The sequence below is a fragment of the Zea mays genome, chromosome 10 (genome assembly GCF_902167145.1).
Source record: "Zea mays cultivar B73 chromosome 10, Zm-B73-REFERENCE-NAM-5.0, whole genome shotgun sequence".
NCBI lineage: Eukaryota > Viridiplantae > Streptophyta > Magnoliopsida > Poales > Poaceae > Zea > Zea mays.
In genome coordinates, this window is record NC_050105.1 from 13476206 (window position 1) to 13547101 (window position 70896).

Sequence of the window (70896 nt, forward strand, 5' to 3'; positions counted from 1 at the left end):
GGGAAAAGGCTGCTCTCGGGACTTCGACGGCGGTGTACGGCTAAAATTCACCGGACTGTCCGGTGGGCCGCTCACAGGCGAACTCGTCGCTCTCGGGAAACCATCAACGGCGTACGGCTAAAATTCACCGGACTGTCCGGTGAGCCAACGGTCGGCCGGGCCAACGGTCGGCCGCGCAATCTGCGCGGGACACGTGGCCGAGCCAACGGCTAGAAGCAGGCACCGGACTGTCCGGTGTGCTTCGGACATGTCAAGTGCGCCAACGGCTCTCAGGCTGCCAACGGTCGACTGCGCTGTTTATGGAAAGAAATCGGGCACCGGACATGTCCGGTGTGCACCGGACTGTCCGGTGCACCAGTCGACAGAAGGCAAGATCAGCTTTCCTAGATTGCTCTCAACGGCTCCTAGCTGCCTTGGGGCTATAAAAGGGACCCCTAGGCGCATGGAGGAGAACACCAAGCATTCCTACAACATTCCTAAGCACCAAGACATCGATTTCGCGCATTCTTTTCATTGTGATAGCATATAGAGCTCTAGTGGAGTTGTGAACTCATTGAGTTGTGTTGCGAGCTCTTGTTGCGACTTGTGTGTGTGTTGACACTCTGTTTCTTGTGTCTTGTGTGCGTTGCTAATCCCTCCCTTGCTCCGTGTTCTTTGTGAATTTCAAGTGTAAGGGCGAGAGGCTCCAAGTTGTGGAGATTCCTCGCAAACAGGATTGAGAAAAAGCAAGCAAAACACCGTGGTATTCAAGTGGGTCTTTGGACCGCTTGAGAGGGGTTGATTGCAACCCTCGTCCGTTGGGACGCCACAACGTGGAGTAGGCAAGCGTTGGTCTTGGTCGAACCACGGGATAACCACCGTGCCATCTCTGTGATTGATCCTTGTTGGTTATTATGTTTTGTTAAGGATTCCTATCTAGCCACTTGGCAATTATTATGCTAACGATTAACCAAGTTTTGTGGCTTAAGTTTTCAAGTTTCACAGGATCACCTATTCACCCCCCCCTCTAGGTGCTCTCAAAAAGCACGAAAGATGTTCTGGCAGAAAGACTTTTTCCGAGGAAAATTTTGACGTAGAGGGGGTTCCCCCCTTCTAGCCCCCGAGGGAGGGTCGGGCTTTGCCGAGGCAAGGCTGACCCTTCCTTGATGGTTAGACTTTATTTGTGTATGTAAACAAGGTATATGAACGACTTGAAAACATCTTAAGGGTAGAAGCGACGTAGCTGTCAGATGTTCCAAGCGTTGCTGTAGACCTCGCCTTGACTGTTGGCCAGCTTGTATGTTCAGGGCTTCAAAATTTTGGTGATGATGAACGGCCCTTCCCAGGGAGGCATGAGCTTGTGGCGCCCTCGGGCGTCTTATCGTAGCCGAAGCACCAAGTCGCCCACTAGGAGGTCTCGGGACCGAACCCCTCGGGCGTGGTAGCGTCGCAGGGACTGCTGATACCTTGCCGAGTGTAGTAAGGCCATGTCTCGAGCCTCTTCTAGCTGGTCCAGTGAGTCTTCTCGGTTGGTCCGGTTGCTTTGGTCGTCGTACGCCCTCGTCCTCGGGGATCCGTATTCTAAGTCTGTGGGTAAGATAGCCTCGGCCTCATAGACTAGAAAAAACGACGTGAAGCCCGTGGCTCGGCTTGGCGTCGTTCTCAGACTCCAAACCACTGAGGGGAGCTCCTTCATCCATCGCTTGCCAAATTTGTTGAGGTCGTTGTAGATCTGTGGCTTGAGTCCTTGCAGAATCATGTCGTTGGCACGCTCTACCTGCCCATTCGTCATGGGGTGAGCTACGACGTCCCAGTCCACCCGGATGTGGTGGTCCTCACAGAAGTCTAGGAACTTTCTGCCAGTGTACTGGGTGCCGTTGTTGGTGATGATGGAGTTCGGGACCCCAAAGCGATGGATGATGTTGGTGAAGAATGCCACCGCCTGTTCGGACCTGATGCTGTTTAGGGGTCGGACCTCAATCCACTTGGAGAATTTGTTGATAGCGACCAGCAGGTGCGTGTAGCCCCCGGGTGCCTTCTGCAAGGGACCGACGAGGTCCAGACCCCACACAAAAAACGACCAGGTGATGGGTATTGTTTGCAAAGCCTGAGCGGGCAGGTGGGTCTGCTTTGCGTAGAATTGACACCCTTGGCAGGTGTGTACAATCCTAGTGGCGTCGGCCACCGCGGTTGGCCAGTAGAAACCCTGTCGGAAGGCGTTTCCAACAAGGGCTCGAGGCGCTGCGTGATGACCGCAAGCCCCCGAGTGTATTTCTTGCAATAGTTCCTGACCTTCGGTGATGGATATGCATCACTGGAGGATGCCTGAGGGGCTGCGGTGGTAGAGCTCCTTTCTGTCACCCAGCAAGACGAACGACTTGGCGCGCCGCGCCAATCGCCGAGCTTCGGCTCTGTCGAGGGGTAGCTCTCCTCGGTGGAGATATTGCAGGTACGGGGTCTGCCAGTTTCGATTAGGCGTTACCCCATTCCGCTCTTCCTCGACGCGCAGTGCCTCACCCTCGGCGGCCGAGGGTGCCTCGGGCTGAGCCGAGGGCGCCTCGGGCAGGGCCGAGACCTTCTCGGGCTTGGGCGTGTCGTCGGTCTTGACTGATGGTTGATGTAGGTCTCGAGAGAAGACGTCCGGTGGAACCGTCGTCCGCCCTGAGGCTATCTTAGCCAGCTCGTCCGCAGTCTCGTTGTATCGTCGAGCGATGTGGTTGAGCTCGAGCCCGTAGAACTTGTCCTCTAGGCGTCGAACCTCATCGCAGTAGGCTTCCATCTTCGGGTCGCGGCAGTGGGAGTTCTTCATGACTTGGTCGATGACAAGCTGTGAGTCGCCACGGGCGTCGAGGCGCCGGACCCCTAGCTCGATGGCGATGCGCAACCCGTAACCAGAGCCTCGTACTCGGCCACGTTGTTGGATGCCGGGAAATGGAGGCGCAGGACGTAGCAGAGGTGCTTCCCGAGGGGCGAGATGAAGAGCAGGCCCGCGCCCGCTCCTGTTTTCATCAGCGACCCGTCGAAAAACATGGTCCAGAGTTCCAGTTGGATCGGAGCTGCTGGAAGCTGGGTGTCGACCCATTTAGCCACAAAGTCCGCCAAGACTTGGGACTTGATGGCCTTCCGAGGGGCGAACGAGATTGTCTCGCCCATGATCTCCACCACCCATTTTGCAATCCTACCCGAGGCCTCTCGGCACTGGATGATCTCCCCCAGGGGGAAGGATGACACCACAGTCACCGGATGAGACTCAAAGTAGTGTCGCAACTTTCGCCGCGCCAGAATTACCGCGTACAGTAGCTTCTGGATTTGCGGGTAGCGAATTTTGGTCTCGAACAGTACCTCACTGATGAAGTAGACTGACCTCTGGATGGGCAATGCGTGCCCCTCTTCTCGTCTCTCGACCACGATCGCGACGCTGACCACCTGAGTGGTAGCGGCGACGTAGATCAAGAGGGCTTCTCCGGCAGCGGGGGGCACCAGGATGGGCGCGCTTGTAAGGAGCGCCTTTAAGTTCCCGAGGGCTTCCTCGGCCTCGGGGGTCCAAGTGAAGCGCTCGGCCTTCCTTAAGAGGCGGTACAGAGGTAGGCCTCTTTCGCCGAGGCGCGAGATGAAACGGCTCAGAGCCGCAAGGCATCCCATGACCCTCTGTACTCCTTTCAAGTCCTTGATGGGGCCCATGTTGGTGATGGCCGCGATTTTCTCCGGGTTGGCCTCGATGCCCCGCTCGGAGACGATGAACCCCAGGAGCATGCCTCGGGGGACTCCGAAGACACACTTCTCGGGATTGAGTTTTACGCCTTTCGCCTTGAGACACTTGAATGTCGTTTCAAGGTCAGAGAGGAGGTCGGAGGCTTTCCTCGTCTTGACTACGATGTCATCGACGTAAGCCTCGACCGTTCGACCAATGTGCTCCCCGAACACGTGGTTCATGCACCTTTGGTATGTCGCACCCGCATTCCTCAAACCGAATGGCATAGTAATGTAGCAGTACATGCCAAAGGGTGTGATGAAAGAAGTCGCGAGCTGGTCGGACTCTTTCATCCTGATTTGGTGATACCTTGAGTAGGCATCGAGGAACGACAGGGTTTCGCACCCAGCAGTAGAATCCACGATTTGATCGATGCGAGGCAGAGGGTAGGGAACCTTCGGACATGCTTTGTTTAGACCAGTGTAGTCTACACACATCCGCCGTTTCCCGCCTTTATTTCTCACAAGCACAGGGTTGGCTAGCCATTCGGGATGGAATACCTCTTTGATGAACCCTGCAGCCATCAGCTTGTGGATCTCCTCGCCTATGGCTCTGCGCTTTTCTTCGTCGAATCGGCGCAGAGGCTGCTTCACGGGTCGGGCTCCAGCTCGGATATCCAGCGAGTGCTCGGCGACATCCCTTGGTATGCCAGGCATGTCCGAGGGACTCCACGCAAAAACCTTGGCGTTCGCACGGAGAAAGTCGACGAGCACTGCTTCCTATTTGGGGTCGAGCTCGGAGCCGATCCGGACTTGCTTGGAGGTGTCGTTGCTGGGGTCGAGAGGGACGGATTTAACCGTCTCAGCTGGCTCGAAGTTGCCAGCATGGCGCTTCGCATCTGGCACCTCCTTGGAGAGGTTCTCCAGGTCGGCGATGAGGGCCTCGGATTCGTTGAAAGCCTCGGCGTACTCCACGCACTCCATGTCGCATTCGTACGCGTGTCAGTACGTGGAGCCGACGGTGATGACCCCGTTGGGGCCTGACATCTTGAGCTTGAGGTAGGTGTAATTGGGGACGACCATGAACTTGGCGTAGCATGGTCTCCCCAGCACTGCGTGGTAGGTTCCTCGGAACCCCACCACCTCGAACGTGAGGGTTTCCTTTCGGAAGTTGGAGAGAGTCCCGAAGCAGACGGGCAGATCGAGTTGCCCAAGGGGTTGGACGCGCTTTCCGGGGATGATCCCATGAAAAGGCGCTGCGCCGACCCAGATCGTGGACAGATCGATCTGCAGGAGCCCGAGGGTCTCGGCGTAGATGATGTTGAGGCTGCTGCCTCCGTCCATGAGGACCTTGGTAAGACTGACGTTGCCGATGATGGGATCGACAACGAGCGGGTACTTTCCCGGGCTCGGCACGCGGTCGGGGTGGTCGCCCTGGTCGAAGGTGATGGGCTTGTCGGACCAGTATAGGTAGACTGGCGCCGCCACCTTCACCGAGCAGACCTCCCGGCGCTCTTGCTTGTGGTGCCGAGCCGAGGCGTTCGCCACTTGCCCACCGTAGATCATGAAGCAGTCATGGACCTCGGGGAACTCTTCTGCCTTGTGATCCTCCTTCTTGTCGTTGTTGTGGGCTCTGCCACCTTCCGCCGGTGGCCCGGCCTTGTGGAAGTAGCGCCAAAGCATGACGCACTCCTCAAGGGTGTGCTTGACGGGACCCTGATGATAGGGGCACGACTCCTTGAGCATCTTGTCGAACAGGTTGGCGCCCCCAGGAGGCTTCCGAGGGTTCCTGTGTTCGGCGGCGGCGACAAGATCTGCGTCGGCAGCGTCGCGTTTCGATTGCGACTTCTTCTTGCCCTTCTTCTTGGTGCCGCGCTGAGCGGACGCCTCAGGGACGTCTTCCGGCTGGCGCCCCTGAGGCTGCTTGTCCTTCCAGAAGATGGCCTCGACCGCCTCCTGACCAGAGGCGAACTTGGTGGCGATGTCCATCAGCTCGCTCACCCTGGTGGGAGTCTTGCGACCCAACTTGCTCACCAGATCGCGACAAGTGGTGCCGACAAGGAACACGCCGATGACATCTGAGTCGGTGATGTTGGGCAGCTCGGTGCGCTGCTTCGAAAATCGCCGGATGTAGTCCCGCAGGGATTCTCCCGGCTGCTGGCGTTAGCTTCGAAGATCCCAGGAGTTCCCAGGGCGCACGTATGTGCCCTGGAAGTTGCCGGCGAAGGCTTTGACCAGGTCGTCCCAGTTGGAGATCTGTGCAGGAGGCAGATGCTCCAGCCAGGCTCAGGCGGCGTCGGAGAGGAACAGGGGGAGGTTGCGGATGATGAGGTTGTCATCGTCCATTCCACCCAGCCGGCAGGCCAGCCGGTAGTCCGTGAGCCACAGTTCCGGCCTTGTCTCCCCCCGAGTACTTGGTAACGGTAGTCGGGGTTCGGAACCGGGTCAGGAACGACGCCCGTTGTATGGCCCGGCTGAAAGCTTGCAGACCGGGTGGTTCGGGCGAGGGGCTCCGATCCTCCCCGCTGTCGTAGCGTCCCCCACGCCTGGGGTGGTAGCCCCGACGCACCTTCTCATCGAGGTGGGCTCGACGGTCGCGGCGGTGGTGCTTGTTGCCGAGGCGACCCGGGGCCACAGGCGCTGTGTCCCGCGTGCGCCCGGTGTGGACCGAGGCTTCCCGCATGAATCGGGAAGTCGCGGCGCGATGCTCCGGGGGTACCCTTGCCTTCGAGAGGCAGAGCTTTCGGCCCGTCGGACCGCAGCATCCTCCAAGAGATTCTTGAGCTCTCCCTAGATACGCCGCCCCTCGGTGGTGGATGGTTCTGGCATCGCTCGGAGTAGTATTGCTGCTACAGCCAGGTTCTGGCCAACCCCACTGGAAGCTAGGGGTAGCCTTGCCCTGGCATCGTTGGTGATGCGGTGCTGGACGTCCTAGGCCAGATGACGCGCTTCTCCGGTCGATGCTCGGCCTGCCCCCTCCTGCCCGATATTCTGTCGGAGCGGCACAAGTTGTCCTGCTTCCTCGTCGAGCCTGGCCTGCATCTCGCGGATTTGCTCGAGCTGTGCGTCCTGACCCCCCGCAGGGACTGGGACCACAGCTAGCTCCCGAAGGATGTCAACGCGAGGCGCAGGCCTAGGGGGATCGCCGTCCTCCGGTATACCAAGGTGGTTGCCTTCGTCGAGACCCCCTAGCGACGTGGAAACATTCGCGACTTGGGCCACAGTCCTCGTCGCCGAGGCTGTGGCTACTATCGGAGCAATCGGAGAGGCAGTAGTCACATGCGGTCATAAAGTCCCGCATGGCACTGGGGCTACCGAGCCCGTAGAAATCCCAACCATAGTCGGGCTCGTCATCTTCCTCGGAACCTGGGAGCCCGTAGGTCGAGACGGTCGTCAGTCAATCCCAGGTTGACCACATATGATACCCCGGAAGGTTCGGGTACGCCTTTATGAAAGCATCCACCGAAGCGGGGTCGCTTGGTGGGTCGAAGCTGAATCTAAAAGGCACAGGATGGGAAACGGACGGTACCTCTTGATCGACGGATGGTGACGAAGTCGCGTCGGGGACGGACTGCACCATTGTCTCAGGTGCGAGGCTAATGCCCAGCATGTCCTTCGCGAGCGTGCTGGCGTCGTCCGTCTGCTTGGGGTTGGCGTGTTGCGGGGAAACGACACTCGTCTTCATCTCAGACGCGAGGTCAACGCCCGACGTGTCCCCCATTGGGGCACCAGTGCCGTCGACTCGCTCGACAACCGACGAGGTTCCGCCTCCTGCTTGGCCATGCCTGCCCCGCCTCCTCCTCCGTCGGCGGGGAAGGTGACGGGACAAACCCGGATGTTGCTCTTCCATCACGCGGGGAAGACGTCGTCGATTCCGCCGCCGGCGGGTGGGCTGACGGCCGCCATTGTCGTTGTCGCGCGGCGGAGGAAGGAGTATCATGTCGTAGCTGCCGTCGAGGGACATGAACTCAAGACTCCCGAAACGGAGCATCGTCCCGGGTTGGAGAGGTTGATGAAGACTACCCATCTGGAGCTTGACGGGAAGCTGTTCGTCAACACGCAGCAGACCCCTACCTGGCGCGCCAACTATCGGCGTTTCGACCTCGGGGGGTCCCTAGACCGATGAGTAAGTTGTCGCTGCGTGTCCCAGCCCAGATGGGTCGGCGCGAGACGGAACAGAAGGGGGAAAACAGTAAGGGGAAACCGCGGCCTCGTGTTGTCCTGCGCCCAGGGCGGATGCGCTTGCAGTAGGGGGTTACAAGCGTTCACGAGGGAGAGAGAGAGTGACTGTCCGCCAGCCCGTTCTCCTGCGCGGCCACCTTCTCGTACGAGGGCCCTGGACCTTCCTTTTATAGATGTAAGGAGAAGGCCCAGGTGTACAATGGGGGGTGTAGCAATGTGCTAACGTGTCTAGCAGACGGAAGCTAGAGTCCTATGTACAGGCCGACGTGGCTGTTGGAGAGGTGTTGCTGCCCTGTTCATGTGGTGTCGTGGCCGTCGGAGGAGCGCTTGAGCCCTGTGGAAGCACAGCTGTCGGGGCTGTCTGTCACACCCGGATTTCAGGGGTCCAAAGCCCGGGCGCGAACATAATCACCAGGTGTGCTGGGACCAAGTCTCACACATATGATGAATCATGGCACAGGATCGAATGTCACATCTTTACTATATAATAGGAGTTCTGTACAAAATAAATAATTACATTATAAGGAGACAACGGTCCAGCAAACCAAAGTTGACTGGGAGACGACGACCTAGACCTCTCACGAACACATCGCAGCATCCTCCAAGCGCCTCATCCTGTGGTACCTGCTCTTGACCTGTGGGGGGGGGGTGTGAGACAGCAAGAGTGAGCTCACATACGTTCATCGCTCAACAAGTTGTGGGGAATAATGTGCATGAACTCGCCAAAGGTGGGAGCTCATGTGAAGTGTAAGGCTTACCAAAGAGGATGGTTAGAGCTGAGCATTGCTTTTAAAGTTGGTCAAAATTTTATTAGCAATTACTAAGTATAAGTAAATACCAACCCAATTAAATAGTAGAACAAAAGTAACAACCTCACCTGCGATGCAATGCATATGACAAATTGAGTTTAGGTTCCATAATTTAATCATCAGAGAGTCCTGAGCTGCTCATGACCGTGAGCTCGGCTAGTATACCAGTTTTACACTCTGCAGAGGTGGTACCCTTTACCCACAAGTCATGTTACCCATCTGCCAAGGGATCGCGACTTCCCATACACCTCTACCGAGGAGGCGAGGCAGGGTAACACTACGAGGCCTTTACAAAGTTCCACTAGCTTCAGAAAACCCGCTACAGTTTATAGGAAGCTCCAATGCAGGAATCCCTTGCAGGACCGCCATCGCAGCAAAATCCTCCCGAGGGCCTCCCTACACTGACCACTCCCATACTGCCCTTGCCCCTTTCGGGTAAGGTAGTCCTCCACTAGCTTTCCTAATTAATCAGCCAAGGGCGTCCATAAACCCTTGTGGTGGCACGTGTTTCTCAAGTTAAGCTCTATGTTCCAATTAACATTAATGATCTTGACATGAACAGTAAATAACAACGGATAACAAAAGTATAATCATGAATAATGTGTATCTCAATGCCCAAAACCACATAAAGCACTAGCAAGTACTACCCAAAAAGTTCAGTGGTAAACAAGGTATAAAGATAATAAAACTAGGGTAACCTATTGGGTCCCATCAAAATTAACCTATGCAGATCATTATGATTAATCAGAACATGGCTGGGTAAAAGAAGTGATCAAGGGCACAACTTGCCTGGGCCTTGAGAATCCAGGTACCAGGATGATCTTCAGGTGACTCGTGTTCTCACTGCTAGTCGTAGCAATTCAAACAAACATGGTATAGGCAATTTTAACATTACACCAAACATAAGAACAAAATACACATTAATAATATACATATTAAAATAAGATCATAGGAACAGGATTCATTAATTTTGGAGTTATAGATTTTAAGTTATGAATTTTCAAAGGTTTTATGTGTTTAAAATGGATTAAGTGAGAGATTAAATTTCTAATTATTTCATGACAAAACAGAGGCTCTAAGTGGTAAATAATATTAAAACAAAATTATTGCAACTGGAATGGGTCAAAAAGGAGCTAAAATGAATTAGTTATGAATTAAATAAGTTTCTGATTTATTTTAACACTAAAATCATTTTCTAAATCATTTTCTATGATTTTCCTATCCACTGGACTGCGCCTTAATTAAACAGAAGCGCAGGGGGCTCGGGGATAAAATTCCTAAGACTCAGTCGACAGTGAGCGGGGACGGCGGGTTGAATAAGAAAAACTGCAGGGGCTCTAACGCAAAACGTGCAAGCCGAAGAGGTATCGGCCGAGCACGGCCATCCGATCGAGCGCGGACGGCCGAGATTAGATCGGCCCATATAATGAACCGGTACACAATGTGGAGCCTTGGATCTAGATCCAACGGCCCAAATTCGCCCCACAAACATAAACGCCAGAGCACGATCTCACCCGTTCGCGCGCCGATCATCGGCTGAGATGAGCAGGGGCGAATCGGTACGTGAGGTCTAATCAGAGCCGTTCATCAAGATCCAACGGCGTCTGCGCCCCCCCCCCAATCTCTCCGCCAGCGACGGCGGCACCGCCCGACTTCACGGCGAAGCTCGCCGGGGAAAACTCAATCAAACGTTCCAGTGGCCCCAGAGCTCAATTAAAAGCTGCTACACGGTGCTTAGGGGATGGCGAACTCACCGGAGTAGTTCTTACCACGGATTCGGCCGCGTAGGTGCCCAGTCCACGGCGCGGTGCGGATTCTCAGCTCCGATGAGCAATCCGGCGTTCGAGGGACGAAGACAAGCCCGGGAGGTTCTTGCAACGGCTTCAAGGGATCACGGGGCGAACCCGTACGCTCAACGGAGGGCGAATCGGCGGCGGAAGGCACTTAGCTCGCGGCGAACTGAGTTCCGTCACCGCGGCGGCAATGGGAGCTCACGGTCGACTTGGAGTGAGGGCAACGCCTCGACCGGTGCTTAAATAGAGGCAGGCAGGCAACGGGGATCTCGGCCGGTTGGTTAGAGGGTCGAATCGCGGATTCCGCGGCGAGTTTGGTCGGCATTCGTGCGGCGATTGTTACGGTCCGCCGCGAGGAAGACGGGTCCGACGAGATGGACCCGCGTGTCGGTGAGAAGGCGAGAGCGCGCGTGAGGGGGGAAAAACTGTCCAGTGGGTCCGCGGCGGCAGTGAGGAAGGGAGAATGGGCCGCGCGGTGGGTTTGGAAATGGGCCGAAAAGGAGGTTTCCAGTCCAGCAGGGTTTTTCTTTTTTTTATTTTATTTTCTATTTTAATTTCAGATTTCCAAATTCAATTATTCAAACTCAAATTTTTACTCTTGTCTTAATTTTTAGATTTGCCAAATGTATCAATTGAAATACAAATGTGAATATAAACCACCTCATTTTAAATATTACTATGTTATTCTCCTTCTCATATTTGTTTCTAACAATAGTTGATTTAATTACAAATTAATTTTTTTTTCTCATTTCCCCAATGTACTATAATAACTATTTTTGTTTGTTTTTTTTTAAAAAAAAAATTATACAAATTTTGGGTCTTACAAATCCTACCCCCCTTAAAAATAATCTCGTCCTCGAGATTTGTAAGAAAAGGGATGTATACTCATATTGTTCTCGGAACATATGCACAAACAAAGAAATCTCGGCATGATGCATCATCCTTTAACAAAACATAGGTTTAATAGACCTTACTATTCCTTCTAAAATAATATCATATCATCTACTAACTAAAGTAATATCTAGATCCTACAAATCATCATAATTTATATCTATGTAGCTTGGTGGAGCTGGTGGTGGTGGAGGTTGTTGTTGTTGTCTCTCCAACCGTGCTTGCCTTATTTCTTGGCGGACCTGACGTATTTCCTCGCGTTGTTGTCTTATCTGATTTTGCATCTCGGTCACCAGGTTTGTTAATTGTTGTATTACCAGTCTTTGGGTAGCAACCACTTGATCGATCTCAACAGGTGGAGGATTTGGAGGATTCATTTCTGTTTGTTGTTACGTGATAATCTTTCCTTTCCTGGTATTGACCATGAAAGTTAGAAGCATATGGTAATAGTTTTGCAAAGGAAATTATTCAATAAGTGGAATGAATAAGCTAGTAGTTGGTTATAATCTGAAGATTCTTTAGTAGGGCTTAATCTTTGTTTTATGTTCAGATTGGGGTAACCAGTTGTATAAGGTGAATATCCAAGGGTAAGATGGAATCTGTCAAGATGAGAGATATATATGGGTGAGATAGACTACATGATGTAGGTCAAAATTTGGTTTGATGTCAGGTGGTGGTTGATAGATTATGCAATCCATTATGACTCTATTGATTGGGTAAGTTATGTAACTTGTTATATAGGTCGAGTTGTTGTGTATGGCCAAGTTGATATAAGTCTCCAAATTAGGCTTAAGTGATTTAGGAGTATGGCCTTATCTTGTGTACCAGCATTAAGTAACTTACTCTAGATTAGATCATAATAGATTAGATAAAATCTAGATTAGGTTAGATATGACTAGGTTAGACTAGTTTAGGTTAGATAGATCTACTAGGGTAGGATACATGTTAGAATCTTTTGGGATAGGATGGATTATATGATGTAAGTAGGTTAGAATCTCTTCAAGATAAGGTGAATTTATTAAGGTAAGAAGAATCTTTTACGATGAGGTGGATCTAGTAAGACAAGAGAGAATCTTATAAGATACGATGAATCTATTAAGACATGGGAGAGTCTTTTAAGATTAGAGGGATCTCCATGAGATAGATATATTTTAATGGAGGATAATCTAAGTGGCTTTAGTTTTCTTATGAATTCTATTTATGCCTATACGTATATGCAGATGTAATTGTGGACATTACTCCACAACCCATCACACTCAAACAAAGATCCAAATCAGACAGATATCATAAGAACAAACATTCAAGTGCATAGATAACCATAAAAATAGTTTTGTTTTTGTTCCTAAGAGTAGGTCTCCTATTCCTAAAAGTCACTTTAAGCACAGGATTTCAAAGTGTGAAATCCAAGTTTGTCTTTAGAAGGAAAATAAAGGTAAGAATAATCAGAGTAAAGCGGAAATAGATGAGAAAAGATTAAGGTAAGTTTAGAAAGAACCAGAGTAGTAGAGGTAAGTAGATAATGGTTTTGTCCATTTCTATCTAGGTTTCGTCCTACAGTCAACATTCCTCTGATACCACTTCTGTCACACCCGGATTTCAGGGGTCCAAAGCCCGGGCGCGAACATAATCACCAGGTGTGCTGGGACCAAGTCTCACACATATGATGAATCATGGCACAGGATCGAATGTCACATCTTTACTATATAATAGGAGTTCTGTACAAAATAAATAATTACATTATAAGGAGACAACGGTCCAGCAAACCAAAGTTGACTGGGAGACGACGACCTAGACCTCTCACGAACACATCGCAGCATCCTCCAAGCGCCTCATCCTGTGGTACCTGCTCTTGACCTGTGGGGGGGTGTGAGACAGCAAGAGTGAGCTCACATACGTTCATCGCTCAACAAGTTGTGGGGAATAATGTGCATGAACTCGCCAAAGGTGGGAGCTCATGTGAAGTGTAAGGCTTACCAAAGAGGATGGTTAGAGCTGAGCATTGCTTTTAAAGTTGGTCAAAATTTTATTAGCAATTACTAAGTATAAGTAAATACCAACCCAATTAAATAGTAGAACAAAAGTAACAACCTCACCTGCGATGCAATGCATATGACAAATTGAGTTTAGGTTCCATAATTTAATCATCAGAGAGTCCTGAGCTGCTCATGACCGTGAGCTCGGCTAGTATACCAGTTTTACACTCTGCAGAGGTGGTACCCTTTACCCACAAGTCATGTTACCCATCTGCCAAGGGATCGCGACTTCCCATACACCTCTACCGAGGAGGCGAGGCAGGGTAACACTACGAGGCCTTTACAAAGTTCCACTAGCTTCAGAAAACCCGCTACAGTTTATAGGAAGCTCCAATGCAGGAATCCCTTGCAGGACCGCCATCGCAGCAAAATCCTCCCGAGGGCCTCCCTACACTGACCACTCCCATACTGCCCTTGCCCCTTTCGGGTAAGGTAGTCCTCCACTAGCTTTCCTAATTAATCAGCCAAGGGCGTCCATAAACCCTTGTGGTGGCACGTGTTTCTCAAGTTAAGCTCTATGTTCCAATTAACATTAATGATCTTGACATGAACAGTAAATAACAACGGATAACAAAAGTATAATCATGAATAATGTGTATCTCAATGCCCAAAACCACATAAAGCACTAGCAAGTACTACCCAAAAAGTTCAGTGGTAAACAAGGTATAAAGATAATAAAACTAGGGTAACCTATTGGGTCCCATCAAAATTAACCTATGCAGATCATTATGATTAATCAGAACATGGCTGGGTAAAAGAAGTGATCAAGGGCACAACTTGCCTGGGCCTTGAGAATCCAGGTACCAGGATGATCTTCAGGTGACTCGTGTTCTCACTGCTAGTCGTAGCAATTCAACAAACATGGTATAGGCAATTTTAACATTACACCAAACATAAGAACAAAATACACATTAATAATATACATATTAAAATAAGATCATAGGAACAGGATTCATTAATTTTGGAGTTATAGATTTTAAGTTATGAATTTTCAAAGGTTTTATGTGTTTAAAATGGATTAAGTGAGAGATTAAATTTCTAATTGTTTTCATGACAAAACAGAGGCTCTAAGTGGTAAATAATATTAAAACAAAATTATTGCAACTGGAATGGGTCAAAAAGGAGCTAAAATGAATTAGTTATGAATTAAATAAGTTTCTGATTTATTTTAACACTAAAATCATTTTCTAAATCATTTTCTATGATTTTCCTATCCACTGGACTGCGCCTTAATTAAACAGAAGCGCAGGGGGCTCGGGGATAAAATTCCTAAGACTCAGTCGACAGTGAGCGGGGACGGCGGGTTGAATAAGAAAAACTGCAGGGGCTCTAACGCAAAACGTGCAAGCCGAAGAGGTATCGGCCGAGCACGGCCATCCGATCGAGCGCGGACGGCCGAGATTAGATCGGCCCATATAATGAACCGGTACACAATGTGGAGCCTTGGATCTAGATCCAACGGCCCAAATTCGCCCCACAAACATAAACGCCAGAGCACGATCTCACCCGTTCGCGCGCCGATCATCGGCTGAGATGAGCAGGGGCGAATCGGTACGTGAGGTCTAATCAGAGCCGTTCATCAAGATCCAACGGCGTCTGCGCCCCCCCCAATCTCTCCGCCAGCGACGGCGGCGCCGCCCGACTTCACGGCGAAGCTCGCCGGGGAAAACTCAATCAAACGTTCCAGTGGCCCCAGAGCTCAATTAAAAGCTGCTACACGGTGCTTAGGGGATGGCGAACTCACCGGAGTAGTTCTTACCACGGATTCGGCCGCGTAGGTGCCCAGTCCACGGCGCGGTGCGGATTCTCAGCTCCGATGAGCAATCCGGCGTTCGAGGGACGAAGACAAGCCCGGGAGGTTCTTGCAACGGCTTCAAGGGATCACGGGGCGAACCCGTACGCTCAACGGAGGGCGAATCGGCGGCGGAAGGCACTTAGCTCGCGGCGAACTGAGTTCCGTCACCGCGGCGGCAATGGGAGCTCACGGTCGACTTGGAGTGAGGGCAACGCCTCGACCGGTGCTTAAATAGAGGCAGGCAGGCAACGGGGATCTCGGCCGGTTGGTTAGAGGGTCGAATCGCGGATTCCGCGGCGAGTTTGGTCGGCATTCGTGCGGCGATTGTTACGGTCCGCCGCGAGGAAGACGGGTCCGACGAGATGGACCCGCGTGTCGGTGAGAAGGCGAGAGCGCGCGTGAGGGGGGAAAAACTGTCCAGTGGGTCCGCGGCGGCAGTGAGGAAGGGAGAATGGGCCGCGCGGTGGGTTTGGAAATGGGCCGAAAAGGAGGTTTCCAGTCCAGCAGGGTTTTTCTTTTTTTTATTTTATTTTCTATTTTAATTTCAGATTTCCAAATTCAATTATTCAAACTCAAATTTTTACTCTTGTCTTAATTTTTAGATTTGCCAAATGTATCAATTGAAATACAAATGTGAATATAAACCACCTCATTTTAAATATTACTATGTTATTCTCCTTCTCATATTTGTTTCTAACAATAGTTGATTTAATTACAAATTAATTTTTTTTTCTCATTTCCCCAATGTACTATAATAACTATTTTTGTTTGTTTTTTTTTTAAAAAAAATTATACAAATTTTGGGTCTTACACTGTCGGATCCTTGCTGACGTCTCCTTGCTTCCGTAAGGGGCTGGGAACCGCCGTCGTCATGGAGCACGCGGGTGTCATCATTACTTGTTTTACCGGGGCGAGCCAGATGGGACGCCAGTCTTGTTCCCCGTAGCCTGAGCTAGCTAGGGGTAGGGTAATGATGGCCCCCCTGTGACGTGGTCGGTCCGAGCCTAAGGTCGGGCGAGGCGGTGATTCTTCCGAGGTCGAGGCTGAGTCCGAGCTCTAGGGTCGGGCGAGGCGGAGACCGTCGTCCGAGGTCGAGGTTGAGTCTGAGCCCTGGGGTCGGGCGAGGCGGAGACCGTCTTCCGAGGTCGAGGTGGAGTCTGAGCCCTAGGGTCGGGCGAGGCGGAGACCGTCGTCCGAGGTTGAGGTTGAGTCCGAGCCCTGGGGTCGGGCGAGGCGGAGTCCGTCGTCCGAGGTCGAGGTTGAGTCCGAGCCCTGGGGTCGGGCGAGGCGGACACCGTTGTCTGAGGTCGAGGTTGAGTCCGAGCCCTGGGGTCGGGCGAGGCGGAGACCGTCTTCCGGAGTCGAGGTTGAGTCCGAGCCCTAGGGTCGGGCGAGGCGGAGACCGTCTTCCGGAGTCGAGGTTGAGTCCGAGCCCTGAGGTCGGGCGAAGCGGAGTCCGTCGTCCGAGGTCGAGGTTGAGTCCGAGCCCCGGGGGTCGGGCGAGGCGGAGACCGTCTTCCGAGGTCGAGGTGGAGTCCGAGCCCTGGGGTCGGGCGAGGCGAAGCTTCCTATGGCGCCTGAGGCCGGACTTGGCGGCTGTCAGCCTCACCCTGACGGGTGGCACAACAGTCGGAGTAGCGCAGGCGGCGCTGTTTTCCTGTCAGGTCAGCAGTGGAGGGGCGAAGTGACTGCGGTCACTTCGGCTCTATCGACTGAAGAGCGCGCGTCAGGATAAGGTGTCAGGCGATCCTTGCATTGAATGCTCCTGCGATACGGTCGGTTGGCGTGGCGATCTGGCCAAGGTTGCTTCTCCGCGAAGCCTGCCCGAGCTGGGCCTCGGGCGAGTCGAAGGTGCGCCCGTTGCTTGAGGAGACCCTCGGGCGAGACGTGAATCCTCCTGGGTCGGCTATCTTTGCCCGAGTCTGGGCTCGGGCGAGGCGAGATCATGTCCCTTGAGTGGACGGAGCCTTGACCTGAATCGCGCCCATCAGGCCTTTGCAGCTTTGTGCTGATAGGGGTTACCAGCTGAGATTAGGAGTCTTGGGGGTAACCCTAATTATGGTCCCCGACAGCAAAAACAACGCGAGTTAGTTCACAATCACGGAGAATGATTATGTGGTATTCTGGCATCTATTAATGAATCTAGGGTGTTTGGTTTCCTTGATTAAAGTTTAATCCGTTCATATCAAACGTTGAATGTCAATTACGAGTATTAAATATAGTCTAATTATAAAACTAATTACACAAATTTATTTAGTCTAATTAATCTATGATTAGCAAATATTTTTGTAGCATCATGCTATTCTCAGTCGTTGTTTCATATATTAATTAGAGTGCCACATTAGATTTTTGTATGACATAACACCATATTAATTGTGAAATGGATGGAAGTAGTTTCATGATCCTGAAACAATATCAACTTATTTTCAGGACATCGAAAAACATATGAAACCACCATCGAGCAATTTGTTTCATCTCCATTCATTTTATACACTTGTATTATCATTTAGATGCAACATTTAATTGACATGATAGTCTATGAAATCATGAAGTAAAATTTTGTATTGAGAGTGTGTAGGCTTAATAATTCCGTTTTGCCATTTAGTCTTCATCTTCATCTATGTAATTAATTTTATAATTAGACTATATTTAAAATTTGTAATTAAGTTTTAAACATCGAGACTAAACTTAGGACTTGTTTGGAAGACAGAGAAATAGAAGAAATTGAATGCTAAAATTCTCTTACTATTTAATATTCCATCCATATCAAAATAGTATTCATTTTAACTCTTGATTTTTATGTATATATTTATCTGACAGTGACTAATATGCAAATAACCATTAGGTGCAAGTGTGCAAGTAGTTATTTTGGTCAGGTAGATCTAGATCCAACTACTGATGTAATCTTGGTTTATTAAGACTTTTTTGTTAAAACTACACGAGGTGATGTTAGAAAGGTTTAAGTGCTAAATATGACACGCGGTTGGATCTAGATTTAACGGATCAAGATATTCACTTACACGTTTGCACCTAATAGCTATTTGTATATTAGTTATTGCCATATTTATCCAGATGATGATGAATATAAATACATATATAGAATGCATTATGAATTCACTAAAATAATAAAATAAATTTTATTTTAAGATATAGTGAGTATTTAATAGCAAACATCTTTAGCCCCTTCAGTCTGTTCATTCCGCTTCTCCTAAACATAAGCAACCAAACATATCCATCGGTGGCGCACAGTCGCGCTCGCGCACCCAGTCCCCTCCAATCCGTGGCGCGCACCCATCAGAAAGCCTGAGCCTGACTACCGACCAGTGACGAGCCATGGAGCTCCGCGAGCTGGGCGGTACGGGTCTCCGCGTCAGCGCCGTCGGCTTTGGTGCCTCTCCGCTTGGCAACGTTTTCGGGGACGTGCCCCGCGACACCGCCCGCGCCGCCGTCCGCCGCGCGCTCGACCTCGGCATCAACTTCTTCGATACCTCACCGTACGGAACTCCTCACCGCCTTTCGATCCCTCCCCTAGTCCCCTCCCCTCTCCTCCTCCTCTGACGGATGGCAGTGGTCTGACTGCCCACCCGCGCTCAGGTACTACGGTGGCACGATATCGGAGTCAGTCCTCGGCGATTGCCTCCGCCACGCGGCCGTTCCGCGGGACCGAGTCGTCGTCGCCACCAAGTGCGGCCGCTACAAAGACGAGGGTTTCGACTTCTCCGCCAACCGTGTGACACGCAGCATAGACGAGAGCCTCGCCCGACTGGGGCTGGACTACGTCGACATCCTCCACGCTCATGACATCGAGTTCACCCATCTCGAACAGGTCCGGTCCCGATTACGGCTCCTGCCCACCACCTCTTTGATGAATTGCCTGGCTCCCGTGCAGTGAGCTTAACCTGGAATCTGGGCACACTGACTCGCATTCTCGCTGTAGATTGTGAATGAGACAATTCCCGCACTCCAGAAGATCAAGGAGAATGGGAAGGCACGGTTCATTGGCATCACCGGGTTGCCTCTCAGCATCTACCCTTATGTCCTCGACCGTGTAGCACCAGGCTCGGTGGACGTGATTCTATCTTATTGTCACTACGGGATCAATGACACCTCCCTTGTTGATCTGCTCCCCTACTTGAAGAGCAAAGGTGTTGGGGTTATCAGTGCTTCGCCCCTCTCCATGGGTCTTTTAACAGATAATGGGCCACCGGAGTGGCACCCTGCACCAGAAGAACTTAAGGTATATATTTAAATTTGTTATATGCCTGTTGATTGAACAACAAGTTTTCTAGAGTACAGTTCTGTTTTTTGTGGCTGAATGTGTGAAACCCACCATTTTTACTGTCCTAAGAGGCATGGTGATAGTATAAAAACATAATAAGAATAATTTTCTAGTAGTTCAATCACACAGCCAGACCATTCTGTCTTGTGGACTGTAATTTTCTCAGTTCTGCATTTCATATCTATTTTCCATAAAATGCTTTTTGGATCCCCATAGATGCCTGAATTCTACTTAGAAAATGAAAAGGTACAATTCATGTTCATTTATTTTCGACCATTGTATCAAATCACATGGAAGGAAAATGTTCATACTTCATAATAAGAGGCGCAGCATTAATTTACAAGGATTGCAAAGTAAACATATTTTTATTTTTGGGTTTGAAGATTTAGGCTATATAGAGCTTACAGTTACAAATGAAAAGAATAAAACAAAACTTAAGGGCTTATGGTGAGGAGATTTTTGAGTGGGTGTCATGGGCTTAAATATGGACCCATGTCTGAGCCCAACATGACCCAGAGAAGAGCCCTAGTTGACCAAGGCCTGGGCCAAGGGCCAAGGCACCCGGCTGGGCTCGAAACAAGGTCGGTGTGGACAGTACCCGTAGCCTGGTATTGTAGCTTGCCTTCCAACCGGGAGGGTCTGTTTAGATGGGAATTAAAATAGAGATTGGTTTCTTAGGAAAGACGAGTCCAAATAACTCTTTTAGTTTGCATGGGAACGAAGTCCGCTAGGGACTCCTAAATATAGGGGCAATGTAATGGTTTCAACCTAAGCAATTATAGAGCAATTGCTCTCCCCTACCCTTCATGCAGCACCCTATTTTGGTGGAACAACTCCAAGGTGCTGATGTGTAGAATTAGCTCAATATGTTGAAGGAACAGCTTCAACGTGCTAATAAACAATGCCCTAAGGGCAGTCTGAATCCACGGACAACAAGAGCTTAATCCAAAGCTCAAAAAGGAGATCAAAACAACACGTTCTATTTCATATGGTAAAGAGTACATACACGCACACGGCCACACCACACACCTATGCGGTGCCGGGTTTATTTTCTAACACACACCACAGTATTTTTTTCTCCTAAATCTATCTAAACTAAATCACACATAAGTGTAATTTATTCAATCTGAGTCCATAGGAACTAACAGAGATGGGCTAAACAATTGCCTGGATACCACTTTTTTTTTGAATACGCAGGGGAGTTTTGTATCATTGCATTAAGGTAACACACCAACTCAACATTCTTGATGATATCTGTATCTTAACTGAACTCTCAAAGATAAACCATCTGTGTGGAAATTGAGAACTCTGTTTGGCATACCAAATGTTAATGTTGCCTTCTATATGTTGCTGAAGATATTTTTGGTTTGTGTTTATTTCTTATACATACTGTTCCAATCTATGCTAGAAATTTATTTGACAAGTATAATATTGCCTGTTTATCAGTCAGCATGCAAGGCTGCAGCAGATCACTGTAGAAAGAAGGGGAAAAGCATTACGAAGCTAGCTATGCAGTACAGCTTAATGAACAATGAAATCTCGACAGTTCTTGTTGGAATGAACTCTTTGGAACAGGTACATTTTTTTTTGACTTTTGCCTTCTATTCAGTGTATTCATTGCTTAATGAATAAAGTATATTTTTCAAACCCGTGAGCTGCTAGAGCATATTCTGATTGGTTTAGAAAATGATAAGAAATATTATTACCTAAGCTTGCATTTTAAATATCATATTTCCGTGTTTCCACAATCTAAACCAGATGTGAGCTGTGAGCAGATCTCCTGTTGACCATTTGTATATTTGGCTTGAACCGTACCACACGTGGCCTAAAAGATTTTCATATTTCTTTGTTGAACTTAATTAGGAATAGATTCATTGTAGTCATAGTTTTATCACTGTGTCGAGCATTTCATCCTCCATAAGGTAATATAGAGGATAACCATGTTAGTTAAGGCCTGTATTTTTCTTTTAAATCACATGTATAAACTAAGTTAGTTAGTACTTGCACAGGTTTGTAAATTTAAAAAAACTAGAAGAGCTAAAGATTACCAAACTAGTTCTCATATCTTGTACAAACTTTACAAAAATTAAAAAGAATTTTTGCTAGTCACCAAGCATATTATTTATTTTACTATTGATTAGTACCTTAGTAGCAATGAAACATATTGGAGCACTCACCTTATGACTACAGCCTGTTGGGCCTTTTCAATTCTGGTAAGTTGCCACAGAACTTGCCACTTGCCAGCATGTGTTGTCGTTCTATGGTAGCATCCTTTTTGAAGCAGATATTCAACCCTGTGGATGTGAAGTGAAACTGAATTGCATCCAAAGATGATACCCCTTGCTCTTTTCTTTCCAACACAAGGACAGCAGTGGGGTTTTGCAGTCCCATTTAAGAGAGCATGTTCGTTTCACTGTTAATCCATGTGGATTGGGTGAGATTGAGGGGCCGTTTGGTGGAGCTCTTGAATAATTGCTAGCCGGATTGGTCCTCTAATTTATATGAGTTTTGATCAGCTAAAATAATTCCTGGTGCATTCCTAGATAAACGAACAGGGCCTGAGTTGGTTTAAATCCATAGCAGATCAAAATCTATTCCAATCCACTTCAATTCACATGGAAATGAAATAACCGAACAAGGCCTAAAGGTTGTTGTGTCACCATGGAGAATCATTCAGTTTGCTTGTGGGGACAGAGATTTAGGATGGCAATGTAGTGATTTCTGGTGTAACGTCTTGTGTTTTCCTGATACAAGGTGGAGGAGAATGTGGCGGCTGCACTGGAGTTGTCAACATCAGGCATCGATGAAGAACTTATGCGTGAAGTTGAAGCAATTCTCGAGCCTGTGAAGAATCTGACATGGCCTAGCGGCATCCAACAAGCCTGACGGCCAGAAGCAGCTTTGCCTAACTGGAGAAGCTGGCATGATGAGCGTATAACTGCTGTTCGATGCAGTCAATTGTGCACACCAGCATCATTGGCTGCTGATTGCAAAATTTGCAATGCCCGTATGGTCATTGATGGAAGGGGACGATTGGGACTGTTGGGCTTTTATGGTTGGGCCCTGTGGTAATTTAGACATGTCGAATAAACGCGATACGAGCAATGAAAGATCGATGCTGATCATTGAATAAGCCTTTCCCATACGGCCATACATCTAGGGTGGAGTAAAACACCTGTTAGTTTTGCTGCCAGACAAGCAATTGCGCACCCCTCTTAGTGTTGTTTGGTTCACATAATTTAGTGTTGTTTGGTTCACATAATTGTACGGGTAATCGATAACGTTAAATCATATTTGTTTAAATCCAACCGTAATTAAATATCACACTAGAACCTGATATTGATCTATTTAAATTTGTTACCGCTGTCACTCGAGCATGAATCATTACTGTTGTTATTTACGTTACAATTCTTGAACTAAACATACAGGTCGTAAGTATAAATGTAAACTTAAACTGTTTACCTATCGAAACAATGCTTTGTCAGTTCATACCAGAACTCGCATGAAAGAATTTATATAGCAAACTTAGCACAAGTTTGCTAGATACCAAAATATATTTTCCTATAACTGATGAAAAGTGGAGAACGTTGCCTAAAACCTGCAATCTAGAACATGCAGAACCTCGAAGAGCAACCTAAGATTGTGATAAAGAGAAGAAAGAAGCGTGAGCTAGGAGTCCTTCACTGCCCGGTCATAGTCGCCGAGGCCGACAGCCCCCTCCACCGCCGATATGATCTTTGGCACCGACATGCCGCCCGAGAGGATGATTTCTGCAACAAATCCCTCCCTCATTTACACAAGAAAAACTAGTAGGCACAAGTAGAGGAAGGGCGGTGATGTGATGCATATGCATGCTGCCTGCCGTTCGTTAATTACCGATGGCCTCCCGGACGGAGAGGTCCGGGACGATGACGTCGGCGCGGCTCATGAGGAAGATGTCGCCGAGGTAGAGGTTGTTGGTGGGCACGTAGACGCAGGCGAGGTCCTGGTCGCCGCGGACGCCGGCGCCTCGCAGCGCCACCGTCGACGTGATGAAGCCCAGCGCGTACTCGCCGATCCTGGGGTGCCGGATGATCACCACCTCCTTGAAGGCTCTTGAGCTCTGGTCTGAAATCATCATCATCAAGACGGATTCAACGAACGCATCCATTTGTTTGGGATGTGTTTGTTTGTTTATACCTAACCTACCTGGCGATATCGCGGCGCTGATCTGCTTGGAAGCCGAGTAGATGTGGCGCACGAGCGGCATCCTCTTGATGAAGAACTCGCCGAGGCCGAGGAGCGAGGCGCCCAGCCACGACGACATGAACACGCCGACGAGGAAGATGAAGGTGATGGAGGTGACAAACCCGAGGCCTGCAGTGCACACAGAGATTCAATCTCATGACTACCGGACTGGATCGACAGCGTGATCATTATTAGTTACTACCGAAGAGGTGTATCCCGAGATGGACGTAGATGGGCGAGAAGAAGCCGTCGACGAAGCGGATGAACCACCATGTCGTGTAGAAGGTGATGGCGATCGGGAGCAGGATGACGCTGCGAGACAGAGGAGTGCGGATCACAACACACATACTCAGGATCAGAGATGACGTGCAAAAACGAACTACCAGTATTCATATGTACGAGAGTTGCGCACCATCCAGACATGAACTTCTTCCACGCCCAGCTCCGTATCACTCGTGAAAATGCCTGCGCCATCATCATCACGACAAAAACAATTAACCAGGTCTAAGCAAAATTGCTACGTTCGACTGAAGCGGATTTTCTATATCACCTCGATGCCCGTGGGATGGTGGTGGAGGTGGAGCACGCGCGCGGACGTCGTTGGCGGCGGCGGCCCGGCGATGACAGGGGTGGTCGGATCCGAGTCGTCCTCGTTGCCGGCGACATGCTCCCCGCCCACCACCGGGAGGAGCAGCTCCCGGTCCCTCTCCCTCCCGGCGGCCATAGCGCTTCCTCCCGATCCAGCAGTACGTACGGTACGGTACGTGTCCCCTCGCCCCTGCCAGTGAGCGTGGCGTGGCCCAACCGCACTGCTTTTGCGCGCCACCGCCAAGCGTGCCGACGCAAACGCCGGATCGGGGACCGCTAGACGCTAGTGGAGCTCTGGTAGTCTGGTGATAACTGTGCATGCTGCCTTGTTGGGAAGAGCATGACCGACCGCATGTTTGTGTGCATGCGCAGCTTATCTCGGCCGTTCGTTCGTTTCATCTGCAGGCCTCACAGTCTGGCCATGGCGTTCGCTCCGCTTGCGCCGCCTGAGTCACGGCCAAGGGGGAAGAAGGTCATCATGGGTACAAGTACAATAGGGTCTCGTCGGAGCTCCAAAGCAGGGCTCTGGCGCATCAACGGCCGCCTCAACATGACATTGGATTCTACAAACCGATTTTGCAATATTCACAAAAACAAATCGATGTACAAGAGAAAGCATTCTACTACTACTACCACCGTGTTTTCGTGCATGTTTCCACCATGGGCGACAGACCCGAGGTGATGACCGGCAAATTAAGCGGCTTCCGTTGCTGTCGTTTCGACGTGGAAAGTATTGGAGCTTTCTTGTAAAGATTCAGAAACAGTGGCGGCAGATGTAGCATCAACACGCCCGATGGATTCAGTGGCAGCTGTGACAGTGACGGTGACAGCGACGGCCTCTTCCCCCTCCTCTGCCTCCTCACCCACCGCAATGGCCGGCACGTCGTAACCGTGCCCCGGACCCGGACGACGGCCGGCATGGCCAGATTCAGTGTAGAGTCTAAGGAGGTTGGCCAGGTCCGGCGAGGAGGAGTGCACCGACCCCGGCAAGAAGTCCACGAGCGACTGGTAGTTGTTGCCATCGCCACTGCAGCCTCCGCCGGCGTCCTCCACGGCCGCGGGGTCGGACTGGCAGAGCTGCAGCTGCAGCTGCAGCTGCGCCCTGGCCCCGCACGCGTCGAGCTGCCGCCGCTGCAGGCCGTGCTTCTCCGCCTCGCTCTCGTACACGAGCTGCATGGCCAGCCGCGCAGCCTCCCGGTCGAGCTCGCCCTGCTCCTCCAGCTGACGCTGGTACTCCTCGACCTCCGCCTTCAGCCGCCGCTCGGCGGCGAGCTCGGCGCGCAGCGCGTCCAGTTCCCTCCTCTGTGCCCTGAACGCGGTGACCAGCTCCCCGAGTGTCAGGCTCTCGTCACCGTCCACGGTCAGGGTCAGCGACTGTGGCATCGTCCTCGCCAGCTGGTCTATGGAATCGTCGTCCTCCCGTGGTCGCGACGACACGATCGGCGCCAGCTCGAAGAGAGATACGAGCGGGCCGCAACCGTCGCCGGCGCTGGTGGTTCTTGCGATGCGGTCGCCGGCGTGGTGTTTGATGCCGTCTTCCTCCTGCTCGCATATCTCGCTGCCGATGGAGACGTCGCGGTGAGTCTCCATGCCTGCGACGAACACGTCAAGTGTCAACATGTGATTTTTATTCAGGAGATTCAATGTGGCAACAAGGCTTGTTTTGATTGACAGCGATTTGTTTAGATTTTATCAACCAGGTAACAACTTTTTTGACACCCTGTTGAGCTGTCCCTTAGAAACATGGAGCCATTGACTTCAGTTGGCACGGCCGGCCTCTGAATTAAATTGTGCTTGTATCCTATCTCAAGCAACCCGACAATGGTCAACTGGCCCTGAGCCTGTGATCATGATCATTCTAGATGCCCCTGACCGGAGAAAAAGAAAAGCTTGGCAGATCCTAAATCAACCCCAGTTCTACTTAAGTTTGAGATTTCCCTTTCATCTTAACAACAGCACTGAACCATTATGCAACCACCGTTTCCACCATTAAGGGCTTGTTCGGTTATTTCCAATACACATGAATTAGATGAGATTAGAAAAAGTTAAGAAGAAGTTTAATTTGTTTGGGATTCAAACTCATTCAATCCCACTCAATCCACATGTATTGAGAGCTAACCGAATAAGCCCTAAAGTGGCCTATACCAGATTACCTGGACTTGGTTCTCTGCAATTACACTGGAAAACCCCTTGTCAAGGATCATCAGAATTCCAATTTGGCATAGATGCATTTCAGTTACCACTCTCAGGCAACTGGCCATTGTGCATGAGGTTCATTTTGTACCAGCACAATGTTCCAGCAGATGCTTCAGCAAAGTTTTAGGTTGCACCAACCAAAACTAGTGAGCATGCATCTACCATCAGCCACAAGGTTTTCGATCCACCAACCATACGAGAAAATTTTCGTTTTAGTACTTACTACATGATTGATTGCAACAGCATCAGCTTATCTTCGTTAGCTGTAACAATCAATCGTTGGGTACTAATAATGTAAACGAGATGTAGGAGTAAGTCGTACATACGGCCGACTTATCGCAAGAGAGTTGAGAGGATGGATGAGAATCAATCGAGTCGAGGAGTGCTCACCTGAAAACGTGTTCGGATCATCGTCCGCCATCGCAGCATCCGTCTCCGAGACACCACCATCCCCGTCGCAGCGATCCGGAGCGACGGCGGCGAGGTGGGCGTCGCAGAGGAGGAGGCGGAGAGCGTCGCGTGCCACGCCGGTGGCGCTGGCAGCAGCAGAGGAGGAGGAGGAGCAGAGCAGACGGTGGACGCGGGCGCAGACGATGCACGGCGGGCCGAGGCGGAGGCGCGCGGCGGCGGCGGCGATGAGGCAGAACGCGGCGCCGTTGGCGAGCAGCAGCGACGCCAGCGCCCACTCCAGCGCCGCGCGTGCCGCCACGGCCAGGAACTCGCGGATCATTGCTGGCCACTGACTACCTACCTGCTCTGCTCTAGGGAAGCGAACGCGGAGGACGAAACGGAAGCATGCGAGCTCTGGAGAAGGCGGAAGAAATCTCTGCTTGATGCTGGTGGATAGTGGGGGAAGGTTTCGATGAGCGGCTGCTGGTGGAGCCGGGGAGAGAAGGGAAGGGAAGGATGAGGTGAACGATGAACACGAAGAAGAATTTGGGGTTGGTGAAGAAGAGCAGGTGTCACCTTTTGCAAAATGCAGCGTCACTAACAAACACACAGGACCATAGAAAATTACTCATTAAAGTAACGGCTTTTGACAAAAAAGGTGAGCGAGAATTGGAGGGAGGGGACGTCATGGGCCAAGGGTTTGCTAACTTCCATCAAGGTTTATCTTGTCTCACTTTGATTTTCAAACCAAAAGTATGACAAAATAGATCAAATAGTAAAGCAGTAAATAGGAATATAACTTCATATGGAAGAAAATTCAGGCATTGAAGATAACATAAGATTTTATTGTTCATATTGTCATTTCTTGGCCGAACCTCGCCCTTCCATATCACCCGACCATCAAGGTAAAGAACATTCATCTTCCTCTTCACTCACTCTCTTTCGTCCTCGATTCTCGCGGCAATTCAATGGCATTATAGATGGCCAACCGAGCCACACGGCACGGCACTGGCACTAGCACGAGCAGACACGACAAAAGATCTGTGTCGTACCTGTTAGTGCCTCCGTGCTGGGACACCGGCCCAGGCACAACGGCATGTTAGTGCTAGTGCCAGTACGAGCACTATGCCTAAAAATACACTTTCTAGCATCAAACAGATAGGAAATAAAACTTCAAACTGCTATGTTTATGAAAACAGTTTTATTATGAGCTGTAGTGCAATGGTTGCCTCGTTAAAAACCTGGGTAAAACTCACCCTTGTGAGAAACCCTAGACAGGAAAAAAAGTACAGCCCAACTCATTAAAAAGTTCATTGTCATCCACCATTACAAAGTCCAGGTGCATAATATTACAGTCCCATTACACAAATGGTCACAAAGAGACTAATCAAGATAAATATTTTCAAATGTTTCTTCAAGCTCTTTGTCATCCACCATGTGTTGCATCCTTGCTTCAGCATCTCCAAATCTTTAATGCATGTCAACATCTCAACCATATCAGACTTCAACCTCCTCCTCCGCTCGTCGATGATACTGCCAGTTAAACTAAAAGTGGATTCTGAAGAGAGGGTAGACACAGGAACAGTTAAAATATCTTTAGCTATAATTGATAGTACTGGATAAGTGAGTTTGTGCTGATGCCACCAGTGCAAGATGTTGAAATCATCAGTTAACTGGTTTATAGTGTCACAATCTAAGTAAGAAATGAGTTCAGAATTATTAGAAGCTGAAGAGTTTGCAGCATGCAGCAGAGCAGTTGCAGAGGTATCTCTAGCAATGTTAGAGTAAAAGCAAAAGAATTCATACCAACAGAACTACCCACATCATCAGCATCATCATAAATTTCATCCCAAGCAGACTGTTTCTTACCAGACAAGTTAGGAGGGACATCCCTGTTCAACCTAATAGATCCATATTTCTCTTCATACTTATTATAAACATCATTAAGCCTAGCTCTAGTGGTAACATGATAAGCAACATAATCTGTACTGGTCAGGTTCATCAACTTTCTAAGCACTCTACTGAAACCTTTCATTTTAGCTCTAGGGTCCAAGATGAATGCAAAAGAGTAAAGTAAAGGTATGTTCCTCCAATATTTATTATATTTGTCTATCATAGGTTGAATCACACCTCTGATGCGAGTGTCATTAGATGTATAGCAATCTTAACAAGAAAATGAAGCATAAGTGGAGATGTAGGATAATAAACACCAGACAATGCAACTGTAGAATCATAAAAGAGCTCAAGAAATTTAAGTACTTTCTCTCCAATAACCCTGTGGTCATCAGTTAAAATAAACTTGTTGGCGTTTCGACCCCGGGGGGTCCCTGGACCGACGAGTAAATTGTCGCCGCGTGTCCCAGCCCAGATGGGTCGGCGCGAGACAGAGCACAAAGGGGGGAGAAACAGCAAAGGGGAATCCCACAGCCTCCGTGTTGTCCTGCGCCCAGGTCGGGTGCGCTTGCAGTAGGGGGTTACAAGCGTCCGCGAGGGAGAGAGAGAGAGAGACTATCCGCCAGCTCGTTCTCCCGCGTGGCCAACCTTCTCGTACGAGAGCCCTGGACCTTCCTTTTATAGGCATAAGGAGAGGGCCCAGGTGTACAATGTGGGGTGTAGCAATGTGCTAACGTGTCTAGCAGAGAGGAGCTAGAGCCCTAAGTACATGCCGTCGTGGCTGTCGGAGAGGTTTTGGCACCCTGTTCATGTGATGTCATGGCCGTCGGAGGAGTGCTTGAGCCCTGTGGAAGTACAGCTGTCGGGGCTGTCGGATCCTTGCTGACGTCTCCTTGCTTCCGTAAGGGGCTGAGAGCCGCCGTCGTCATGGAGCACGCGGGGTGCCATCATTACTTGTTTACCGGGGCGAGCCAGATGGGACGCCGGTCTTGTTCCCCGTAGCCTGAGCTAGCTAGGGGTAGGGTAATGATGCCCCCCCTGTGACGTGGTCGGTCCGAGCCCGGGGTCGGGCGAGGCGGAGGCTCCTCCGAGGTCGAGGCTGAGTCCGGGCCCGGGGGTCGGGCGAGGCGGAGACCGCCTTCCGGAGTCGAGGTTGAGTCCGAGCCCTAGGGTCAGGCGAGGTGGAGATCGTCGTCCGAGGTTGAGGTGGAGTCCGAGCCCTGGGGTCGGGCGAGGCGGAGACCGCCTTCCGGAGTCGAGGTTGAGCCCGAGCCCTGGGGTCGGGCGAGGCGGAGATCGTCGTCCGGCGTCGAAGTTGAGCCCGAGCTCTGGGGTCGGGCGAGGCGAAGCTTACTATGGCGCCCGAGGCTGGACATAGCTGCTGTCAGCCTCACTCTATCGAGTGGCACAGCAGTCGGAGCAGGGTAGGCGGCGCTGTTTTCGTGTCAGGTCGGTCAGTGGAGCGGCGAAGTGACTGCGGTCACTTCGGCTCTGTCGACTGAGGAGCGCGCGTCAGGATAAGGTGTCAGGCGATCCTTGCATTAAATGCTCTTGCGATACGGTCGGTTGGCGTGGCGATCTAGCCAAGGTTGCTTCTCCGTGAAGCCTGGGCCTCGGGCGAGCCGAAGGTGCGTCCGTTGCTTGAGGGGACCCTCGGGCGAGACGTGAATCCTCCTGGGTCGGCTGCCTTTGCCCGAGGCTGGGCTCGGGCGAGGCGGGATCGTGTCCCTTGAGTGGACGGAGCCTTGACCTGAATCGCGCCCATCAGGCCTTTGTAGCTTTGTGCTGATGGGGGCTACCAGCTGAGATTAGGAGTCTTGGGGGTACCCCTAATTATGGTCCCCGACAATAGCCCCCGAGCCTCGAAGGGAGTGTTGGTACTCGCTTGGAGGCTTTTGTCGCACTTTTTTGCAAGGGGACCGACCTTTCTCGGTTGCGTTTCGTTCCGGTGGGTGCGCGCGAGCGCACCCGCCGGGTGTAGCCCCCGAGGCCTCGGAGGAGTGGTTTGACTCCTTCGAGGTCTTAGCGTGTTTCGTGATGCTTCAGCCGGTCTGGTTGTTCCCTCATGCGAACTGGCCGTAGCCTGGGTGCATAGTCAGGTTCCAAGTTCTCGGGCTGGTATGTTGACGCTGTCAACGGTTTGGCCGGAGCCAGGTTTGCGAGAGCAGCCCCCGAGCCTCTGCATAGAGCGAGAGGACGGTCAAGGATAGACTCGGCTTTTTTCATATGCCCCTGCGTCGCCTTTCCGCAAGGAGGAGGGGGGAAGCGCCATGTTGCCCTCGGAGGCGTCGAACATGGTGTCTCCAGTGAGTTGCTAACAGGTGATCCGAGTGGACGCCCGTGCCCCGTTCGATAAGGGTCGGCTAGTGGCCCAGAGGCGCGCTCCAAAAGTACCTGCAGGTGATTTGCCGGACCCGGTCCCGTTTGATAGGGTCCGAGGGCTCGATGCCTCCCTCTGATGGGATTCCGTTACAGAATCGTTCCTGCTGGTCTCGGAAATGTCCTAGGGTACCTCGGGAGCGTAGCCCGAGCCTCGGCCATGTATCGGACGTACCCAGAGTCATCCCTCGCTCTGCGTGCTCTGAGGCGGCTGTCCAACCCTTCGGGGGCCAGCCTACGAACCCCTGATCAGTAGTGGGCGCGGAGCCCGAGTGGTCTGAGGTGGCTGTCGAACCCCTCCGAGGGGCCAGCCTTCGAACCTCTAACCAGTGGTGGGCGCGGAGCCCGAGGGCCCTGAGGCGGCTGTCGAACCCTTCTGAGGGGCCAGCCTTCGAACCTCTGACCAGTAGTGGGCACGGAGCCCGAGTGCTCTGAGGCGGCTATTGAACCCTTCCGAGGGGCCAGCCTTCGAACCTCTGATCAGTAGGAGGGCTCGGGGCCCGCTTTCTTCGCAGAGAAGGATCCCTTTCAAAGTATCCCCTTTCCCGGTCCCTGTAGCAAGAGAGAGAAAGGGGAAGAGAAAAAGGGATATGAATTTGAACGACGTGGCGCACCTTTTTTGACGCGGTCATTATGGCGGAGGTGAAGCGTCGCCTGCTTCGCCTGCCAAAGGTGCCGCCTGTCCTGCCGCAGAGTTAATGCGACGGGACGAGTGGTTCGCGGGGCAGCCGTTGTGCGTGCGCGAGTCGTTCGAGGAACGGAACACGGGCGCGTCGTCTTCACTCCGTGGGAGAGGGCTCTCTCGCTGTCCCAGGAGGGGACGTGAGCCTGCAGACGACTTGACCGCTGCTTCCGCCCGCCTGCCGCCGCCATTACTGCCGGCCCACTTTTGGCCATATCGACCGTCGCGCCTTCTCCCGCGGCTGACTGACCCATGATCGACGTGCTCGGTTGGCACTGTTGGGCCATGCGCAGGGTTGCCTCGAGTCGCGGCACCGGTTCCGCAGTCGAGAAGGCACGGTACTGGCGCAAGTGGCGGTGCAGTTTCTCGCACGTAGTAACCGGCGCGCCGGTTACATGACGTGTGGGCCTGGGCCTCCATGTTGGACGCGTCGGAGTCGAAAGGGTGCGCCCCCTTGGTGTGGTTGCATGTCGCCTGCATGGCGGTCCGCCCTTTCACCCGCTGGTCTGGGCGAAAGTGGAGGAGTGCTTGTAACCGCTGGGCAGTTGTACGCTCCGCGCGCGGCAGTTTGGCTCCTTCTGTCCTGGGCCAGCTTGCATGACGCGTGGGACCCAGCCCCCGTGTCATAGGGGGAGGACCTTGGAGCATGTTGGTGAAGACTCAGCCCGCGACGGCTGAGGACGCAAGTGGGGAGAGTCGCCTTTAAAAGGAAGGCGCCCCCTTGGATGGCGACCATGTCTTCGCACTCCCTTCATGCATCGCGCCCTTCCACCTTCCGAGCCCCTGGATGGGGAGCGCCCGCATCGCTTTCGTCTTGTCGTCGTTGGAGGAACGCAACTTCACGGAAGTTGGTACCTTTCGGCCATCGCTCGGCTTCAAGGATTTTCATCAGGCAGCCCAGCTGCATCCCCTCGCCGGTGGTCACCCAAGACGGTGACCACCAGTTCGATGGTGGGGAGAAGCGAGCCGGGCTGCGGCCTCTGCCCCGCCCTCAGCTTCAAGGATCTTCATCATCCTTGCTGGGGCGGAGGGCGGGCTGAGCCGGAGCTCTACCTCCCGCACGGGTCGGCGGGCCACCTCTTCTTCCAGCTTCTGGGGGTGGAAACCATCCTCCAGCTCTGCGGAGGAGGCGCCCTCCAGCCATGCCGGGGAAGGTGAACTGTTGCTGCCCAGCCAGGGTGCAACATTCCGTCCTCTGTCCTCGTTTTCGTGGCAAGGACGGGAGTGAGGACCTGCCGGTGCGCTTTGGGGCAGCCGGCGCTCGCTGTTGCGGTGTTGGTGGACAGGTGGTCGCCACCTTCGGTGCTGAGGTGGTGGCAGCTGGAGAAAGCTTGCCCACCGTCTAGACCGTCAGCGCCACCTGCGGACCGACCTTCGGCTCTTTGGCTTTAATATCTGGTTCTCGTCCCTTGAGTGAGGACACGAACGAGAGCCTTCCGGCGGCAGCATCCGTCCTGGGACCATCGCTGCTGCTGCAAAGGTCGCCGGCGAGTCACCAGGAGTTTGTCGTCCCGCAGGCTCTCCGATGTGGAGGTTGTTCATACCCTCGGGAGTGGAACCGGAGTTCCGTTTGTAATGGCACCTTGAGTGCCGGTGTCTGTTCATTGTGGCTGTCGGGGCCTGAACATGTGTATTTTGGCGTGAAGCCATGTTTCTTTCTCATTTCGAGCACTAGGACTCGCCTGTCGGCTAACTGAACCGCTTAACCAAGTGTGAGTTGCCTCGTGCGAAGGTGACGAGTGAGGTATCTGTATCCCGGAGGCGTAGGAGTCCCTCGGCTCGGTCGGCCTTGCACGCCCGAGGCTTCTCTTGCTTAGTTAAAGGAACCCTCGGCCGCTCTACGATGAGCCGGAGCCAGAGGCAGCGGTGCTAGTACGGACAGAGGCAGAGTTGGCCTGAAAAGAGGCTTCGTCAGCCAGAGCTTGGCCGGACCGTCCACTGGCGGGACCGATGCCGGAGTCGGGTTGCCGAGGCCACGAGTCGGGCTGACGTCCTCGGGGGACAGCTGGCTGAGGCTACGGAGCGACCGGTTGAGCCGTCTGCTCGGGCCAGGTTCCCGGAGGAGACCCCGGCGATGATGGCCCAGGCGTGGTGCCGACAGGTTCCTTCGAGGTGGAGATCCTCCGTCCGTGTTACCGTTCGAGGCCGGGTCGGATTCCGCCAAAGGTGGAGTCGACGCTGAGGGTGCTGCTGCTCCCCCACTGATGTCTGATCCTGCAGGAACAGTTTATCTTGTAGTGTGCGTATGTTTTTTGCGGCCGCCAAGGCCCAAACATATCGTCGTCGTGTTGTAAAGCTACGTTTCTTTTCCCTTGTTTCGAGTATCAGGACTTGTTTGTCGGTAACAGAATTGTTTGTCCGAGCGAGAGTTACTTTTCACGGAAGGTGATGAGTGAGGTATCCGTATCCCGGAGGCGTAGGAGTCCCTCGGCTCGCTCGGCCTTGCCGCTTACGTGCACTCTTACTCGTCCGTAGGATTCTGTTATCGATATAGTCGAGAAGGCACGAAAAATCGTTTCGGCAGAAAGGTTTTCGAGCATTAAGACTTGTTCGGTCAGCGGAATCGCTTATCCAAGCGTGAGTTACTTATCGCAGAAGGTGATGAGTGAGGTATCCGTATCCCGGAGGCGTAGGATTCCCTCGGCACGGTCGGCCTTGCTTGCTTACGTGTACTCCGTCGTTTTCAGGATCCCACTTTCGAAGTAGTCGAAAAGCACGAAAGATGTTCTGGCAGAAAGACTTTTTTCGAGGAAGATTTTGACGCAGAGGGGGTTCGCCCCTTCTAGCCCCTGAGGGAGGGTCGGGCTTTGCCGAGGCAAGGCTGACCCTTCCTTGATGGTTAGACTTTATTGGCGTATGTAAACGAGGTGTATGAACGACTTGAAAACATCTTAAGGGTAGAAGCGATGTAGCTGTCGGATGTTCCAAGCGTTGCTGTAGACCTCGCCTTGACTGTTGGCCAGCTTGTATGTTCTGGGCTTCAAAATCTTGGCGATGATGAATGGCCCTTCCCAGGGAGGCGTGAGCTTGTGATGCCCTCGGGCGTCTTGTCGTAGCCGAAGCACCAAGTCGCCCACCTGGAGGTCTCGGGACCGAACCCCTCGGGCGTGGTAGCGTCGCAGGGACTGCTGATACCGCACCGAGTGTAGTAAGGCCATGTCCCGAGCCTCTTCCAGCTGGTCCAGTGAGTCTTCTCGGTTGGCTCGGTTGCTTCGGTCGTCGTACACCCTCGCCCTCGGGGATCCGTATTCCAAGTCCGTGGGCAAGATGGCCTCGGCCCCATAGACTAGAAAGAACGGCGTGAAGCCCGTGGCTCGGCTCGGCGTTGTCCTCAGACTCCAGACCACCAAGGGGAGTTCCTTCATCCATCGCCTGCCGAACTTGTTGAGGTCGTTGTAGATCTGCGGCTTGAGTCCTTGCAGAATCATGCCGTTGACACGCTCTACTTGCCCATTCGTCATAGGGTGAGCTACGGTGGCCCAGTCCACCCGGATGTGGTGATCCTCGCAGAAGTCCAGGAACTTTCTGCCGGTGAACTGGGTGCCGTTGTCGGTGATGATGGAGTTCGGGACCCCAAAGCGATGGATGATGTTGGTGAAGAACGCCACCGCCTGTTCGGACCTGATGCTGTTTAGGGGTCGAACCTCGATCCACTTGGAGAATTTGTCGATAGCGACCAGCAGGTGCGTGTAGCCCCTGGGTGCCTTCTGCAAGGGACCGACGAGGTCCAGATCCCACACAGCAAACGACCAGGTGATGGGTATTGTTTGCAGAGCCTGAGCGGGCAGGTGCGTCTGCCTTGCGTAGAATTGACACCCTTGGCAGGTGCATACAATCCTAGTGGCGTCGGCCACCGCGGTTGGTCAGTAGAAACCCTGCCGGAATGCGTTTCCAACGAGGGCCCGAGGTGCTGCGTGGTGACCGCAAGCCCCCGAGTGAATTTCTTGTAATAACTCCTGACCTTCGGCGATGGATATGCATCGCTGGAGGATGCCTGAGGGGCTGCGGTGGTAGAGCTCCTTCCCGTCACCCAGCAAGATGAACGACTTGGCGCGCCGCGCCAGTCGCCGAGCTTCGGCTCGGTCGAGGGGTAGATCTCCTTGGTGGAGATATTGCAGGTACGGGGTCTGCCAGTTTTGATCAGGCAGGACCCCATTCCGCTCTTCCTCGACGCGCAGTGCCTCACCCTCGGGGGCCGAGGGTGCCTCGGGCCGAGCCGAGGGCACCTCAGGCTGAGCCGAGGGTGCCTCGGGCAGAGCTGAGACCTTCTCGGGCTCGGGCGTGTCGTCGGTCTTGACTGAGGGTTGATGTAGATCTCGGGAGAAGACGTCCGGGAGAACCGTTGTCCGCCCCGAGGCTATCTTATCCAGCTCGTCCGCAGTCTCGTTGTATCGTCGGGCGATGTGGTTGAGCTCGAGCCCGAAGAACTTGTTCTCCAGGCGCCGAACCTCATCGCAGTAGGCTTCCATCTTCGGGCCGCGGCAGTGGGAGTTCTTCATGACTTGGTCGATGACAAGCTGCGAGTCGCCACGAGCGTCGAGGCGTCGGACCCCTAGCTCGATGGCGATGCGCAACCGTTAACCAGAGCCTCGTACTCGGCCACATTGTTGGACGCCGGGAAATAGAGGCGCAGCACGTAGCGGAGGTGCTTCCCGAGGGGTGAGATGAAGAGCAGGCCCGCGCCCGCTCCTGTTTTCATCAACGACCCGTCGAAAAACATGGTCCAGGGTTCCGGTTGGATCAGAGCTTCTGGAAGCTGGGAGTTGACCCATTCAGCCACAAAGTCCGCCAAGACTTGGGACTTGATGGCCTTCCGAGGGGCGAACGAGATAGTCTCGCCCATGATCTCCACCGCCCACTTTGCGATCCTATCCGAGGCCTCTCGACACTAGATGATCTCCCCCAGGGGGAAGGATGACACCACAGTCACCGGATGAGACTCGAAGTAGTGTCGCAACTTTCGCCGCGTCAGAATTACTGCGTACAGTAGCTTCTGAATTTGTGGGTAGCGGATTTTGGTCTCGGACAGTACTTCACTGATGAAGTAGACCGGCCTCTGGACGGGCAATGTGTGCCCCTCTTCTCGTCTCTCGACCACGATCGCGGCGCTGACCACCTGAGTGGTAGCGGCGACGTAGATCAAGAGGGCTTCTCCGGCAGCGGGGGGCACCAGGATGGGCGCGCTTGTGAGGAGCGCCTTTAGGTTCCCGAGGGCTTCCTCGGCCTCGGGGGTCCAAGTGAAGCGCTCGGTCTTCCTCAAGAGGCGGTACAGAGGTAGGCCTCTTTCACCGAGGCACGAGATGAAACGGCTCAGGGCCGCAAGCCATCCCATGACCCTCTGTACTCCTTTCAAGTCCTTGATGGGCCCCATGTTGGTGATGGCCGCGATTTTCTCCGGGTTGGCCTCGATGCCCCGCTCGGAGATGATGAACCACAGGAGCATGCCTCGGGGGACTCCGAAGACACACTTCTCGGGATTGAGTTTTACACCTTTCGCCTTGAGACACCGGAATGTCGTTTTAAGGTCGGAAAGGAGGTCGGAGGCTTTCCTCGTCTTGACTACGATGTCATCGACGTAAGCCTCGATCGTTCGACCAAATGTGTTCTCCGAACACGTGGTTCATGCACCTTTGGTATGTCGCACCCGCATTCCTCAAACCGAATGGCATAGTAACGTAGCAGTACATGCCAAAGGGTGTGATGAAAGAAGTCATGAGCTGGTCGGACTCTTTTATCCTGATTTGGTGATACCCTGAGTAGGCATCGAGGAAAGACAGGGTTTCGCACCCAGCAGTGGAATCCACGATTTGATCGATGCGAGGCAGAGGGTAGGGAACATTTGGACATGCTTTGTTTAGACCAGTGTAGTCTACACACATCCACCATTTCCCTCCTTTCTTTCTCACAAGCACAGGGTTGGCAAGCCATTCGGGATGGAATACCTCTTTGATGAACCCTGCAGCCATCAGCTTGTGGATCTCCTCGCCTATGGCTCTACGCTTTTCTTCGTCGAATCGGCACAGAGGCTGCTTCACGGGTCGGGCTCCAGCTCGGATATCCAGCGAGTGCTCGACGACATCCCTCGGTATGCCAGGCATGTCCAATGGACTCCACGCAAAAACCTCGGCGTTCGCGCGGAGAAAGTCGACGAGCACTGCTTCCTATTTGGGGTCGAGCTTGGAGCCGATCCGGATCTGCTTGGAGGCGTCGTTGCTGGGGTCGAGAGGGACGTACTTAACCGTCTCAGCTGGCTCGAAGTTGCCGGTGTGGCGCTTCGCATCTGGCGCCCCCTTGGAGGCTCTCCAGGTCGGCGATGAGGGCCTCGGATTTGGCGAGGGCCTCGGCGTACTCCACGCACTCCACGTCGCATTCGTACGCGTGTCGGTACAGTCCTTGAGTTGCTTCACTTGGAACCCAAGGAAGTAGTTCAACTCGCCCATCATCGACATTTCAAATTTTTGAGTCATCACCCTGCTAAACTCTTCATAAGACTTTTGGTTAGTAGAACCAAATATTATGTCATCGACATAAATTTGGCACACAAATAAGTCACCATCACATGTCTTAGTGAAAAGAGTTGGATCGGCTTTCCCAACCTTGAAAGCATTAGCAATTAAAAAGTCTCTAAGGCATTCATACCATGCTCTTGGGGCTTGCTTAAGTCCATAGAGCGCCTTAGAGAGCTTACACACATGGTCGGGGTACCGTTCATCCTCAAAGCCAGGGGGTTGCTCCACGTACACCTCCTCCTTGATTGGCCCGTTGAGGAAAGCGCTCTTAACATCCATTTGGTACAGCCTGAAAGAATGGTGAGCGGCATAGGCTAACAAAATACGAATCGACTCTAGCCTAGCTACAGGAGCAAAAGTCTCCTCAAAGTCCAAACCTGCGACTTGGGCATAACCTTTTGCCACAAGTCGAGCCTTGTTCCTCGTCACCACCCCATGCTCGTCCTGTTTGTTGCGGAATACCCACTTGGTTCCCACAACATTTTGCTTGGGACGCGGCACCACTGTCCAAACTTCATTACGCTTGAAGTTGTTGAGCTCTTCCTGCATGGCCAACACCCAGTCCGGATCTAGCAAGGCCTCTTCTACCCTGAAAGGCTCAATAGAAGAGACAAAAGAGTAATGCTCACAAAAATTAACTAATCTAGAGCGAGTGGTTACTCCCTTGCTAATGTCACCCAAAATCTGGTCGACAGGATGGTTCCTTTGAATCATCGTTCGAATTTGAGTTGGAGGGGCCTATGGTGCTTCTTCCTCTTCAACTTGGACATCTTGTGCTCCCCCTTGATCACACGCCTCCTCTTGAGGTACCTGTTCATCATCTTAGGTTGGGGGTGCACCGTCGTTGAGGAAGAAGGCTGCTCTTGTTCCTTGTGTTCCTGCGGTCGCACGTCTCCAATCGCCATGGTACGAATCGCGTCCGTTGGAACATCTTCCTCATCTACATCATCAAGCTCAACTTGCTCTCTTGGAGAGCCATTAGTCTCATCAAATACAACGTCACTAGAGACTTCAACCAAACCCGATGATTTGTTGAAGACTCTATACGCCTTTGTATTTGAGTCATAACCTAACAAAAACCCTTCTACAAATTTGGGAGCAAATTTTGAATTTCTACCTTTCTTCACCAGAATGTAGCATTTACTCCCAAAAACTCGAAAATATGAAACGTTGGGTTTGTTACCGGTTAGAAGCTCGTATGACGTCTTCTTGAGGAGGCGATGAAGGTAGACCCAGTTTATGGCATGGCAAGCCGTGTTCACAGCTTCCGACCAAAACTGCTCGGGCGTCTTGAATTCTCCAAGCATCGTCCTCGCCATGTCTATAAGCGTCCTGTTCTTCCTCTCTTCCACACCATTTTGCTGTGGTGTGTAGAGAGCGGAGAACTCGTGCTTGATTCCTTCCTCCTCAAGGTATTCCTCCACTTGAAGGTTCTTGAACTCAGACCCGTTGTCGCTCCTTATCTTCTTCACCTTGAGCTCAAACTCATTTTGAGCTCTCCTTAGGAAGCGCTTGAGGGTCCCTTAGGTTTCAGATTTATCCTGCAAAAATAATACCCAACTGAAGCGGGAAAAATCATCAACAATTACTAAACCATACTTACTTCCCCCGATGCTGAGGTAGGCGACTGGTCCGAAGAGGTCCATATGCAGCAGCTCTAGGGGTCTTGAAGTAGTCATCACGTTCTTGATGTGATGAGCACTTCCCACTTGTTTACCTGCTTGACAAGCTGCACAAGGTCTATCTTTTTCGAAATGCACATTTGTTAGACCTAACACATGTTCTCCCTTTAGAAGTTTGTGAAGGTTCTTCATCCCCACATGTGCTAGACGGTGATGCCACAGCTAGCCCATGCTAGTCTTAGCGATTAAGCATGCATCTAGACCGACCTCCTCCTTTGCAAAATCAACTAAATAGAGTTTGTCGTCTAGTACACCCTTAAAAGCTAATGAACCATCACTCCTTCTAAAGACAGATACATCTACATTTGTGAATACGCAATTATATCCCATATTACATAATTGACTAACCGACAAAAGATTATAACCTAGCGACTCTACTAAAAATACATTGGAGATAGAGTGCTCATTTGAGATGGCAATCTTGCCTAATCCTTTAACCTTGCCTTGATTCTCGTCACCGAATATGAATGAATCTTGGGAATCTTTATTCTTGACGTAGGAGGTGAACATCTTCTTCTCCCCCGTCATGTGATTTGTGCATCCGCTGTCGATAATCCAGCTTGATCCCCCGGATACATAAACCTGCAAGGCAAATTAGGCTTGGGTCTTAGGTACCCAACTCTTGTTGGGTCCTACAAGGTTAGTGACAATAGTCTTAGGAACCCAAATGCAAGTTTTGTCTCCCTTGCATTTTGCCCCTAATTTCCTAGCAACCACTTTCTTATCCTTTCTACAAATAGCAAAGGAAGCATTGCAAGCATGGTAAATTGTAGAATGTTCATTATTACTTTCCTAGGTACATTAACAACATTTTTCTAGCCAAATTTCTATCATGCATAATATAAGAACTTGAAGCAATCATGGCATGAGAATCAAAAGTATCATAACTTCTATGAACATTCCTAGAATATCTCCTATCATGGTACATGAAAGCATGGTTCTTTTTAGCACTATTAGCCATAGGGGCCTTCCCTTTCTTCTTGGCAGAGATGGGAGCCTTATGACTTGTTAAGTTCTTGGCTTCCCTCTTAAAGCCAAGTCCATCCTTAATTGAGGGGTGTCTACCAATCGTGTAGGCATCCCTTGCAAATTTTAGTTTATCAAATTCACTTTTGCTAGTCTTAAGTTGAGCATTAAGACTAGCCACTTCATCCTTTAATCTAGAAATGGAAACTAGGTGTTCACTACAAGCATCAACATTAAAATCTTTACACCTATTGCAAATCACAACATGTTCTACACAAGAGGTTGATTTATTAGCTATTTCTAGTTTTGCATTCAAGTCATCATTGATACTTTTTAAGCTAGAAATAGATTCATGGCATGTAGACAATTCACATGAAAGCATTTCATTTCTTTTAACTTCTAACGCAAGAGAATTTTGTGCACTTACAAATTTGTCATGCTCTTCATATAAAAGATCTTCTTGCTTTTCTAAAAGTCTATTTTTCTCATTTAAAGCATCAATTAATTCATTGATCTTATCAATTTTAGTTCTATCTAATCCTTTGAATAAACTAGCATAGTCTACTTCATCATCGCTAGATTCATCATCACTTGAAGAGGCATATGTAATAGCATTTCGAGTACTTACCTTCTTCTCCTTTGCCATGAGACAGGTGTGATGCTCGTTGGGGAAGAGAGACTATTTGTTGAAGGCGGTGGCAGCGAGTCCTTCGTCGTCGGAGTCGGACGAAGAGCAATCCGAATCCCACTCCTTTCCAAGGTGTGCCTCGCCTTTAGCCTTCTTGTAAACCTTCTTGTTCTCTCTTTTCCCATTCTTTCCTTGTTCCTGGTCACTATCATTATCGGGACAGTTAGCAACAAAGTGACCAACCTTACCGCACTTGAAGCAGGAGCGCTTTCCCTTCGTCTTGTTCTTTTTGGGATGCTCCTTGCGGCCCTTTAGCGCCGTCTTGAAGCGCTTGATGATGAGGGCCATTTCATCCTCATTTAGCCCAACGGCCTCAATTTGCGCCACCTTGCTAGGTAGCGCCTCCCTGCTACTTGTTGCCTTGAGAGCGATGGCTTGAGGCTCATGAATTGGACCATTCAACGCCTCATCAATGTATCTTGCCTCCTTGATCATCATCCGCCCGCTTACGAACTTTCCAAGTATTTCTTTGGGCGACATCTTGGTGTACCTAGGATTTTCACGAATATTGTTTACAAGATGTGGATCAAGGACAGTGAAAGACCTTAGCATTAGGCGGACGACGTCGCCATGCTCACCAAGATGGAGTTGGTAGAAGGCAAACTAGGAAGGTTCGCAATGATCAGGGGGGAGGAGCCAACCCAAACATACAACTCTCAATTGGTATCGAAGTCGTTCTCTTCAAAGAAGGGACTAATCGCCCAAAGGGATGGATCCTAAGGGAAAGGGAATAGTGATCAACGATAAGGAGAAGGAGTCCTTCATCAATGAGCCGAAAGACGACAAGCCCACTAACTCGGGCTCAAGTCAAAAGAAAAAGGACGGGAAGAAGAAGAGGCGTAACAGGAAGATCGTCTACTACGACGACAGCGACGAGTCTTCTTCTTCCCAAAAGGACGACGACGACAACGACTACGAGAAAAAGAAGACGGTTAACTCGAACTTTTCTTTTGATTATTCTCGTATTCCGCAAAATTCCAATGCTCATTTGCTTTCCATTCCCCTCGGTAAACCCCCTCACTTTGATGGAGAGGACTACGGATTTTGGAGTCACAAAATGTGTAGCCACTTGTTCTCTCTCCATCCAAGTATATGGGAGATAGTAGAAATTGGAATGCACTTTGATAGTACGGATAGTCCCATGTTCATCAATGAACAAATTCATAAAAATGCACAAGCTACTACTGTGTTGTTAGCCTCATTGTGCAGGGATGAGTACCATAAGGTAAGCGGCTTGGACAACGCCAAGCAGATTTGGGACACCCTCAAGATCTCACATGAGGGGAACGACGTCACCATGCTCACCAAGATGGAGTTGGTAGAAGGCGAACTAGGAAGGTTCGCAATGATCAGGGGGGAGGAGCCAACCCAAACATACAACTCTCAGGAATGCCGAATCTATGAATAATATGTTCAATTATAAACTCAATTACCTCCCTGTGTGTCATGTTCTTCAGAGCAACGGCTTCAGTCCACTTGGTAAAGTAGTCAGTGGCAACTAACACGAACTGATGCCCTTTTGATGATGTAGGATGAATCTCTCCTATAAAGTCTAATCCTCATCCTCTGAAAGGCCAAGGCTTGATGATAGGATGTAATTTGGCTGCAGAGACCAACTGTAAGTCACCGAATTTTTGACATACTTGACATCCTTTGTAGTATTTGAAACAATCGGCTATCATGTTAGGCCAATAGAAACCAGACCTTCGCAACAACCACTTCATCTTTGGAGTCGATTGATGGGTACCACAAATACCTTCATGTACTTCGGCCATGGCTAATATAGCATCACCTGGGCCCAAGCATTTAAGCAGGACGTCGTCAACTGTTTGGCGGTAGAGTTCATCACTCATTAAAACATACTTGAAAGCTGTACGCTGAATGTTCTTATCCGTCCTAACACTGGGATTTCGTAAATAATTAATTATGGGTGTCCTCCAATCACTTGCATCGACTTCATTATCAGCCGAATCAATTAGAAGAACTTTCCTGGCAACCCCGGACAGTCTGGAGTTTTCACTCGGACGGTCCGCGACCTAGGGGGATTGGCCCTGTACAGGTTATCAGATTTTCAGTGTTATGAAATCTCCCTCGCTTTATCCGATAACCTGATGCATCTTGTGCCAAATTGTTAGCCCTGTGATTCTCAACTCTAGAGATGTGTCGAATACTGAATTCGCCAAAAGAATGAATTATGCCCAACACTTTTCAAGGTAACTATTTAGAGTACCATCAAAACATTGATATTCTTCTAATACTTGTTGGACAACCAGTTGAGAATCACCAAATGCCTTCACATGTTTTAGTCCCATACAATTTAAAAGTTCCAAGCCGAACAAAAGGGCCTCATATTCGGCTTGATTGTTAGTGCAATAAGTTTTCAATTGGCTAGAGAAGTCGAAGGAGACATTACTTGGTGAAACAAGCATGATGCTTGTAAGGCCCAAAATTTGTATAAGAAAAAAATGATAATAATAATAATAAAATAGATATATAAAGAAATAAAATAGCAAATTCAGATATCTCAAATTATACTTGAGTGTTGAAAATTGAGAACTGAATTTTGAAAACCAGGAATTATTTTAGAAAAGTAATAGAAAAGTTTCCTATTCAACTAAATAATTATGCATATCATTAAATGATGCACCATAAGCCTTTATTTACATGAATATTAAATTTGAAAGTAACTTTTACTTCCTATTTCACATTCAAAATACTATTTTTCTACAAAGAGAGAAAACAATATGAGTGTGTTTCATATTCCAAACATTTACCAAACAAATAAATCAATTAAAATAAATATATATCTATTGCTTCATAATTGATTTTAAGTATGTATTAAAGATTTGAATTCCTAAACTTTATCTTGGATTTGAATTTTTATTTTGTAAATCAAAAGGGGATGGAAAATAGAGAATGAGGAGGAAGAATTTAGAAAAGGGAAGAAAATAAATATTATGTAGATAAAAAGAAGTAAATAAAAATATATTATTCCTACACTATAGTTTGAATTTGTATAATTGACTCAAAGGTGAAATTCATATTCAAATTCAAATTTGGGTTCAAAATAATTATGAATAAAGAAAAACAGAAAATAGAAGAAAAAGAAAAGGAGAAATGCTTTAATGGGTTGAGATCCTGCTTTTCGGCCCACTAAGGAATTACTTCTGCGCGGCCCATCACCCTAATCCTGCACCAGCCCACTCTTCACCCGGCGCCGACACATGGGGCCCCCGGGCAGTCACTCACTCCCCTGGCTACGCTTGCGCTCACAGGTGGGTCGGGCCTTGTCAGTCTCTGCGCGCTTTTCTCTCAGCCGATGTCGCTGCCATGTGGGGTCTCCGCGCCAGGGTCAGCTGCCACAACATTGTGGATCTTCCTTCCTCTCCCCGCACGCTAACAACCCGGAGCTCTAGTCGTGGACCCCGCCAACGCTAACAACCAGCCCTCAACCACCATCGCCTACTTCTCCGGGTATATGACCCATACCCTCCACGTCGCCCAAATCCTCCAGTAGATAGTCGGGTGCCGCCGTCGGGCATTTCGCTTGTTTAGGCAAACGCGGACCGAGAGAGAGAAGAGGGAGGAGAGAAATCGAGCTCTAATCGTCGAATCGAGCTGGGCGGGACTCGCTGGACTTCACCGCGGCACTCGGGGCGCATTGCAGAAGACATCCCCGGGCGGCTGAGCGACCTGGGAGGACGAATTTCTTGCTGGGGTTGTCTCTCCACCGTGCGGTCGCTGCGTGACGCGGGCAGCTCCACCAACTTCCCAACCTTGGGTAAGTAATCCTCTGGTTGACTCCCCTTTACCCCTGGAATCGATAGGACCATGCGGTAGGGTGTGTGCATCGCGTGTCTACCGGCAATTGCTCGCCGGAGCACTTTGGTTGGGCTAGAACCGTCGTACGCCATGGCCAGGTTACTCCGGTGCTCCTAGTGTGTAAGTAACCTTACCATCTGATTCGCCATGGGTAAGGCAGCGTGTGGGGGCTATCGGAGTGGGGTATCGCGTACCTGGGCGGCCGGGGCCTTCTTCTCTAGCGTGGTTGTGCGGTGCAAAGGGGCGGCGCCGCCGCACACTGGGTTGGTGTGGAGGAGTCGGTCTGGCGCCGTAAGATTTGAGTTGTGCGGCCACGATTAGAAGATAGGCAATGGCCTCCTGGCCGTCAGATCGTGATTGCTCGATAGTGATTAGATGTAGGATGGCATTTCGGCTATGGCTCATCCTGGCCGTTGATCGATGGATGAAGGGGCGAGGAGTGGCCTGTGGTGTATTAAAATCCTGTCCATCCGATCTAGATCCGGGGGTGCAGATAGTTCTCGCTTATTTTATATCTGGTTCGCAGATCTCAGATCCAACGGTTGTCGCTGTCAGTGATCGTGCGCTGTTTCGTAATAATCATAATCTAATCTGGACGTTAGATTTTGGATCGTGTGGCTAGGATTGGCTGATACCCCTTCGACCAGAAGATTATGCATAAGAGACCCTGAAGTTTACGTTATTCAACCCGTCGTCCCGTGCTCTGTTGACTGAGTCTCGGGATTGTTTCGCAGAGACCCCTGCCTTTCTCTAAAATCGTGTGCCTAGTCCAGTGAATCGATTAATTAGATAAATAGTTAGAGAAATTGAATTTTAAATACAAAAATAATTCCAAAGAACTTATATAATTCATATTAAATTCATTTTAGCTCCAAAATAATCGATTTCAATTTCTATAATTTTATAAAATTGTTGTTTATCATTTAGTACCACTGTTTTGACATGAAAGTCACAATAAAATTTATATCTTATTTAATCTTGTACAAAACACATAGAATCTCTAGAAATTCATAACTTAAAATCTATAACTCTGATTTGATCCGTTCAAGTTGTGTTAGTCTCGTATAAATATTTACTATACAATAACAACATTTATTATACCATGTCCCATTATTTTATAATTATATCTGTATTTAACTGATGTTGGTTAGTCTGGTTAAACAGTTTATAAACTACTGGAATATGATCTATGGTTAATTTATAACTTAGATTAAAGTTGAGATAATTATTTATAGAATAACCTCTTATATGATTTATACTAACCAATTTATATAGTTTAATATTTTAATCACATAAATCCTCTATAAAATCATAACTCCTTAACCGTAACTCCGATTTTAATGATTCTCGATCCCGCGATCTCGTAGCAATGCGTAGATTATTATTATTCAGTTTGTACTTATGTTTGGTGTGATGTTAATTTTGTCTATACTATGTTTGTTTGTATTGCTACGACTAGCAGTGAGGTCATGAGGATCTGAAGAATCATCCTGGTACTTGGAATCTCAAGTGCCAGGCAAGTTGTGCCCTTGATCCACTTTTGTTACCTATTAATATTCGTTATTATCACTATTCAATGCATAAGTTTAATTTTGATGGGACACAATAGGTCACCCTAGTCTGATTATCTTTTACCTTGTTTACCCCTGAATCACTTGGGTAGCTTTTGCTATTGCTTTATATGGTTTTGGGATTAATATTTCATTATATCCATGTTCCAATTATTCTGTTACATTATTTATGTTCATGTCAAGATCATTATCTTTAATTGGAACATGGACCTTAACTTGAGAAACACGTGCCACCACAAGGGTGGAATGGGACGCCCTTGGCTAACTAATTAGGAAAGCTAGTGGAAGACTACCTTACCCGAAAGGGGCAAGGGCAGTAGGGGAGTTGCATGCAAGGAGGTTTTCGGGTTGATTTTGTTGTGATGCCGGTCAGACGGGAGAATTTTGCAAGTGCTCTTCCCATAAACTGTAGCGGGTTTTCGGAAGCTAGTGGAACTTTGTAAAGGCCTCATAGTGGATCCCAAGTCATTCACCTCGGTAGTGTCTAAGGGCCTTGCAAACCCTGGTGACATTGGAAACACGACTTGTGGGTATAGGGTACAACCTCTGAGGAGTGTAAAACTGGTATACTAGCCGAGCTCACGGTCATGAGCAGCTCAGGACTCTCGCATGATTAATTTATGGAACTTAAATTCAATTTGTCATTTGCATTGCATGGGATCATTTATTAATTTTGTTCTATTATTATTTATTATGGTTTGGTATTTACTTACATTTAGTAACTGCTAATAAAATTTGACCAACTTATTAAAAGCAATGCTCAGCTTTAACCCCTATTGTTGATCAGCCTTACACATCACATGAACTCCCACCTTTGGTGAGTTCTTGCCACATTATTCCCCACAACTTGTTGAGCGATGAACATGTGTGAGCTCACCCTTGCTGTCTCACACACCCCACAGGAGAAGATCAGGTGGTTCAAGAGGAGCCACACAACGAGGAGTTCGATTCGATCTAGGTGGCGTCTCCCAGTTGACTTTCTGGCGCCAAGGATGGATTTTAGATCCTTTATATTTATCTTTTATTTTGTAAGACTTCCGCTATGTAATAAATACTCTGATTATTGTGACATTTATCTCTATACAATCTGTTATTATATATGTTGTCTTCTTTGGCGCATGTATGAGATGCACTCGGCTTTGTCCCTTAAATCCGGGTGTGACAATGACCATTCCTTTCCCTTCATTGCAAACCGATCCATCAAAATATAAAGTCGAGGGAGTAACAGTGAGGTATGATATGTCTAGTTTATGAGTATCATTGATTCGATGTTCTACAATAAAATCTGCTACGACCTGGCCTTTCATAGATTTCAATGGTTCAAAGGCCAAGTCATACTCTATAAGTGCATAAGCCCATTTACCAATCGTACCACTCATAATCGGGTTTTGCAACATGTATTTAATCACATCGGTTTGACTGGCAACGGTGCAATGACTAGACAGTAAATAACATCTACACTTGGTGCATGCATAAAATAGGCATAAGCATAACTTTTTGATAAAAGTGTACCTTGTTTCAGCATCCACCGGCCTCCGACTTAGGTAGGTCACCACATGCTCCTTTCCTCCAGTCACTTGCGTTAGAACAGCCCCAATAACCTTATCTTCAGCTACAATGTACAATCTGAATGATACTCCTACTTGTGGTGCTTTTAATACGAGAGCCGAAGACAAATACTTTCTAATGAGATCAAACGCTTCCTGTTGTTCTGCCCCCAAGTGAATTCAGCATCATTCTTAAGCCGAAGGATAGTGGTGAAGACATCAATCTTCCCGGCTAGGTTAGCAATAAACCTCCGCAACTAATTTATCTTGCCGAGAAACTTCTGCACTTCGACCTTACAGGTTGGAGGTCCCACATTCCAAATAGATTTGATTCGGTCAGGGTCTATCTCTATACCATGTTCATGAATGATGAATCCTAAAAACTTACCAGCCGACACTCCAAAAACACATTTACGCGGGTTCATTTTCAGGCCATACCGACGCATTTTATCAAAGGCTTTGCGTGAATCAGCTATATGAGAGCTAAACTCAGCCAATTTGACTACAATTTCATCAATTTAGACTTCCACAGTGTTTCCTAACAGCTCGTGAAAGATCAAATTTATAGCCCTTTAATAAGTAGCACCAACATTCTTTAGACCAAATGTCATAACAACCCACTTGAATAAACCAATAAAGCCTAGACATATAAAGGTCGTTTTAGACGTATCTTCCTCGGCCATGAAAATCTGATTATATCCGGCATTACCATCAAGGAAGCTAATAATTCTATTTCCTGACACATTATTGATCAATGTGTCGGCTATGGGCATGGGATATTCGTCCTTAGGAGTTGCTCTAATCAAATTGCGAAAATCAATGCATACTCTAAGCTTACCTGACTCCTTCACCGGCACAATATTGGAGACCCACTCTGCGTATCTGCAAGGTCTAATAAAATTAGCTTCTAGCAGCCGGTGAATTTCGTCCTTGATTCGTGGGAGAAGGTCTGGACGAAATGTTCTAGCTTTCTGCTTGAAAGGTCTGAAACCAGACTTAATGGGCAGCCGATGCACTACGATCTCACGGCTTAATCCCGACATCTCAGTGTAATTCCAAGCAAAGCAATCCAAATATTCTTTTAATAGACCAATCATTTCATCTCTAGGATCGGTCTCCAGGGTCTTGTTCACAAAAGTCGGCCTTGGAGTTTTACCATCTCCTATGTCGATTTCCTCCAAAGGATCGACCGATCTAAACCCCTGTCCTAATTTGTCGAGATCTCTGAATTCCTCTATCATGTCTCCCACAGAGGAATTAGATGATCTTTGTGTGATGGCAGACTCTCTGGTCTCAGGGGTCGGATCATCCATGATACTAACTTTATGTTGTGGTAGATGTCCGGTCTTAAAGACCGAATTGTTTTGTGAAAGACTGGACCATCCGGCCTTAGAGGCTGAACTGTCCATGACCAGGGACTCATTCATTTTGTGTGTACTCATCATTTAAACTTTATTTAGGATTTAGTCGATTCTCCATCGGCTCTATCATTGTAGGAATGACACCCTTCTTATCTATACTTATGAACTGATAATCAGAAAAATCTACTCATGTGAGACACGTAGCAGTCTCATAGGTCCAAAGTACAGGGGCATCGGCCACAGCGATACAGGCCGATGCATCAGCATGTACTTGTTCTACATCATCGCCTATCCATTATAGTAACATTTGATGTAACGTAGAAGGTACACATTGGTTAGCATGAATACAATCCCTGCCTAGGATTAGACTGTAATTTCCTTCTACATCAGCAACGAAGAATGCAGCAGCAAGGGTCTTAGTCCCGATGGTTAATTCAACGGACGTGACTCCCCTGGCTTTGATCGAACTATCAGGCCCAACATCGTTGAGGGTCATGTTGGTCTTGACAAGTTCGTCATCTTGTTTACCTAATTTTCTGTACAATGGATAAGGCATTAGATTTACAGCCACCCCCCCATCCACCAACATTTTAGCAATCGATATCCCATCAATATAACCGCGCACGAAGAGCGGCTTTAAATGATTCACTGATTCCTTTGGTTTAGTGAAAGCGGCCTCTTTAGGACCAAAGTAAAACTGAGCAACAACGGGTTCATCATCGCCGATAATGTTACAGCCGATGGAGAATGTAATAACATTTATATCCTTACCTGGGTGCTCTGGAGAAGCTTCGTAGTCGACCAGGTCTTCCCCCAGTAAGTCGTCCTCCTCCATTGGTGTCGACACGTCGTCGGAGGCGTCCTGGTGTAGTGCGGATGGTCCAGACTCAGGGGTCGGACGGTCCACGTCTTGTGCAGATGGTCCGGCCTTTCCAGCCGGGCTGTCTGCCATACCTGCAGGGTGTTGCACAATTGTTGTTTTATTTTCCATTTTTGTGGCCATTTGCTTTTTCTCAACGGCCTTTGGTCTCCATTTCTTTTGCGGTGGCGGGTACTGTGGATGTGTGTCATTGAATGTCTTTTCCGCCTCCTTTTCTTGGTTCTCTTTTGCTCTTAGGCGCTGTAATTTTTGCTTTTGGGACCGTGTTAATCTCGATGGGCACCATCGGGGCATGGAGAATTTTGGGTCGGCTATTTTGATGGCAGCCTTATCTTCTATTTTGTTTGTGTTGGCCGATTCACCAAAAATCATCGGCCCTTCATTATCTTCCTGTATGACGACATCTGTTGTACCTATTTTGATGATGTCCTTTTTTGTCGTTCTTTCAGTTGTTGTAGGTATATGCCCCTCTACCAGATTGGTCGGCCTTTGAGACTGAGTAGTCCGGCAACCTTGTTGGGCTTGTGCCTGGTGACCGGATTGAGTGGCGCTTAATTGATCTTGTACTGGAGGTGCCAACCTATTGAATACATATGTTTGGGGTGCCCCCCAAGCGGGGTTCTGTGACATCCCAAATGGATATGGTGGCATGCTCCACATTTGATTCGGGGTATATGGTGGTGGTATGTATGTATATGGATATGACATAGGTAGATATGGGGGTGGAGGTGTCCATGCAGGTATGTTAGACCTCAACTGGACAGTATGACCTTCCGTTCTTTTCGATTGGTGAGGTGGTCCAATCGGTCTTACTTGCTGATGCTCCTGAATGGGTGAGCGAGGTCGCTTTGCTGGCCGGTCACTTGGGCCGGCCTTCTTTTTTTACATATTTGGACAATAATTGATTGAAGGTCGGGCCAGATTTGACTAGCCGACCAACTGCCTTAAATGTATTTGTTTTCCACGTATCTATCTCTGGTCGTCATGGTTTGAAGGTACGTGGTCGTTGCGGGTCCTGAGTGTTGTCGGACCGTCCACTGGAATTCTTCGAACCGTTCGGCGTAGTCCCGGACCGTCTGCACCTGTGCGTCGGACCGTCCGAGATGCGTAGTACGGGCTCCTGCACTCGCCCCTTGGTCTGCGCTTGCCCCCCTAGTGCCAAAGGTTGTGATGGTCACCTTAAGGGTCTCCCCTCCATCAGGAGTCTTCTCGGCCACCACTTTTCTGCAAGAAATCTTATTATTCCCATCGGCCTCCCATGCGTCGTCGATGATTATTTCTTTGTCTTCGGTCCAATCAGGACCCTCTTGCCCTCGAAGTCGATCACATTTACCGGGAAGGGCTCTGTATCCACCTGCATTTCCTGAAATTTCAATCATCCTTCGTTAATGGCCGATTGAATCTGTCGACGAAAAACATTACAATCATTGGTGGCATGAGAGAATGAGTTATGCCACTTGCAGTATGCACGATGTTTTAGTTCGTCAGTGGATGGAACAATATGATTTATTTTAATGTTGCAATTCTTGAGTAATTCATCAAATATTTTGTCACATTTACCAACATTAAATGTAAACTTAACCTCCTCTTGCCGTTTTTTTTGAACCGGCTATAACGAGGAACAAGCCGAGGATTTGGCCTACTTTGGCCAAACCATTTCGGTCGCGTATACTTCTGTTGATTCGTCATTCGAGCAGCTTTGGTCGCACTCTACCATATGCACGTTGTGACGAATTGTTTTAACAGTTTCTTTGCTTCAGCATTCACAAGCCAAAGTTCTTTGATGTAATTGTGCTAGCGTAAACAATTATATACCTTCTAATCTTTCCTTTAAATAATATCGTAGTCCGTTGAAGGCTATCCTGCTAGCTGTTTTTTTGCTAAATGAATTTGAAAGCATCGGTTTCTTGTATCTCGGAACCTCCGGATGTATTCATTAACTGATTCGTCTTTCTCCTGTCACAGGGCTACTAGGTCTACCAAATCTAATTCATAATCACCGGAAAAGAAATGATCGTGGATTTTTTTTCTAACTCCCCCATGACAAAATATAATTAGGAGGTAATGTGGCGTATCATGCGAACGCGGTTCCTGTTAAAGACAATGAAAATAGACACACGTGGAACGCTTCTGTGTCGGCCAATTCTCCTAATTGTGCTAGAAACTGGCCTATGTGTTCACGTGTGCTTTTTCTTTGGTCACCCGAAAAATTTGCGAATTCGGGTATCATGGTTCCCTGTGGGCATGGGTGGTGATCAAATCGGTTGTCATAAGGTTTTCGATATGATTGCCCCCCAGGGACCATACTTACTCCGAGCTTCTCTCGGAACGCCCCGGCTATTTCTTCCCTCACTATATCAATGGCAGCCGGTGCGAGACCACCGGCTCTCTGGTCAACCATAGGTGGGGTTGACTGGATATTAGCATGTTGTCCTCCCCCCATTGGTTTGAGTTACATGGTGCATTACTATTTGCCCTATATGGTTCATAGGATTGACCATTCCTTTCTGGCCTTCTAGGCGGGACCAGAAAGTACTCGCTCCCATGGGCCTGAGACTCCGTATTAATGGGCTGGTGCATTGTATAGTGTGAAGGGAAGTGTTGCTGGGACGGGTGAGGATTTAGGTAACGATCTTCCACCAACATCCCTATGTCGGACCGTCCGGTCGGATATGCGGACCGTCTGTGATCATATGCGGACGGTCTGTCTGGGTGGTTTAGGGTTTATGTGACATGTGGCGGCTCGGACGCATATCTCGGTATGACCATTACTGGCCTGGACGGTCCGCGCTCATGTGTGGATGGTCCGGACATGTGTAGATCAGCTAATTTACTACCGATTTGTGGTTGCTCAGGGTACGTGTCCATCGGCATCCCATAAAGGGGTTGTGACTGGTCGTGACAACCTGTAGCCGATGAATTACGTGTATTTTCCCCCAATTCAACCTCGTGCGAAGGAAAATCTGCAACAGTGGATTTATCAAACGCACGCACTATCCTTTTATAATCTTTTTGTATACCCCTATGATATGTTGCATTTGTTCTCGTTGTTCATCTATGTAAGCTTTAAGAGATTGGAGCTCATTGATGTTACTTACATTGGGAATATCCGGTGTGGGTCGGAGCGAAGCCGGATCAGTCGCCCGTTGCCGAACGACCTTGTTGTTCCTGTCCACCTTGAAGTTGGCTAGGAATTTCGCCTTCGCTTCTTGGATCAGCGCTCCTTGTGCTCCTCGAACTGGAGCTGTTCGTCAGCCGGCAAGGTCTCCCAAGTCGGCTCTATAATATTGCTGGGGGAGATGTCAGAGCTATCCCTTGAACCGGCCATTGAGGGCCGATTTGACGAGTCTATATATGTTTTCCCTAGCGGAGTCGCCAAAAGTGTGTTGGTGCCTTTTTTGGGCGCCAATCACTGCGTGAGAACCGGCGGCGGTGCTCGCTGCACAGGCGCGGACGGTCCGCGACTTGTGATAGGGCTAGGGTTTCCTGCCTGACGGCCGGACGGTCGCGTCTACAGGCCGGACAGTCCGCGCGTACGCAGGGGCGGCGGATGTCGCCGGCGGCGCCTGGATTTTGCTCCCGGGAGGGACCCCATCGGGGAGGAGAGATCCTAGGTGTTGTCTAGGCTCGACAGGCTTACCTAGACTCCTCTAATCGACGTAGAGTCGAATAGAAGCAGAGATTTTGGGGATTGGAAGACTAAACTAAAACTAGACTAGAACTACTCCTAAGATAAAACGTAAATTGTATTGATTGTAGGTTCGATTGATGATTCCAAATCGGCCGTATTCCTCTGTTTTTATAGAGGAGGGGGCTAGACCCGTTAGAAACAAACTCCCCGAGCTAATTCTGTGAATCTCGTCAACAAACACAGCAAGAAGCTCAGAATCCTAATCTGTTCTGCGCGCGCGGACCGTCCGGCCCACAGGCGCGGACCGTCTGGACCGCGGATCGTCCGGCCCCAGGGCCGGACCGTCCGGCGGCTCATTTTGGTTCTCAACACAACCTGTCATATTGCTACATGGTAATCAAAGCCTCTCTTCTAAAATACATCTAGTTATGGCGAGTTCTTCGGTCCTATCCATACCATCATCCCTCTCCACCCCAATTTCTGAAAAGTTAACAAGAGAGAATTATCTTCTATGGCATGTCTAGTTTCTGTCGTTAATCTAGTTTGTGCAGTTTGAAGATTTCTTGATGGCTTGGGTTGTGAGCTGATGAAAACTTTGTTGGTTTAAAAGGATTCCAATACTATAGATATTGCAAACCAAGATTATGTAAATTGGCATGTTCGTGATCAATACATCCTAACATATCTGGCCACCTTGCTCTCGTGTGAGGTGCTCTATGGAATTCCTTCATATTCCACAACATGGACAACAATCACAAGATCATTTGCCTCTCAATCTCGATCCGGTATCCTCCATCTATGGAATCAGATTGGAAGTAGGTGTAAAGGAGTTATGTCTATAATGATGATAATTTGCCTCTCAATGGAGATCATTTGCCTCTCAATCAAGATCATTTGCAGAAGAGATGGCAGTTGTTGAAAAGAAACTCGATGATGATAATATTGTGCTCCACATTGTCAATGGACTTGATGAATACAACCCGCTAGTTGAACAGTCGCGGGTATGACTGATCTGATCAGTCTTGATGAACTCTGTGCATGTCTTCTCTCTATGGAAGCATATTTGGAGTCGCAGAAGGATGTCAAGGATTCATTCAGGTGGTGACAAACAATGCTACATGTGGTCATAGCGGTGGCTTCAAGCATGACAACCATGGTCATTATGATGGTTGTACTAACAATCAAAGAGGCCGAGAGGGTTTTTTCCATGATGATACTATTCATGGGGGTAGTCCTAATAATCCCTACAATGATCATCAACACCCAGTCTGTGTCAAGCTTGGTCACACTTCTGGTCATTGTTTTCGTACCTATGGCAAGTAAATTCGCATATTAGAGGGGGATTTTGCGGGCTATTGTCCTGATTACTTTACTTGGATGAGCTTGAAGAGAGATGGTTTTAGACTGGTTCGGGAAAGTCCCCTACATTCAATATGTTGCTTAAGTATTTGTTACTTGTTGAGTGTGTTACAAGGCGGAGCGTGGGGCTCATGTGCTTGTGTGAGAAGAGTATAAGGGATGCTAGTTGGTTTGTAAGCTATGTTCGCTTGAGTTTCTACAGGATTCCCCATTCCCTTATATAGTTGAGGGAGCGGGTGGTCGTTGTTACATAGAGAATTTAATGGGGTATGTCATTTCTCGCCTTCGGATCATAGGTCGTCCCCTATGCCCTTAAAGGCCTATCGTCGCTGGCGCGTCCGGTGGAGCAGAGAGAGGCAACACGAGTCTGTAGGTGTTCGGCAATGGTGTGTCCGAGTGGAGCTCAGGTCACCGTGGTCCGAGCAGTGGAGGACGATAGAGTTGACGTTGAGACGTGTCACGAGCGTTCCAAACATCAACGAAGTAAACAACGTCGGGGACGTAGGCGAATGTGCTCGGGTTGAACCAGACCGCTCCTTTGAAGCTTGGCAATTGCATGATGGCACTAGAGATGGGGGTGAGGATGTTCATGTGCTCGGAGCTCGGATGGGGGTGAGTGGAGGGTGTCGTGAGTCTCATTTTAAATCTATGCGCTATCGATTGGGAAGGCGGTGGCTCGGGCGTAAGAGGCGTGGTCGGGCTCTGGTTGAATGTCGACGAGCTCATGTCATTTATAGATGGCCATATGGCACTAACATGGTGGGCCGGCCCGGGCACGGCACTAAAAAGCACGGCCCAGGAACGACACGACTCGGTTCATATAGTGCCAGTTCCGGGCCCGGTCCGTACACAGTGTCGTGCCTGGGCCACCAATTCGGCCCATAGTGTCGGACCAGGCCTGGGACAGATAAATAGGCTGGCACGGCTCTGGCACGGCCCATGCGCGAGCGCGGCCCAGCCTGCCAGCCATATGCCATGAAAGCGGCAAAGCCGCGCCCGCGGCCCGCGCGCGAGTAAACCCTAGTCCGTGTCTCCGTGACTCCATCCGTCTGTCGGCCGTCGCGGGCGATTGGGCGAACAACGAACTCTCCTCTCCCTCGGTCTCTCCGTCTCCGCTCAGCGCTTCGGTCTCCCTCTCTAGCTCTCCACCTCCGCTCAGATTGGTCGTTGGAGATCCTCTCCCCCGCTCCATCCTCAAGACCTCAACGGATTTGCACGTTTGTGGAACTGGGTAACTCCTATCCGTAACCCTAGCTACGTTCTCCCTCGTCCCTCTCCTCTCTCCTATCTTCTTCTCCCCCTCCGGTGTCATCTACACCAACTGGTCGGCACTGGCACACGGCACAACACCATCCTCGTCTACCTCGTCGTCTCCCTCGAGCTCATACGCCGTCGGCTGGTACGGTGCTCCGGATTCAAATCCGTCGAGGAACCGGGTCGCCGGATTGGTTGTTCGTCGATGGTCGACCGATCGACGTCGCCTGCGGAGATCCTGGTGCTCCGGCTTATTAGGTAACGAGTAACTCTAACCCTAACCTTAACCTCTTTTATTATGTAACCCTAGCTCCGGTCTCCCTCTCCTCTCTCCTATCTTCTTCTCCCCCTCCGGTGTCATCTACACCAACTGGCTGGCACTGGCACACGGCACAACACCATCCTCGTCTACCTCATCGTCTCCCTCGAGCTCATACGCCATCGGCTGCTACGGTGGTCCGGATTCAAATTCGTTGAGGAACCGAGTGGCTGTATCGGTGGTTTGTCGACGGTCGACCGGTCGTCATCGCCTGCGGAGATCCCAGTGCTCTGGCTTATTAGGTAATGGGTTACCCTAACCCTAACCTCTTTTATTATGTAACCCTAACCTAATCTTGTATTCCTCTTGTAGCCGTTGAGGAACCGGGACTCCAAGGTGGGTCGATGGCCATCTCCGACGATGGAACTATTGAGATTGACTGCAACGAGGAGTGACGGTTGTGCGGGTTGGCTAGAGATGACGATGAGGATGACCTCCGGGAGGATGCTGCAACGCTCTTTGGCCATAGCAGTGAGCATCCCATCCATGTCGGTGATGAACAACATGTCGGTGGTCAGGAAGATGAAGGGGACAAACACAGTGTCAAGCGTTGCCGTCCTTCTACTTCTGCAGTGTGGTTAGATTTCGAGAAACTTTTCAAAATCGTGAATGGTAAGAAGGTAAGGTATGCAGCTAAGTGCATACATTGCTCTAAGCAATATTCTGCTCTCTCTAGTGGTGGCACTGGCCACCTCACCCGACATAGGGATAGATGTCCCAGGAGGCGTGAAAAAACCTGCATGTCTCAGTCTCAGATATCTTTTAATCCTGATGGTAGTATGCGTATCTGGAAGTATTGTCCTATGGTTGCACGTAATGAATTGGTTCGATTGCTTGCTAGGCTAGAAATTCCTATTAGTTTGGGTGAAAATGCTGCATTTGAACACTACATTAGAACTGTTCATAATCCTAAATTTGTGCCTGTCTCTAGGCAAACCACCACCAGAGACATGGTTAAATACTTCACTGACAAAAGGCTAAGCTTGTTGAGACTCTTACTTCTTCTGATGTTAATTGTGTGTGTTTGACCTCTGACAGTTGGTCTGGTAATGCCAAAGAGGACTACCTTAGTGTTGTTGCCCATTACATAAACCCTGATTGGGAACTAGAGAAAAGGGTGCTTGCTTTAGTGCTTATTGATGTGTCACACAATGGACAAAACATTGATGATCGTGTTGCTGGTGTGCTTGTTGATTATGGCTTGACTAATAAGGTGTTTGCTTTTACCCTGGACAATGCATCATCTAATGCTTCTGCCATGAGGTTGCTTAGACCTATAATGTCACCATATCTGGGTATTGATAATGGTGCAGAATCTGAAACTTCCATGTTCTTGCATCAGCGTTGTGCATGTCATATAATCAATTTTATAGTTAAAGAGGCCCTAGATGCTCTTAAGACTTTGATTGAAACATTTAGAACTGCAATATCTTTTTTAAACTCCTCTAATCAGAGAATTGTTGCATATAAAAGTTATTGCATTTCTACTAATATTAGGCCTAGAAAATTCCAGTTGGACATGGAGGTTAGGTGGAAGTCTACATATCTGATGCTTAAGCATTTGTTTCCTCATAGGGTACCTTCCACTACTTTCATTCATGCAAACTATCCTAGGGCTGAAGGTGATCAGTTTTGTCGGGGACCATAATTAGGGGTACCCCCAAGACTCCTAATCTCAGCTGGTAACCCCCATCAGCACAAAGCTGCAAAGGCCTAATGGGCGCGATTCAGGTCAAGGCTCCGTCCACTCAAGGAACACGATCCCGCCTCGCCCGAGCCCAGCCTCGGGCAAAGGCAGCCAACCCAGGAGGATTCACGTCTCGCCCGAGGGTCCCCTCAATCAACGGACGCACCTTCGGCTCGCCCGAGGCCCAAGCTTCGCGGAGAAGCAACCTTGGCCAGATCGCCACGCCAACCGACCGTATCGCAGGAGCATTTAATGCAAGGATCGCCTGACACCTTATCTTGACGCGCGCTCCTCAGTCGACAGAGCCGAAGTGACCGCAGTCACTTCGCCGCTCCACTGACCGACCTGACAGGAAAACAGCGCCGCCTGCGCTGCTCCGACTGTTGTGCCACTCGATAGAGTGAGGCTGACAGTAGCTAAGTCCAGCCTCGGGCGCCATAGGAAGCTCCGCCTCGCCCGACCCCAGAGCTCGGGCTCAACTTCGACGCCGGACGACGATCTCCGCCTCGCCCGACCCTAGGGCTCGGGCTCAACCTCGACTCCGAAGGCGGTCTCCGCCTCGCCCGACCCCAGGGCTCGGACTCCACCTCAACCTCGGACGACGATCTCCACCTCGCCCGACCCGAGGGCTCGGACTCAACCTCGACTCCGGAAGGCGGTCTCCACCTCGCCCGACCCCCGGGCCCTGACTCAGCCTCGACCTCGGAGGAGCCTCCGCCTCGCCCGACCCCGGGCTCGGACCGACCATGTCACAGGGGGGCCATCATTACCCTACCCCTAGCTAGCTCAGGCTACGGGGAACAAGACCGGCGTCCCATCTGGCTCGCCCCGGTAAACAAGTAATGATGGCACCCCGCGTGCTCCATGACGACGGCGGCTCTCAGCCCCTTACGGAAGCAAGGAGACGTCAACAAGGATCTGATAGCCCCGACAATTGTACTTCCACAGGGCTCAAGCACTCCTCCGACGGCCACGACATCACATGAACAGGGTGTCAAAACCTCTCCGACAGCCACGATGGCATGTACTTAGGGCTCTAGCTCCTCTCTGCTAGACACGTTAGCACATTGCTACACCCCCATTGTACACCTGGGCCCTCTCCTTACGCCTATAAAAGGAAGGTCCAGGGCTCTCGTACGAGAAGGTTGGCCGCGCGGGAGAACGGGCTGGCGGACAGTCTCTCTCTCTCTCCCTCGCGGATGCTTGTAACCCCCTACTGCAAGCGCATCCGACCTGGGCGCAAGACAACACGGAGGCCGCGGGATTCCCCTTTGCTGTTTCTCCCCCCTTTGTGCTCCGTCTCGCGCCGACCCATCTGGGCTGGGACACGCAACGACAATTTACTCGTCGGTCCAGGGACCCCCCAAGGTCGAAACGCTGACAGTTAGCGCGCTAGGTAGGGGCCTGCTGCGTGTTGACGAACAGCTTCCCGTCAAGCTCCAGATGGGTAGTCTCCACCAACCACTTCAACCCGGGACGATGCTTCATTTCGGGAGTCTTGAGTTCATGTCCCTCGACGGCAGCTACGACATGATACACCTTCCTCCGTCGCGCGACAACGACAATGGCGGCCATCAGCCCGCCCGCCGGCGGCGGAATCGACGACGTCTTCCCCACGTGACAGAAGAGCAACATCTGGGTTTGTCCCGTCACTTTCCCCGCCGACGGAGGAGGAGGCGGGGCAGGCATGGCCAAGCAGGAGGCGGCACCTCGTCGGCTGTCGAGCAAGTCGACGGCGCTGGCGCCCCAACGGGGGACACGTCGGGCGTTGACCTCGCGTTTGAGACGAAGACGAGCGTCGTTTCCCCGCAACACGCCAACTCCAAGCAGACGGACGACGCCAGCACGCTCGCGAAGGACTTGCTGGGCGTTAGCCTCGTACCTGAGACAACGGTGCAGTCCGTCCCTGACGCGACTTCGTCACCACCCGTCGATCAAGAGGTACCATCCGTTTCCCATTCCATGCCTTTTAGATTCAGCTGCGACCCACCAAGCGACCCCGCTTCAGTGGACGCTTTCATAAAGGCATGTCCAAACCCTCCGGGGTATCATATGCGGTCACCTTGGGACCGGCTGACGGCCGTCTCGACCTACGGGCCTCTGGGTTCCGAGGAAGATCACGAGCCCGACTCTGGTTGGGATTTCTCCGGGCTCGACAACTCCAGTGCCATGCGGGACTTCATGACCGCATGTGACTACTGCCTCTTCGATTGCTCCGATAGCAGCCACAGCCTCGGCGACGAGGACTGTGGCCCAAGTCGCGAATGCTTCCACGTCGATCTAGGGGGTCTCGACGAAGGCAACCATCTTGGTATGCCGGAGGATGGTGATCCCCCTAGGCCTGCGCCTCGCGTTGACATCCTTCGGGAGCTAGCTGTGGTCCCAGTCCCTGCGGGGGGGGGGGGGGGGGTCAGGACGCATAGCTCGAGCAAATCCGTGAGGTACAGGCCAGGCTCGACGAGGAAGCAGGACAACTTGTGCAGCTTCAGCAAAATATCGGGCAGGAGTGGGCAGACCGAGCACCGGCCGGAGAAGCGTGTCACCTGGCCTAGGACGTCCAGCACCGCATCGCCGACGATACCAGGGCAAGGCTGCCCCCGGCTTCCAGTGGGGTCAGCCAGAACCTGGCTGCAGCAGCGATATTACTCCGAGCGATGCCGGAACCATCCATCACTGAGGGGCGGCGTATCCAGGGAGAGCTCAAGAATCTCCTGGAAGTTGTCGCGGTCCGACGGGCCGAGAGCTCTGCCTTCCGAAGGCAGGGGTACCCCCCGGAGCATCGCGCAGCGACTTCCCGATTCATGCGGGAAGCCTCGGTCCACACCGGGCGCACGCGGAACACAACGCCTGCGGCCCCGGGTCGCCTCGGCAACGAGCACCACCGCCGCGACCGTCGAGCCCACCTCGACGAGAATGTGCGCTGAGGCTACCACCCCAGGCGTGGGGGACGCTACGACAGCGGGGAGGATCGGAGCCCCTCGCCCGAACCACCTGGTCCGCGAGTTTTCAGTCGGGGCATACGACGGGCGCCGTTCCCGACCCGGTTCTGAGCCCCGACTACTATCACCAAGTACTCGGGGGAGTCAAAGCCGGAACTGTGGCTCGCGGACTACCGGCTGGCCTGCCAGCTGGGTGGAACGGACAATGACAACCTCATCAACCGCAACCTTCCCCTGTTCCTCTCCGACGCTGCCCGAGCCTGGCTAGAGCATCTGCCTCCTACGTAGATCTCCAACTGGGACGACCTGGTCAAAGCCTTCGCAGGCAACTTCCAGGGCACATACGTGCGCCCTGGGAACTCCTGGGATCTCCAAAGCTGCCGCCAGCAGCTGGGAGAGTCCATGCGGGACTACATCCGGCGATTTTCGAAGCAGCGCACCGAGCTGCCCAACATCATCGACTCGGATGTCATCGACGCTTTCCTCGCTGGCACCACTTGCCGCGACCTAGTGAGCAAGCTGGGTCGCAAGACTCCCACCAGGGCGAGCGAGCTGATGGACATCGCCACCAAGTTTGCCTCTGGGCAGGAAGCGGTCGAGGCCATCTTCCGGAAGGACAAGCAGCCTCAGGGGCGCCAGCCGGAAGACGTCCCCGAGGCGTCCGCTCAGCGCGGCGCGAGGAAGAAGGGCAAGAAGAAGTCACAAGCGAAACGCGACGCCGCCGACGCGGACCTTGTCGCCGCCGCCGAGCACAGGAACCCTCGGAAGCCTCCCGGAGGCGCCAACCTGTTCGACAAGATGCTCAAGGAGTCGTGCCCCTATCATCAGGGTCCCATCAAGCACACCCTTGAGGAATGCGTCATGCTTCGGCGCTACTTCCACAAGACCGGGCCACCGGCGGAAGGTGGCAGAGCCCACAACAACGACAAGAAGCAGGATCACAAGGCAGAGGAGTTCCCCGAGGTTCACGACTGCTTCATGATCTACGGTGGGCATGTGGCGAACGCCTCGGCTCGGCACCGCAAGCAAGAGCGCTGGGAGGTCTGCTCGGTAAAGGTGGCGGCGCTAGTCTACCTAGACTGGTCCGACAAGCCCATCACCTTCGACCAGGGCGACCACCCCGACCGCGTGCCGAGCCCAGGGAAGTACCCACTCGTTGTCGATCCCGTCATCGGCAACATCAGGCTTACCAAGGTCCTCATGGACGGAGGCAGCAGCCTCAACATCATCTACGCCGAGACCCTCGGGCTCCTGCAGATCGATCTGTCCTCGATCCGGGCCGGCGCGGCGCCTTTTCACGGGATCATCCCCAGGAAACGCGTCCAACCCCTTGGGCAACTCGATCTGCCTGTCTGCTTCGGGACTCCCTCCAACTTCCGAAAGCAAACCCTCACGTTCGAGGTGGACGGGTTCCGAGGAACCTACCACGCAGTGCTAGGGAGACCATGCTACGCCAAGTTCATGGTCGTCCCCAACTACACCTACCTCAAGCTCAAGATGCCGGGCCCCAACGGGGTCATCACCGTCGGCTCCACGCCACCTTCATCTCCCAAACGAAGTACACGCAAGACTTGCTAAAGCGGTTTGGGATGAAGGACGCCAAGCCCGCAAAGACTCCAATGGGAACTGACGGACACGTCGACCTCAACAAAGGAGGTAAGTCCGTTGATCAAAAAGCATATCGGTCCATGATAGGTTCCTTGCTTTATTTATGTGCTAGTAGACCGAATATTATGCTTAGTGTATGCATGTGTGCTAGATTTCAATCCGATCCAAGGGAGTGTCACTTAGTGGCCGTGAAGCGAATTCTTAGATATTTAGTCGCTACGCCTTGCTTCGGGATCTGGTATCCAAAGGGGTCTACCTTTGACTTAATTGGATACTCAGACTCCGATTATGCTGGATGTAAGGTCGATAGGAAGAGTACATCAGGGACGTGCCAATTCTTAGGAAGGTCCCTGTTGGGGACTTGTTCTCAAATGCTATAAATTAAGAACAAGGCAACATAAAATGTTAAATGATACTGTCCTTCGTCCGTGAAACATTATTCCTTTGAGGATAATGGGTTTTGGACGAAGATCGATGATAGTATTATTACGAAGTTGAACCTTCGTAATAAACTTTCAATAAACATTGTAAGATAATGCAAAATAAAAGGCATAAAATGGATGAATGAATCACAGATGCATTATATTATATTCACTTAATATATTGAATCATTAAATACAATGATACCTATGCCTTGACAAAGGTTGTATTCCGAGAGATGCGATTACAAATATCAGAATGCCTGAACAGTAACGGAATACTGTTCACTATTTATAGGCACAGGACACAGCCTGTGAGAAATTACAAGTATGCCCCTTATAAAAACTTACAACATTGACTCAGACATTTATGGACTAAAAGGTCATTCTATCTTTAAGTCGGTTTATAATGCCGAAGCTTCATGGAAAGGAACCTTCAGCCATCTCATGCAAACAGCTTCAGCCGAAAGCCGCTTCTCCCTTGAAGACCTTCGGCGACGAAGCATAGACCCAACAGTAGCCCCTTTCGCGGTGCTAGATCGTTTTTCGTAACGAGCTTGATCCGTGAAAAAAGTCTCTTAAGCTTCGGGGAGCCGAAGGTCCAAAAAACACCTTCCCTGAGCTCGTTGCCGAGAAACGATTTAATTTCCCAGCACGTAGCGGTCCCACCTTACAGAGTTTACTGTTTGTCCCTGCGGTCCACTGCGCAGCGAGCGCAAGCGGGTGTGCGCCTGGTGTAAAAACTCTGGCGCTTCGCCTTCTTACCTGCAGCACTATATAAACAGACAAGTAGGTGTGAAGTTACCACAGCATTCATTGCTATTTGCACTGTTTTCCTGCCAAAATTTTTAACCATCACCGAAGCTTGTCTGTTAGAATTGAACGAAGCTCCAGTTTGAAACCTGCTTCGGAGGAAGAAAATTTTAAAGTTTCACAGGTTCATAATTGAATGGCCAGAGTCCGCTCTACCGCCAGGGTTGAGCGCGAGGGAGAAGAAACTGAAGCTTCGGAGACTCTCCCCATCTCCGAAGCCATGCAACGATCGGGTCTAGTGACTTCGGAAAAGATCCCTCATGATGATGCAGAACAAGCAATCGCTGAAGCAGAGAAAGAAGATATTGAGGAAACTGATTCCGAAGATGATTATCGCATTGCTATGCCGAGCAAGCCGAGCCACTTGGACTTCGGAAAATCTACTGTTTCGAAGGCTGATCTATCCAAGATGGTAAAATCGGGCTTTTTCACTGAAAATCAGCAAAAGCTTTTGCGCTTCGGGGGAGAAGAGACTACCCCAAAACCGGAGAAAGATGAAATTGTTATTTTCAAGAGCTTTTTAAAGGCTGGACTAAGATTCCCCCTACATGGGATCATTGGAGAGGTGCTGAAGAGGTTCGGTATCTATTTTCATCAGCTGACCCCTAACGCTATCGTTAGGCTTATTGTTTATATCTGGGCACTCCGAAGCCAAGCAGTGGAACCATTTGCGGACAGCTTCTGCCGGGTTCACGAGCTGCATTATCAAACAAAGGCTAGAAAAGATGGATTGCATGATAATTTTGGTTGCTATAACTTTGCCTATCGGAAAACTACAAAGTTCCCTGTAATTAGCTACCGAAGCAAGTGGGCAGCTGGCTGGAAATCAGAGTGGTTCTATGTTAAGGTTGATGACGACAAGGAAAAGCTTGTACAAAGCCCGCTGGAATTAATCTTCGGAGAAACCCGACCTCGCTGCAACATGACACCTGAAGGTCCAACACAACAAGCAATGAGTGAATTCAGAATTATTGCAGAGCATATCAGCACAAGGGACCTGGTTCAAGAGTTTTTAGCATTCAAAGTTTTTCCCAGTTTGAAAGAATGGGAAATGCCGAAGCTACAGGGGGAAAAGAAAGAAGGTGAACTCGTACGTTTACCTTACTATTTCAAGTTTAAAAAGTACTTTAAAGCACCCTGCCAAGAGTGGCTAGATACGATTGAAGCAATGTGTAATGAAATTCTTGGCAATTATTCCAAAAAAGAAGATCAATTGATGACCGCAGCCTTTGGCACCCGTCCGAAACGAAGGCTAAATCGAGTGTTGGACGCCTTGGGTTTCGAATACCCAGACTACGAAGATCTAAACAAAGGTGCCAAAGGCCAAAAAAGGAAAAGGGTAACTGAAGCCTTAGATGAAGGTGAAAAAGAGCCAATAAAGAAGAAAATTCCAAAGAAAAGGAAAGCTTCTTCTCCGAAGCAACAAATATCCGAAGCAGAAGAAACCCCCGCATCACCTTCTGCTGCTGTTGTTGAGGAAATTCTGAAGGTAATGACTGAATCCTTACCTGCGAAGCTAAGTCCACTGGGTCCTCAACTGACAAAGTTTTTTCAGAAGGACAAGGAGCCCGAGAAATCGAGGAAAACAATCAAGGCAAAGAAACAAAGAATCATTACCGTGACAGAGGTAATTGACAAAACGCCGCCAAGAGCTTCGGCCCAAAAAACACGAACGGCAGCGGAGGGGGCAGATATTGAAATTGCACCTTCGGAGGCCGCAGCCGCCGAAGTTACCTCAACTGAAGATTTGAATTTGGAGAGCACAATTGAACATATTGACCAAATGCTACTAGACATGGCTGCAGAAGAAGCTACCACTGCTGCCGAAGAGGCCGTGACCGCAGCGTCAAAGAAAGGAAAAGAAATTGCTGATGAAGCTTCAGAGGACGAAGCCTTTGCGTTCCAAAACTTAGTTGGAGAACATCTAACAAAAGCTGAAATAGAAGAGCTTAAAGAGTATGCCCAATCCTGTGGATACAAACCTGGGGCACTCCTCTTCGGAGGCGTTGATGATGAGAAATTGGAGTGTATTCGAGACCAAACAGGGGCCAAAATTATCAGTACCCTGTCCAAGAGCATTGGATTTCCGAAGCTAGAAACGGACATCAGCCGCTACCGACGACAACATGTCGTTGGCAGTTTATTTTATTCCAACTTCAAGGTGAACTGCTTTTCCCCTAACCTTTATTATTTCTAAGAACAAAAACATGTCTGACGAAGGTTGTTTTCATGCAGAGTATGCTTCTGAGCAAAGCCTTGCAGATGCAACAAGATCTTGAAGACAAAAAGCACGAAGTCATAATTGAAAATTTGGAAAGCAAAATAAAGGAACAATCAGATGCCTTCGAGAAAAAGAACTTTGAGCTCCAGGCAACCGAAGGACTATTGGCGGAAGCTGAAGCAAAAATAACAGAACTGAACACAAAGCTTCTCCGCCAGTCTGAGCAGTTCGAACAAGAAAAACAAGATCTTAATGCAAAACTTAAAGCCGAAGCTCAAAAGAATTCAGATTTGAGAAAACTACTGGCAAGTCTTCAAGAAAACTGCTTGGAATTCAGCAACAGATGCATTCATCGGTTAAAAAAGATTTTTTACTCAGTTGGAGCCAGCAGTGGAAAATTTACCCCCTCAGCTGAAGATCTACCAAAAACCTTCGAACATATTGAGGGGGAGATTGACGAGCTCGACGAAGTTATAGCTGGGCATGGTGACTTCTGTGCCTGGGTGGCTTCTCGAGGCACTGCTGCGGCTTTTCTGAAGGCTGGCTGCGAGCATGGAAGGGTTGTGAATAGGCCAAATTTTACTTTGTCGCCATCAATCCTGGACGACATTCCTGATCTTGCCCGAAGCATCTCGAATAGATTTATAAAAATGATATGGATAAAAGGTGGGCGAGAAAAGGCAGGAGACGAAGCTCGTAGCCACCTTGAACCAGTAAGAAATCATACTTTGTGTTTACCTTTTCCTGTAGACTTGATTCTGACTTCCAACGACCTTATTCATGTAGGATGACGAAGCCGGAGCTGATGATCAAAAATGACGCCGAAGCCGAAGCTCCTTGAAGATTTAGATAGTAGACTGCAGACAATACTTGAAAAACTTTTGAGATAACTTTTGTAAATGTATACAAAACTTGTTTTTAATGTATGCTGTTCATACCTTGTAATATATCCTTAACCTTTCACTGATGTATGAGAAATGCTTTGATGTGGACGAAATTTCCTTTTTTGAGCCGAAGGCGAAAAAACACCTTCCCTTCTTTTCGTACGCAACGAAGCATAGAAAACAACATTTTCCTTTCTTCTTTGTGCACGAAGCTCTTTTTTTTTCTCTTCTTGCCGAAGCAACCATTTTATGCGATGAAGATGATTATCCTACATATGCCTAGATGAATGTTTATGAATGCAAATGCTATGATGTAATGTGATGTGCAAATGAATGGCCAAACACGTATCCGAAGCCATATTCATAGCCATTATTTTCTTAAAAACAATCACACCTCAGCTCTGCATTCCCTTAGGAACGACTTTGGAGCTTCTTCGCCTTTACTTTTGGCGGAATCAGCGTTGACTTTTCGCTGTAAGCTCTGCATTCCCTTAGGAACGTCTTTGGAGCTTCTTCGCCTTTACTTTTGGCGGAATCAGCGTTGACTTTTCGCTGTAAGCTCTGCATTCCCTTAGGAACGTCTTTGGAGCTTCTTCGTTTTTACTTTTGGGCACTCGATGGTGCACTCTCAGCTTTTACATTTACATTCTTTGGGGGATTTTGCTCTTATAATACTAAAAAAGGAAATTACATATGCTGGCCCCATTAAAAACCTTTCTCCCCCTTTGGAAAGGAAAAGGGTGCCATGAAAGAAAAAATAAAAAATAAGAAAAATTACATCGAATTATACATAATATCGCCGAAGCTCATCCGCATTCCAAGATCTAGGAATGTCATTGCCGTCCATATCTTTCAATCTGTATGAACCGGGTCTTGACGAAGATGCTACTAAGAAAGGCCCGTCCCATTTCAACTGCAATTTGCCCACTGTTTCCGGGTTGGCCACCCTCCGAAGCACCAAGTGCCCTGGCTCAATATTTTTTAGCCGAACCTTTCTATCTCGCCATTTGACTGTTTCAGCTTGATATTTATTGATATTCTCCACGGCTTGCAGTCTGATCCCTTCTAAAGCATCTTTTTCTATAGAATAAGCAGCTTCGGAATCTGATTCTGCCGAAGCTACTATCCTTATTGATCCGGTTTTAGCTTCCTCTGGAGTTATTGCTTCGTCACCGAATAACAACTTGAATGGAGTGAAGCCTGTAGACCTTGATGTTGTCGTGTTGTGGCTCCACACCACTTTGATTAATTGATCTGGCCATTTTCCTCTGGGTTGATTGAAGATTAACTTCATTATTCCTGTCATTATAATGCCGTTGGCTCTTTCAACGAGTCCATTTGACTCCGGGTGCCTAACTGATGCAAAATGGATCTTCGTACCAATTTGGTCACAGAAATCCCTGAAAGCTTCGGAGTCAAACTGTGTTCCATTGTCCACAGTGATAGCCTTTGGCACCCCGAAACGACAGACAATATTTTGCCAGAAAAACTTTTGGACGGTAGCCGAAGTTATTGTGGCTAAAGGCTTCGCCTCAATCCATTTAGAAAAATATTCCACAGCTACTATAACGTACCTCAGGTTCCCTTGGGCCGGTGGTAACGGACCTAACAAGTCAAGGCCCCACCTTTGCAATGGCCAAGTGGGTTGTATGAGCTGTGTTAAGGACGAAGGTTGTTTTTGATCTCTTGCACATTTCTGACAACCTTCGCACTTTTGAACCAATTCTGCTGCATCCGAAGCTGCCTTCGGCCAGTAAAACCCTTGACGGAAAACTTTTCCAAGTAACGGCCTAGATCCGATGTGAGATCCACACAGGCCTGCATGTATTTCTTTCATTAACTCTATACCTTCGGTTCTGGATAAACATTTGAGCAGCGGAGCACAAACTCCATGTTTGTACAACTCCCCTTCTATCATGACATATGGACGAGCTCTTGCCTCTATCCTCTTGTTATAAGCTTCGTCATCTGAAAGGAATTTACCCTGAAGGTAAGAGATGATCTCGGTTCTCCAATCTTCGCTAAAAACAGGAGATATGTTAAGGACTGCTCTTTCAAGAAGTTCCACCGAAGGTGCTTTTATTGTTTCGAAGAACACATCCGAAGGTAGAGGCAGTCCCTGTGCTGCTGACTTAGCTAGCAAATCAGCATGCTCATTTTGTCCTCGAGGGATATTTTTGACAGAAAACCCTTCGAAGGAAGCTTCGACTCTTCGAACCATATCCAGATATTTTTCAAGCTTCGGATCCTTAGCATTGCAACTCTTGTCAATATGACCCGAAACAACCTGGGAATCAGTTTTAAGTATGGCTCTTCTGATTCCCATTGCTTTTAACTTCCGAAGACCTAGAATCAATGCTTCGTACTCAGCAATGTTGTTTGTGCAATTAAAATCAAGCTTTGCCGCATAACAAGTTTTGACTTTGGAAGGTGAAACCAACACAGCAGCCGCTCCTGCTCCGAAGGTTCCCCAAGATCCATCACAAAACACTGTCCAGGCTTCGCTGTCTTTATTAATTTCCTCCTCCTGAGCCCCTGGCGTCCAATCAGCAATAAAGTCTGCCAGCGCCTGTGACTGAATCGAAGATCTATGAACATATTCAATACAAAATTCATTGAGCTCTGCAGCCCATTTTCCAATCCTTCCAGTAGCTTCTCGGTTCCTCATAATATCCTTCAGAGGTTGTGATGAAGGAACAATTATGTTGAAAGCTTGGAAATAATGCCGAAGCTTCCTGGAGGCCATCAAAACAGCATACAGTACCTTCTCCAGCTCTGTATAATTTCTCTTTGACAAACTAAGAACCTCGGATACAAAATATATTGGTGCTTGTCTCTTGACTTGGCCATCAAGCTTCTCCTGAACAAGCGCTGCACTTACCGCTGAGTGCGAAGCTGCCACATATAATAACAAAGGAGCCCCTGGCATT

The 70896-nt window shown here is 49.7% G+C and overlaps 3 protein-coding genes across 3 annotated transcripts; 1 reads left to right on the top strand and 2 right to left on the bottom strand.

The window, feature by feature from the left end:
* Window positions 1–18450: 18450 nt before the first annotated feature.
* On the top strand, window positions 18451–22649 carry LOC732776 (uncharacterized). The gene is made up of 5 exons (NM_001371651.1): window positions 18451–18666; window positions 18767–18998; window positions 19110–19409; window positions 20898–21026; window positions 22206–22649. Exons 1-5 carry the CDS (start codon window positions 18506–18508, stop codon window positions 22335–22337), a joined length of 954 nt encoding a protein of 317 aa, NP_001358580.1. The 5' UTR covers window positions 18451–18505; the 3' UTR covers window positions 22338–22649.
* Window positions 22650–22914: 265 nt separating this feature from the next.
* Window positions 22915–24536, bottom strand: LOC100304197 (LCV3). The gene is made up of 6 exons (NM_001165649.1): window positions 24229–24536; window positions 24091–24143; window positions 23881–23990; window positions 23640–23807; window positions 23328–23558; window positions 22915–23221 (listed from the first exon to the last, which is right to left on the bottom strand). The coding sequence occupies exons 1-6, from the start codon at window positions 24400–24402 to the stop codon at window positions 23121–23123; spliced, it is 837 nt and encodes a 278-aa protein (NP_001159121.1). The 5' UTR covers window positions 24403–24536; the 3' UTR covers window positions 22915–23120.
* Window positions 24537–24822: 286 nt separating this feature from the next.
* LOC100279094 (uncharacterized) lies at window positions 24823–27470 on the bottom strand. Its single transcript, NM_001152140.1, has 2 exons — window positions 26853–27470; window positions 24823–25858 (listed from the first exon to the last, which is right to left on the bottom strand). The coding sequence occupies exons 1-2, from the start codon at window positions 27190–27192 to the stop codon at window positions 24960–24962; spliced, it is 1239 nt and encodes a 412-aa protein (NP_001145612.1). The 5' UTR covers window positions 27193–27470; the 3' UTR covers window positions 24823–24959.
* Between the last annotated feature and the right edge of the window lie 43426 nt (window positions 27471–70896).

Excerpts from the sequence above, each read along its gene's own strand:
- LOC100304197 (NM_001165649.1), bottom strand. The coding sequence starts at position 24,402 with ATGGCCGCCGGGAGGGAGAGGGACCGGGAGCTGCTCCTCCCGGTGGTG. Across the intron at positions 24,144-24,228 it reads ACCATCCCACGGGCATCGAG|GCATTTTCACGAGTGATACG; the intron begins GTGATATAGAAA and ends ATGATGGCGCAG. Across the intron at positions 23,991-24,090 it reads AAGAAGTTCATGTCTGGATG|CGTCATCCTGCTCCCGATCG; the intron begins GTGCGCAACTCT and ends TCTGTCTCGCAG.
- LOC732776 (NM_001371651.1), top strand. The coding sequence starts at position 18,506 with ATGGAGCTCCGCGAGCTGGGCGGTACGGGTCTCCGCGTCAGCGCCGTC. Across the intron at positions 18,999-19,109 it reads AGTTCACCCATCTCGAACAG|ATTGTGAATGAGACAATTCC; the intron begins GTCCGGTCCCGA and ends TTCTCGCTGTAG. Across the intron at positions 19,410-20,897 it reads CTGCACCAGAAGAACTTAAG|TCAGCATGCAAGGCTGCAGC; the intron begins GTATATATTTAA and ends CCTGTTTATCAG.
- LOC100279094 (NM_001152140.1), bottom strand. The coding sequence starts at position 27,192 with ATGATCCGCGAGTTCCTGGCCGTGGCGGCACGCGCGGCGCTGGAGTGG. Across the intron at positions 25,859-26,852 it reads TGATCCGAACACGTTTTCAG|GCATGGAGACTCACCGCGAC; the intron begins GTGAGCACTCCT and ends TGTTCGTCGCAG.